General features: G+C 45.3%; 1 protein-coding gene and 1 long non-coding RNA gene across 2 annotated transcripts; one reads left to right on the top strand and one right to left on the bottom strand.

Moving 5' to 3' along the window:
- The first annotated feature begins 9093 nt into the window (after nt 1–9093).
- Nucleotides 9094–20602, top strand: EN1 (engrailed homeobox 1). Its single transcript, XM_083581305.1, has 4 exons — nt 9094–9430; nt 10787–10858; nt 12853–13893; nt 19211–20602. Exons 3-4 carry the CDS (start codon nt 13059–13061, stop codon nt 19525–19527), a joined length of 1152 nt encoding a protein of 383 aa, XP_083437431.1. The 5' UTR covers nt 9094–9430; nt 10787–10858; nt 12853–13058; the 3' UTR covers nt 19528–20602.
- Nucleotides 20603–35768: 15166 nt separating this feature from the next.
- Nucleotides 35769–44928, bottom strand: LOC310764071. Its single transcript, XR_014549004.1, has 3 exons — nt 44705–44928; nt 39669–39806; nt 35769–36029 (listed from the first exon to the last, which is right to left on the bottom strand). It is a non-coding gene; the product is annotated as an uncharacterized lncRNA (long non-coding RNA).
- Nucleotides 44929–69725: the final 24797 nt, after the last annotated feature.

Below are 69725 nucleotides of genomic sequence, written 5' to 3'. Positions count from 1 at the left end.
CACCGCAACCTCAGTCACCTTTGACTGGACTTAACCATCCAGCTCCCTTTCTTTTTCTTTTTTAATCTACTCCCAGTTAAGTAGGTATAAGGGTTGCAGCCTTAATGCTAGCGCCTTTTCACCTAGGTGTAAACTTTGGGGAGAAGCCCTCTTTTGCAGCAGATGGGCTCAGCACCGCGAGGGTCAAGGTAGCCGTCACTTGCTAAGAAGTGGCAAGGTCTTTCTAACCCTAATTACACGCACCTCCCCACTCTGCATCCGAAAAGGGCGCAGAATGTTCTAAAACCTACAAGCAACACAGTTGCAACGCTCCAATACGCTAGAAAATGCTACTTTCGCCATAGGGACACTATTGCGATTCGTCGCAGCAAGAGACACCTACTAGTGCTAGGAAACCTCTAAAGAGAGGGGCATCCACAAGCGCCCGAAAGAAAACACGCTGCTTCTTCCGCCCTCCAAACTTGCTGGCGCACGGCGCGAGTTCAGTACAGTACTGACGACTAGACCTCGCGCCTTTCCGAGTGCAGCCAGCAGATGGCGCTTTCCCCTTGCAAATGGCGTCTGCCAGAACCAGTTCCTAAGTAAAAGGAAGCAGAGCGCGCTGGGGGCTCAAAGATAATGTTCCTTTGTGAGATAAAACTTAAAACTGAGGATCGTGGACGGAAGCGAGCATTTGATAACACAGGGAAAGTGAAGGAGCGAAGGTGTCAAAGTGTGGGGTGCGGGGGAGGATGGGGAAAGACCCAATGCGTGTCCGTTAGCCTAACTTTAAATACTTCAGTCTAAACAGACTCTGGATCTGCGCTCGTTTCCCGTGTTTAGGTTGGCTACCCAGCTCGGATTTTAAATGAATGCAAGAAATGCTTCAAAGTGACGTCAGTGGAGGCTTGCATCTGCAAAATACTGCGCAATCCCTTTCAGTGTAGTGTTGGGGGAAAAACTAGTCCCGCTTCCCCCCTCCCCCCAAAAAGGCTAAACATCCCTCTTCCGTGTTGCCTTTCTTTACTTTTCGTTTCTTTGGGAAATTTGGGGAGAAAGCTATTTCCAATTACTGAAATAATTGCCTGGGAGATGAGTTTCTTAATCGCTCCGTCCCTTATTGACTCTGGCGGTCATATTTAGCTTGTCTCCCTTGTATCGCGCCAAGATCACGTCCCGGCCTCTTTTGCATAACCATCTCAAAAAGAGGGACCCGTCCCCGCCGTCGAAAAGAGGCGAAGGGGAGGACGTGACTCGAATGCGGCCGCTCTTTGGCCCGATGAAAGGGACCAGCTCTGCGCAAGCAGTCCCAGCTCCGGCTCCTCTCGGCTCTCCTCTCCCCCAGCAGAGCTCCGTCGGAAAAGTTCGAGGTTTATTCTCGCTCCTCTGGCGGCTGCAATTTCCAAATGTCCACACCCATTCCTTCTAGTTAGAGTTTCATTTGAAAGAGCAATCGCAGCGCTTTCAACGCAGAGACAAAGCGAGATTAAACTATGTTAAGCCGTGGAACCTGAATTCAGTAAATGGGCGAGATTCCCCTTCCACACTGAATATAATCTGCCTGCCTATCTATCTATCTATCTATCTATCTATCTATCATCTATCTATCTATCTATCTATCTATCTATCCAGCTATCCATTCATCCATCCATTCATCATCATAAACATAATTTATTCTATTTGGCACCAACCCCTGTTGGTTTCAAGAGAAGCAGGATCAAACCTCGGATGTCTCAGAGAGACCCCACTCAGAGGCGCACCCCTAACGCGAACGGAGGGACTGACAGGCAAAACATTATTTGCCTAAGAAACAGGGGGAGGGGGTTGTTAAAAATTAAACTTGCAATCCTAGGCACATTTAACTGCCTGATAGTATGTGAGTTTGTTTATTGGGTCCTGATCCCAAGATTGCAAAGTTTCTGGGAACAAAGTCCCTTTGGAGTTAACAGAGTTTGCTCCCCTCGCATTGTAAGGCGTCCAGTATTTATATCGAGTTGGTTTCTCGGCTCCAGACGAGCAGAGATAGAGAGATCTCCGATCTGTGGGACACAAACATGAAAAAGTGCACTCTGGGGAAGTCGATCGGAGTCAGTGGGGTTTGAGAAGAGGAGAGGGAGAAATAGAAGGGGTCTCCCCGACACCTGAGAAGAAGCCCAGGTACGAAGTTGACCGCGCCTGATAATTTAACCGAGGCTCCGTGGAGACCTTTTCCAGGTTCAGGGAAACTTGCCTTTGCTTGTACCCATGGCACTATCCGTGTTCCTTGCCGCTTCACGGCACTGCCGCCCCCCCCCCCCGGCCCGATAGAAGGCTGGTCCATTTCAGAAGGAGGAAATTCACCTGGAAGATGAGAACTGTTTAACAAGAAGAAGAAGAAGAATTTGGATTTGATCACTACCGGAAGGAGTCTCACAGAGTCTAACATTCTCCTTTCCCTTCCTCCCCCACAACAAACACTCTGTGAGGAGAGTGGGGCTGAGAGACGAAATGTGACTAGCCCAAAGTCACCCAGCAGCTGCGTGTGGAGGAGCGGAGACGCGAACCCGGTTCACCAGATTACAAGACTAGCGCTCTTAACCACTACACCACACTTGCTCTCCACAAAGAGAGGAAACGCCACCATCCCAAGCACATCTCACTCGTAGGCACACCTTTCCCTTAACAGAAGGGAAATTCGGTGGGGCAAGGGCTGCCCCTTTGAAATCTTAAAGGTTCCCCCGGCTGACAGGTTTGCGGCCCCAACTGAGAGCGGCTGCTGTCCTCGGCCACTTTTGCGAAAGTCCCCCAGGAGAGCGGCCGTCGGGTGGGTCTCTTCCACCTGCGGGACCGCCTCGGGGCTTCTCTCTCTCTCGACCCTCACAGATCTTTCCACCTTGGGGGTTAGGGCGAAGCGGTGGGGGAAACGGATTCCTTGGAAGTTGGGGTTGATCAATGTATCATCTAAACGCAGGTTGCAAAACCAACCCCTACGAGCCGGGTCTGCTCCAGGGAGACCTCCCCCATGCTAAGACACCCTTCTTCCCAGCCCCCCCCAATGTTTCCTTCGGGAACCGGCCCCGTCTTGTTCAATGGAGTTTCCTTGCGAATAAGTACGCATATGTACTTGGATGGATGGATCGTACGGATCGTCTTTGACAAGTCTCGTTAGGAGCTAGCGGAAAGGAAACGGGGTTGGTGCAATTGTGGTTGAGTGTCGCGACTCTGCACAGATTTACTCTGGAGTAAGTCCCACGGCGCCCACTCCTCTGTAAAGAGGCAGCGAGGCGCGTTGCTTTCCCGAGGAGAAATTAATTTGTCCATTAATGGCCTTATCCGGCTCCCCACCCCGCTCAAAACATGTCTCCTTACGTAACCTCATCAACAACAAATTAATTACAAATCTCGTGAACCTGAATAAGGGAGAGAGGCGACTCACACCTGAGTCCTCGGCAATCGACTGTATTTCACCCTCTTTTTATTATTGCTGTGGTGTCGAAACTTGCCCCAGCCCTCGTTTGAGGGAAATTAGTAAGCCACCCATTATTTCTCACATCTCTGGGTTGTCAACTGGTGGCGTCTTCCTACCGGGACGGCGATCGAGGGCGGCGGCGAGGCAGACAGAGAAAATCATATTAGAAGGAGCCTAGGAAAAGACTGGGGGGGGGTCGAGTGTTTGGGGAACCGGGGGGCAGCCTCGGCATAGGCGGGGTGGCGAGCTGGGCAAATGCCCCCGCTCGATGTTTGCCAGTCCACTTGATCTGAATTAGGGCATGAAGAAAGGGCAGAGACCCGTTTATCTCTGGGAAGTAATATGGAGAAGTTTTGTTTATTTGGCAGATTTCTACCCAGCCTCTTCTCCTCTCCCGAAAGACTCGAGGCGATTCCCAGAGGGGTTCCCGGGTGGTCTCTCCCCTCCAGGCACTGACAAGAAGACCCGCAGCTCCTGAGCTCCAGCAAAGGTGGTGTTACATCTTCAGCTCCTCTCAGGACAGCTCTGAAATGAATGGTCGTCTTTCCTCCCCTTCTTGTTTTAAAGGGGTAAAAGCTCAGTAGCACGACAGACATGTTGCACACAAAGGGCTCCGGGTTCAATCCTGGTTTCCGAAGCCCTATAGAGCCTCTTCTAGTCGGTCCTGAGACCACTCCAAGAGGTCTGACTTGGTGTGAAGGCAGTTTCCGATGGATAATGGGTGTGACTCCCCATCTCTTCTGTTCATCCTGATGAGTGGGGACACCTGCTCCCCCCCCCCAAAAAAAATCCTGACCTGGCAGCTCCTTTCTCTGCCATCTTGCTACAGCACACCCTCGGGGCATTATTTATTATTTGCTGGTTGCATTTATATACCGCCTTTCCGCCAAGGCACCTAAGGCGGTTTACAATGTAAAATATTAGAACAAACCTAACGCTGCACAAATATTCTCAGGCCAACTTCAGGAGTTGATGACACTAGCTTCCTGGCTCGGGCTTCCTCGAAGGCCGGTGACTACCCTTCTCCATGTCCTAGGTGCTTTTAGAAACCGCCGGGTTGTTTTTTTTAAGCAGTTGTTTCATAACCGAGGACTGAAATCCAGGATACCTCTTACCCCATCGCTTGTTCTTTAGTAGGCTTGAATCCTCTAAATTTCAGTGGAGCTGACTTCCAACCAAGCCCAGGGATTTAGGATCAGAAATCGGAACTTGGAAGAAAACAACAACAACAACAACAACAACAACAACAACAACAACAATGGCCTTTTAGGGTTGTTTGTTTGTTTGTTTTGTCTCTTTGTATCCCCATCGGTGGCTGAAGGTTTAGGGCACAAGTGAATGTCATCGTCCCAGATGTCTCCCCCTTGATGAGTGATAAATGGGTGAAACACCAGCGCCCTCCACACCCCTTACCATGCAGAGGAAGGGGAGAAGCTATTATCAGAAGAGGAGGGGGAAGAATTAATTCGTTTCAACTAACGGGGAAATACAATGATACGATTTGGAGTCTGGGGCTTCTCTGCCCTCCTCTTCGTTCTCCTTCCAAGTCGCGAGCTTCGCCCTCCTGAATGTAGCAGAGCTGTCCAGATTTGCCAGAGGCAGCCGTGGGCCCGCACCCGATCCTGAGCTACGCCTCGCTGGATTCAAAGGGGACTTATTTCCCAGCAGGCATGTTTAGAAAGTGCAGCCTCCCTCAGTCCCTCTCAAATCCGTGGCACGGTCCTTACATAAATCCCGAAAAATTGTAGCTGTGGGTAAGGCTTGGGAACTTGAGACCTGCAGAAAGGAGGGAGGGAGGAAAGGCTGACATACAAATATATATATATATTTATCTCTCACAATACATCCCTCTAATATGCGCACATTATATCTCTCTCCATCGCTCACTAGATACACAAAAATATATTCCTACAGGACAGATCTCTCTCTCTCTCTCTCTCTCTCTCTCTCTCTCTCTCTCTCTCTCTCTCTCTCTCTAACTATCTATCTATCTGGGAAGGTATGGAAGTTTTCCACCTAGTAAATAGATTTATTATACAGTGAGGGGGGTGTCATATCCGTCAGTCTGTAAGGTGGGCAATATTTTCCGCTCATATTCACTGCTGATTCCCTTCTATTCTGTATCAATGTGTCAATTGCATTCGTGGGCAATAATACCTTTATGACTTTCTGCCTCCCCGCTCTCTTTATCAAGACAGACAGACAGCCTGGTGGATATATACATGTTCATATTCGGTCTTAAATTACAAGCCAAGACACATCTCCTGTTGTTGTTGCTGTTGTTGTAGTTTGGGCTAGGGGAACGCGTCCCTAGACGGACGTCTCCATTTTATCCAGCTGTACAGATTTATTGACTGATTCCCCTCAATAAATTAGGTGTACCAACACCCCCCGATTGTTTCAGAGCATCGGCGAGTAAGTAAGGGGGCGCAGGGTTGCTTGTTAGGCTCCTGTGATTTCTGCTTATTATCTTTCTGCCATTGTCCAGATCATAAGTTGAGGACTGATAACGTGCCAGCCGCTTTCGTTTCCTTCCCCCTGTCGCATTTATTTTTGTTGCTGCCGACGAAGTTTCCTAGCGCATCTCTATCCTGTCGGGAGATACGTATCGATGCTCGCAGACGTGGACGGGGAGACGCAAGGAGACGGACTCATTTGGTGCGCCTAGATAGACGCAGCGCATCTGCCGTCATAAAAGTGCGTATGCGTATATATATCCATCAATCCGTCGATCAAAATTCTGCCCACCTGACACATGCCAGCTCTGCCTCACCCCACCTCACCCCACATGCATCGGGGAGGCTCCCCCCTCTCCCCTGCTGGCCTCACCAGGAAAAGTGCGGGGTGTGTGTGTTTGTGTGTTTGTGTGTGTGTGAGTGAAAGCCCTGAATTCCTGATGCCTGATGGTGGAAACGCATGAAACTGCCAACAACCCCACGCCGAGCTGTAAGCTACAAAAGTATTATTATTATTATTATTATTATTATTATTATTATTATTATTATTATCCCCGGACTCCAAGGGAAGGAGGAGGAGGAAGAGGAAGAGGGAAGGGCAGCTTCTGCTCCTGTCACATAGAAACAAGTCGTTGCAAAGGTAATCCTCGCCCATTATTAAACTCTAGACAACCCTTCCATTTCGGAGAGAGAGAGAGAGCGCACTCATCTGTAGCTTCTCTCCCCCCCCCCCCCAATAAGGCACTACAATGATCAAAGCTTCCACATCTAATCAACACCCTCCAGTCCGGAGACAAAAGCCAGTGAGCAAAATAAAAAGAAGGTAGGGTTGGGGGGTGGGGGAATTCTAATTCTGTCGGGTGCTCTGACTGGCCTCCCACAACCCATCACCATTTTGGACCAGGATCCCACTTATCCTGATGCTCAGGCACCGTTAGGATTCTATTTGCGAACTCCTACAAACACACACACACACACACACACACACACACACACACACACCCAACCAGGGTTAAGCCTCGCCGGGATGGATGGGCACTCCTCCCCAGTGATCAGGGGTGGTGGTGAGTTTGAAGAGTGGGGAGAGGGAGGAGGAGAGGAAGTCTTTGGCCGCCACGGTTAGGAGCGGAGCAGCTCCGGGACCTGCCTGTGCAAACCTTTCTTCAGCCGCCCCCCCCCGACATCCCAGCGTTCCTCCCCACTCCCGCCAGTAACTTAAACCAGATTGTCGGGGTGGGTGCGGGGTGGGTGGGGAAGGACGCCGGGCTGCAGAATGCTACTGAGAGAGGGTCGGCTCGGCTCTGGAGAGGAGGATGTCGCTGTGGCCGCTTCGGACGCCCTCCTTGCTGGGGACCTGGGAAAGGAAGAAACATTTCCTGTGCCGGCGGTGAGGTAGCTCACTCAGGTGGCTCTGCCTGCTTCCGGACAGAGGTAGGGAGAGAAAGGGAGGGAGGAGGGAGGGAGGGAGGGGGGCATCTCTCTCCCTCTCTCCCTCTCTCCTCTCTTTCTAACACACACACACACACACGGAATGGGGCTCTGTAATTCACCTCGCTGGGAAAAGACGGTGGAAAGATGTTGTTATTGTTTATTTAAAAAATAAAAATTGCACATATCCACGCACGCCTCCCTTCCCATTGAAACTCCACCTTCCTTGTGTTGTTGGGCGGAAAATCAGTAATCACTCCCTGAATCTTGCCCGCATCGCCTTCGGTCCTGTGAGAGGGTGAGGGCTGCGTGCGTGTGTGTGTGTGTGAGAGAGAGAGAGAGAGAGAGAGGCGCGCGCGCGCGCACACACACACACACACACACAGATGCCTTGTTTAGAGAGTCCTTCTTAAAACGTGTTTTGAATTCACTGTTCGTTTCAAATCATTATTCCTGGTGATACTGCCTGTTTCCACATATAACTTCGGAAGCGGGAGAATTAACAGCTCATAACAAAATAGGTGCCGAGGAAGGCTGGATAGGGACTGGGACGAGAGAGAGAGAGAGAGAGAGAGAGGAATCCATGTATGTTTGTCTTGGAACCAGACATCTTACAATCCGAATTGCAACAGTCTTAATTCCACGCGGATCCGAGTCTTGCAATTAATCCGGCGATGGTCCCCACAGTTGGTCCCCCGAAAAGTTGATCTGGCCACGGCTGCCTCCCGCCCCCCGCTCCCTCCATCGCCCTCTCTTTCTTCTGCCTTTGCAATGAAGACTGAATCCCCCGAGCGCTAATTGAATTAGCCTATTGAGAAGATTGTCAGGTACAATGACGTGGGATCCCCCTGCATTTCTCCGGGTCTATAGGCTTTGGGGACCCGGAATGTATAGCCTGACCTTCCCGCTCATAATAATAATGCCGCACTTGTAGGAGAAATCTATTCGCATTCACTTTTAACAAAACCTCTGGTCAGCCAGTCCCTGTAGGAAGGATGAAATCTATTGTATTGCAACAACTCATTTATGTCCTTCACCAAAGGCCCCAATGAGATCTGATCTGGCCCTAGAAATAGGATTATCAGCGTGTATATTAAAGGCGGCGATATATACTTCCTAAACGGAAACGGCGAAGGCCAGCCTGGCGAGAGGCGCAGGGTACACACACGTGTCCAGGGGAGAAGGGGTATCTTTTTAAAATCTGGCAATCTGGCGTTGTCTTGCCGTAGAAATCTATGCAACCCTGTGCAGGCCGAAGGAATCGCATAAAATATACATCGAAAAAACAAACTCTAGCCATCCCTCTCTGGTTTTTTTTTTTTTAAATCTACACTCTGCTGCTGCTTTTATTATTATTATTAATCCTTAAAAATTTAAAGCGTGCCACGTTTTCGTAATTTTTATTTTTGGCTTATTTTGGTTGCAGCAGACTTATTTTCCATGGTTAATTTAAAAAAAAAAACGGAGGGGGAGAAGGAAGCAGAGAGGGAAAGGGGGGGAAACACTCCACTGAAATTCTTATTTTAATGAATGCACCATAGATAGCTAGATAGATATAGATCGAAAGAACATTGTTCTTTGAGTCTGATTTTTCTATTTTTGGACCAAAAAAAAAAAAAAAGGTCTAATACTGATCAATGTAGGAAGAATCAAAATACCATGCAAGCCTCTGGAACTGGGAGGATAACAGTCACCACCACCTCCAATTTATCTTGTGTTTGGCGATTATAAAAAAAAAAATAATGTACAGACTGGGCCCACGAATAAGGAGCCATCCAAAATTCAAAGCGGGGGAGCAGGCTTTTGTGGTGGTCGTGGTAGTTGTTGTTCCTTTCCTACTTGACGGATGGAGTAGGTGGGCTTCTCTTCGTTAACGCACAACAGCTCTGTGTTCGAGAGTGTCATAGGAGCAGCCATAAAAAGTTGCAATCGTTAGTTTCCCGCACCCCACCCCTCCTCGGAATCTCCTCCTCCCTTCATTTGGCCACCCACCAAACCCCAAACCCAGCAGATGCCCGCACAAGACGGAGAACCCCTGAATTCTCCAGGACGACCCTCCTCCTCCTCCTCCCTCCAGGAAGGACCGGAGGAGTTTCAGCAAACCCCTGGAGCTATGCAGGTAAGCGGAGGCTCCTTCCTTCCTTCCTTGCTTCCTTCCTTCCTTCCTTCCTACCTACCTACCATCCATCCATCCATCTAGCCAGCCAGCCAGCCAGCCTTCCTAGTGGCAGGTCGGGGCTGGTTTGGCAAGTTCTCTCGCTGCCCGGTTTTGGCCCATTTCGGGATGGCGCGCGTTTGAATGCGCGCGCGCGTGTGCGCGCGCGCGCGTGTGTATTCCAGTGCCTAATCAAAGCTATGGGTCCGCCAGCGCATTTATCATCCCATTACTGTAACAAATCCGGGCTCCCACTCCATGAAAGGTAAAATGAATTACCGACGTTAAGCCGTCAATAAAGTCATTTCTGTAAATGGTGTCTCCGAAGGACTGCAGCATTATTCAACCAGCTTTATCAGCAGCTGGGAAATTACGTGGAGAGGCGCGCAGCGTGTAATAGGGGCCCTGCTTACTTTGATTAAGCGCCGTGCCAGGGAATAGTGACAGTGCTTTTTGACCAGGTTTTATTCGCCGTCTTCTGATGAACGCCAAGCTGATCAGGCGGAATGAAGAGTAATTAAAACCTATAAATTATCTTTCGCAGCCCTTCTCAAGGCGTCTCTTTGCAGGCGAGATAAGGCGGCGGGCCCCCATTTACGACTCTGAAAGGGACTGAGGCGCACAAAGGCTACGCAGCTAAATGGGATATTGATAGTGTCCTAATTAGAATTTAATTAAGTACCCACGCTCGCTTTTGGGATAAAGATTTCAATTTTTTGTCCTCCCCCCTCCTTTGGCGAACTAAAATATAAATAAAACCCAAATTTAGGGAAATGGGGGGGCTGGCTAAATCCGAGGAGATTTGGGAATAGCGAGATGTGGCTAATTTAACGTTGGGGTTTTTTGTGGGCTTGCGTCGAGTCTCCTCTGCCAGGTTGCAACGTATATATGTATACGTATGTACATATACATATGCTTGAAGTTGCTTTGAAAATGGGCCTTCTCGTGGGTCTTTCTCGAATAACCGCGATTTAAAGTCGTTGCGCTGTAGAATACTCTAATCCAATTATTAAGAAACAGTTACTCTTTCTTGGAGTTCCTTGGGGGGGGGGGAAATCTCCTCGTTTCTGTGATTTTGCAGTTTTTAATTTTTGTTTAAAATAAACGTACTTGCACATGTACGTGTACCTGCATGCACACATATCCCGTATATATATATATACATGCACACACAGAAAGAGAAAGAGAATTGAAATTATAAGATGCGTCCATTGCAAATCAATCTCAAAATTATAAAGGGAGAATTAAAAGGGGGGATGAGAGAAAAATAACAATCAAGTCACGTGACTCCGATCTTCTTTCTCTCTATTCTGTGAACAGGTTTTCAGGCCTTTCCACCTGCAGCCTCAGAATGTTTATGAACACCTGGAATTGACGCGGAGTCACTGAAAGGTAAAACGTGTGGCCTCATAAATCGCCACCACGGGGACCCAGCGAATCCTTCTCAGCTCCTCTCCATTAAAAACGCAGTTTTAATATTTCATAACAGTGTTATGTTTTGACCAGGAAGGGGAAGCGAGTTTGTGTGCGTGAGAGAGAGAGAGAGAGAGAAAAGAATGCGTTGCAGACAATAAATGATCCATGCAAAAATGATTAAAGCAAGGATAACATTATATTAGAGGGCAACGTGGTGCAAACGAAAAGCAACAACAGACCAATCCTGTTTTGTCTGCAAAAAAATAAAAATCTCAGTGTGCGAATAAACTAAATGAATCCAGTTTGGATTATTGCTATTAGTTTTTATGAGGATGATTTGTTTTTCAGTGTTCTTTCATATCACGTGTGTGTGTGACATTGGCCTTTCACTATCATGTAAACGAACAGCTGATAAATTGGCCGCTTTTGTACCTGCACGTTCAACCGCAGGTTAGGCTAAGACTGAATACTATCCTTTAAACCGACACTCAGCTCTCCAACTATTTTCCTGTTCTTTTAAATGCCACCTGTTAATGAGTGAGGACATTATGGGGGCATATGCACGCTGGTAGAATTATCTGCAAGAAAGAAATATTGATAAATGTTCCCTGGAATTGACAAGCGTGCTTGCCCAAAAGGCAGCGTTTAACCGTCGTGTTTGGTTTGGGTGTTGTTGTTTAAAAAAAAATAGTGAGAGGGGAGCATGTGCTTAAGTCTGCAATCCTATGCACACATAAACCAGGAAAAAATTCCACAGACCTATTCTTGAGTCCACCTGTGCTCAGGATTGCTCAGCCACTTTCCTATTTTAAATCAATGAATCTGGAAAGTGTTGGGTCGAGCCCTTTTAGTCTTTTAGAAACTCCCTGCATTGTCTTTTTGACAAAGCTCATCTATGTCCTTTTTAAAAGTTTAAAACAAAAAACAAAAATACAGCGGACATACACAGAGTACTGATAAATCTGTTTGCATTGGAACAGAGATTTCATAATTGGTTAGGTTACTAGTCATACTCAGAATACGCTTCCACCCCATAAACGTGTTTTGTTTTGTTTCGAATTTAGAAAAGCATTCTATAAAGAATTTAGCATCTACTCTTTAGAAATAATAATAATAAACAACACAGGGAAGATTTCATTCCGAATTTCTTTTCCGAATCTCAGAAGATAAACATACAATCATCTTGTGGAGTTTCAACACGTCATTTGTGGGGTTGATTTGGATATTTGCTTTTTGAGAAGCATAAGTAAATGAAAAGTCCTGGGCAGGAGGGAAAAGGGAAGGAGAAGCAGACTCTAGAAAGGATGCGCCATGGAAAGCGCAAAGCTCCCTAGGTCTCTCTCTCTCTCTCTCGTTCCCTCTGAATCAGCCAACCCCTTGGATAATGTAACTGCAAAGTTCCAATGCAGCTCATTGGCCGACGTCAGGGGCGTCACAGAATTCCCGGGCTGCTCATTGGCTCTTTCCACGTGCGGGCCATCCTCACGTGCTTCCGGTCGGAATGAAAAAAAAGTGTGGCTGAGAGATTTTTTAAGGAGAGTTTGTTGCAAGATCGGAGCTGTCAGAGATTTTTGCTTTCTTTTTTTCCTTTTTTTTTTTAAAAGGAGAAGTGGGGGAAGGAAAGGTGGGAGGAAAAGATGCACGTGCGAGCGGGCGATTAAAGCATCTGCCGAGGCTGATCCGTGGGCAAAGCGGACTCTGACATTTGGGGAAACCCCAAAGCTGCGGCGCTCGGAGAAAGATGGGTAGATTGTGAGAAGACTTGGGGGGAGGGGGAGGGCTTTGGGGGGGCTGGTTTTGTTTTGGTCTCTCTCTCTCTCTCACCCCCCTCTCTCTTTCGGAAGAGGGGTGAGAGAGAGAGGGAGGGGGAGAGAGAAAGAAAGAGCGAGGGCGAGAGAGGAAATATAAAACAACTGCCCCAAAAGCGCGAATCGCTCCAAATGTCTGAGCCTTTGGATATCTCTCTCTAGATTCCTCGGCGAGCCAACAAGTGGATTTTATTTTGCATTTTCCCCATCCTTCCAAGAATAACAGCAGCAGCAGCAGCAGCGAGGACCCAACTACCCTGCCACCGCCCGGAAAAGTGAGGCGTGGTGGTGGTAGGTGGAGGGGGGGACCTCGAGTGAAGAAGTGGAAGAAGAGCCAAGACGCCCATCTGCGGAGCTGGCAGCTGACTATGGAAGAGCAGACGGACAGTAAAAGTCTGCGAGACTCTGCTCCGACTCCCGGCAGCCGCCCCAGCAGCAGCAGCCCCAGCGCCAGCGGCAGCGATGGCGAGAGCGTGCCGCTGTCTCCCGGCAGCCACGCTCCCCTGTCCCCGGCCGCGCCGTGCCTCGTGTCCCTGCCTCTCCACCCGCACCACCACCACCACCCTCCGCACCACCAGCACCATCTCCCGCAGCAGCAGCAGCAGCAACATCAGGCGCCTCCGCCTCCGCAGCAGCAGCAGCAGCGGCCGCCGCCGCCTCCGCAGCAGCAGCAGCAGCACCGCACCACCAACTTTTTCATCGACAACATCCTGAGGCCGGACTTTGGCTGCAAGAAAGAGCAGCTCTTGCTCCTGGCCGGGACTGCGGCCGGAGGAGGAGGAGGTGGCGCCGGCGGCGGCGTGGGCGGCGGCCGGGACAGGGACCTTGACCGCGCGGCCAGCTCAGGTAGAGAAAATGTCAACCCTCTGCTCGGCAGGCCCCCCAACCTTAGCGCGGAGTCGCACGGGAGCCCCGACAGCTCCTCCACGGCCTCCAAAGCCAGCCCCGCCGCGGCGGCCGCAGCGCTAGGGACGGCCAAGCCCCCCATCTCCTCCTCCTCCTCCTCCTCTTCCTCTTCCTCCTCCTCCTCCTGCTCGGAAGGGAGTGGAACTAACCCGGCGAAGTACGGGGAGCACGCCAACCCCGCCATCCTGCTCATGGGCTCCAATAATGGAGGAGCTGTTGCCAAGAGCGATTCTCAACAGCCGCTGGTTTGGCCTGCCTGGGTTTACTGCACTAGGTATTCAGACAGACCATCCTCGGGTAAGAATCCTCTTCCGTGCCTTCAGCGTTGCCCCTTCCCCCCTGTCTTATATATACACCTGCCATTTCTATATATATATATCTATCTCTCTGTGATATGAGTGTAATCCTGCGGGGAGCGTTAACCATCCCACCGAACCCAGGAAGCCAAGCCCCTAAACCGGCCACCCTGACGGTGCGCTAAGACTTGAGGCGCAGAGCGCGCCGAGGGGTCCCAAACTGCGCTGGATTAAGCAGATGGGAGGTGGCGGCTTGAAAGTATTTAGGAGTTTTGTGGAGCTGAGTCGGCGTTTCCCCTCCCTCGCCCGACCCCGAACCCTGCATTTTCTTAGGGTGCCCCACTCCGAGGTTTGCGGGGTTCCTGGTGTTCAACAGAGTCTTTTGCGCCTCCCCGGCCAGCCTTGCCCTTCGGAGACTGCAGTCTTAGGCTGCAAAACAGGGGGGCCGAGGCTGCTTGGTGATTGCCCCCTCGGCCCGAAGCAGCTTGCGGAGGAGCTGCGACCGAAATGCCCCCGGGGGGTGTCCGCAACCTAGGCTGGGAGGTCCGTGGAAGTGTCTCTAGTGGAGGCAGAACCTGGAAAGATTGGAGGGTCCACGCCGCCGTCTTCCTCTCTCTCTCCCCTTTTCAGGCCTTGAAGGGTGGGTGGGTGCCTCTCTCTTTCTGTAGTTAGGAAGGGGGAAGAAACCATAGTGTGCTTTCTAAAACTTTTTCCCCGGATATATCTATGGCTGGGAGAAAATTAGTGATTTCGGTGTGGGACGTAGCTGCAGACAATCAGTGCTTTTGTTGTTGTTCAGAAACATTCGCTGCTGAGCAATTGAGGAGTGAAGGAGACAAGTGTTGCCGTGTGAAGGATGCGTTTTTGAAGGAACTGGCACTGGCGGGGGCCGAAAAAGAAAGAGGAAGTGTGTGAGAGAGACAGAGAAAGAGAAAGAGAGAGAGAGAGAGAACAGAAAAGGAAAGGGCTTTTTTGGGAAACCCGCGGAGGCCTCCCGGCAGCGGAGCACAAGAATCTAGGCCCCTAGGCCTTCATTTTTCCATTCCCGTCTTCCAGACCGGCTGGAGGGAAGCAATTCCCACCCCGTGGCCGGCATTTCGCTCTTCCCAGCAGCCGGTTCTCCCTCCCGCCCCAGATGCTGCCGTGAGAATAAAGGTGTCCTCCCTCTACTAGCCCCCCACATCCCCACCCCAATATAAAAAACCCCCAGAATCCTCGATCCCACTCGGAGGTTGAGGAATCTTCGGTTTCCAGGGGAGGGTTTAAATCCTTCCGGGAAAGGAGGTGTGGGAAGAAGAGTGACGAGAGGAGAGGGAGGAGGGGGGGTCTGTCTCTCTGAATCAGCCCCTCCAACCCGTAAGGGCGAAGGAGTCGAGCGAGGGAGCCGCTGCGGATCAGCGCCCGCGAAAGCGCCCGAAAAGGGCGACCGCTCGCCTTTGCGCTCCGGTCAACTTTCAGGGCCGAGAGAGCAAGGCAGGCTGCGGAGCTGGGCGGTGGGAGGCTGGTGGCGAAGGAGCTCCGGCCGGGTGCGCTCCCAGGTCGCCTTCTTCGCCCCACTTCGTCCATCGCTCTCTCCCGCCGCCCCCCAACCTCACCAGCCCCGGCTCGGGGCTCTTTATGAACTCCTTTCTGCCGGCGACTGATCAATCCTCCGCTATCAGCGCCAGCCATCTCGATCACGCCGCTATTGACACATCCCCGCTCCTTGGAACTCAGAAAAGCCACTTTGATTGACTAAACGGATTGATTGAGTGATTGAGCTGTCAGCTCTACCTTCCGCGGCCAACTGCAATGATTTTATTACTGCTTTCCCAGGGCCGCTGCCTTGCAAAGTGTGTTTTGATAGGAAGGCTCCCCACCGGCAGCGGCACCCTGCAAAGGCAGCGCCCCGGCTCCCTGGAGAGGCCAGGACGGGCCTCTCCTTGAGAGAGGCTGCAGCGGCGGCTCTTGACGGTGGGCCCTCTCCGAAGCCGGCTAGGCCCCCCCACCAAGCCCTCCTCTTAGCCCACCTTTCCCTGGATGTGATCTCTTGAGACTGGCAGTTGCCCCCACCGCCTCTCGCTTTCTCACGCCCCCCACCCGAGACCTGCCCGCTTCTTGGGAACGGCTCCTTTAGAATCTGCTCCCCACTGAACAGAGAGATCCGAGCAGCGATCATCCATCCTCCGGCCAAAAATCTCAGCCCTCAAAAGAGCTTTTCGCCGCTAGGAAATTTCTCTTGGCTGTTGTTATTTTCCGTAAATGAGGGGACTGGGGAAATACCTTGAGATTTATTCAGCCGGTTCTGTTTAATCCCTTTCTCTAGTTTATTCAGCCGTCTCTCTCTCTTTCTCTCATCTATATATTTTTTTAAGCCTGGTTTTGAAAGCAGCCAGGCTTCTCAGAGCTACTTTTGCGGCCTGCTGACCGGAGAAGGTTTTCCTCACGTTCAAGCGACTGGCCCCAAAGTTGGCGATCTTTGGAAAAAGGCTTCATTTTCATTTTGTATCCTATTTTAAAAAATATTCGTGTTTGCATAATTTAAAAAAATGGCGTTTTAAGGTACTCTTTTTGAACCCCCTTCACGATATAAATTGCTTTGAAGAGGGGAATCTTACCCACGTATGAATATATTCCTTCCCTAAAATAATTTGTATTTGATACATTTCCCAACAAAGCAAAAACAAGGCGGCTTTGGAAAGACGATGTCTGAACGACATAAGGATCTGTCTCGATTTATTCCAGTACTTATTCGGGACACACTGTTTCGGAGTCCTTGGCTGATGCCTAAAGTGCTCGAATTCTATTTAAGGGGACGACGATCTACTTCCTCCAGTCTCTTCCCCCCCCACCCCCCCACTTCTGCAATTTTAAAAAAAGTTTCCCACCCATTTCTTTTAACAGAGAAAGAGAGAGCGCGCGCGCTTAGAAATGGGAGGGATGCAGAACAATTTGCCTTAATTTCCGAGGGCTCCTCCAAGGCTATGGGTCTAGTTTTGGAGTCCTGCGAGGCCAAGATGTCTTGATATTAAATTGCTGGGAAGGGCTTCTAAGCAAAAACGCGCGGACTTCGAGGAAGCAGCCTTGCGCGCGTGTTCGTTGGTTTAAAGAGATGTGCATTTTGAACGTGAGGATACCGGCTGGGCCAGATCTCTCAGTGAACGATAGTGTAGGAACGCCCTCCACTTGGAAATATATTTATCCGCGGCTTTTATTGGAGGGGTTTTGGTGGAGTGGAGACTAGCGGTTTCAGTGAAGTGTTCTCCCAGTCATTGTAGGCGATGAGGGTTTGTCTGGCATTGTGTATTTGCGTTTGCAGAATATACTTTTGCGTCAGGCTTCAAAAAATGAGCATCCAGCGCAATTTATTTTCCCTTATCATCATCATCATCATTAGTAGTAGTAGTAGTAGTAGTAGTATCTAGTCGTTCGGCAATAAGGCCTTTGGACCAGCTTGCAATAGGGGTTGCTTAGTTTCCCAAAATAAGAAATTTATTTTCTGTCTGTGAGAGGAAAGAGGTATGAGTCTACAGCTGAGCACACATTGAAATAGGTATTTATAATCCGAGAGTCTTGCCTAAATTTATTGCCTGGTGTTTTTTTGTTTTTTGTTTTAGAAAATTATGAATTTCGAAATTATAATATTAAATATAAATTAAACACACACATATACAACTTCCCAGGCTTGCTTTGTCGAGGGACGCCTTGGTTTGATTTGGAGGAGGAAAGTCTGGGTCCCGCTGCGGATCAAAACAGATTTAAAATCCGGTGTTGTCCCGGCGCATAAGAACCTCCAGCGCCGTCTGAGCAGCTTCTACTCCGAAGCTGATCCTGCCGAATTTAATGGGGCGTAATAAAATTCGGTATGGCTTGCTCCCGAGTAGACAGGGTGAGGCCTGCGCTGTTACTCTTCGTGCCTACTAGTGGTACTGTTAGGCCCAGCCCCAGCAACAACAGAACCCGCTTCGTAAACCGCTTGCAGTGTTTGTTTTGGGTCCAGTCTTTAAGTCTGTTTACCTCGATGCTTATTTATCTTACAATTCAGCGGGAACTTTCTGGTTGCGTTATTTCAAACATGTCCTTGTAGTAAACATGTATGTTGAGGGTGAATGACGTTGGGAAAGGTTTCCTGGGGTGTTACCTCTAACACGTACCATTTAACTCTAGCAGCGCCGGAAATGCTGTATGTTTGATCTGTGGGCTTTTTAAAAACAAAACAAATCCAGGAACCCCACGCTTTCCTAAATGAATATAAACTGCAGCGAAGGCCCATAAGTGAGGAGCCCGCTTCCCTAACGCAGCCATCTGCTGAGGAAGCTGTGTGTGTGTGTATTTGTATTTTTTTTTAAACTTTCTGATACTTTTTACTGAAGCTCATAACTAATTAGTCAGACTTCTCCCCCACTTTCCAAGTGTGTGCTGTAAAGTTAAGACGCTTTGCCTTTAAGAGATGAGAGCTTTTAAGGGGAAGAGGGCCAAAACACCGCCTCTCCCATACGTATATTTTGTGTATTAGAAATGTGTGCGTGATTCCAGCTTAACAAATCCAAATTAACTGATTGATCTACCTCTCAGTCTCTTTCTCAAACTATCTATCCACAGATATAGATAGATGGATAGACAGATAGATGGTGATCAATAGAAAACTGCTTTAGATCTGGTGCGATCAAACAATTGAGCTTGGGCCCGGACGGGGAAAAGTTAGCAGAAGCATCCGCGTGCCTAACCAATACCTACCCTGACAAACCTTTCCCTATGGATTTTCCGCCCCGCTCCCCTTTGTTTCTTTGCTTCCCATCTCGCCCCTCTCGCCTTTCTTCCTTGGCGTCTTCTCCTTCGCGCCAGCTAAAAGTGGGCGATGCGGCTCTTCTAATGTACTCGCACAGAACTTGGGACGAAGAAGGGCCTAGACTGTTTTGAAAAGGCGTCCTGAAGGATGTGGGCTGGGGGAGAAATGAACCCATGTTTTAAACAGTGGAAGAAAAGACGTAGGATATACGTGGGTTGGGAGAAATCCAAGCAGATCGGTTCCGACCCTTCCCATCCATCACGGTTGCCGGATGCCCCTTTTGGAAAGGGGAAAGGAGGCGCCCCCCTATCCTTCAAAACAGAGTCTCCCCATTTTCCGGAACGCCCGGCGTTGCTCCCATGTGGCAGGCTCCCCTTTATGTGTGTTGCATGTGTGTGTGTGTTTTGGGAATGCTTCTGACCTGGCAACTGCTGTCCCCTTTTCTCTCTCGTGCCCCTCACCCCCTCCTCCTTCCCCTTTGTGTGCGTGTGTGTGTTTCTCTCTCTCTCCCTCCCTCCTCCATCCCTCGCAACCCCCCCCCCTTTTGTAGGTCCCCGCACGAGGAAGCTGAAGAAGAAGAAGAACGAGAAGGAGGACAAGCGGCCTCGCACCGCTTTCACGGCGGAGCAGCTGCAGAGACTCAAGGCGGAGTTCCAGGCGAACCGCTACATCACCGAGCAGAGGCGGCAGACTTTGGCGCAGGAGCTCAGCCTCAACGAGTCGCAGATCAAGATCTGGTTCCAGAACAAGCGCGCCAAGATCAAGAAGGCCACGGGCATCAAGAACGGCCTGGCGCTGCACCTCATGGCGCAGGGACTCTACAATCATTCCACCACTACCGTGCAAGACAAAGAGGACAGCGAGTGAGCGCGCCCAGAGAGCACAGACCTTGTCGGGTTTATTTCGTTTTTTCGTTTTTTGATGCTTAATATTATTATTATTATTATTATTATAATTATATTATTATTATTATTATTATGAACCTGATCGCCAGGGAAGACAAAGAATAACCATACAAAGCAAAAGAAAAGAAAAGAGGAACAATTAAAAAGAGAGAGAGCGCGAGAGGACAATTTGGGAAAAGACAAAACACACGACAAACACAAAAGGACTGCTTTCCTGCAGTGACACACATTTGTGGGGGACTTGGAAGGGTGCTATTTAAGAGAGAGAAAAGAATCAAATTTATTGTCTATTCATAGTTATAAGGATTCCGATTTAAAACAAAACAAAAACCCCGAACACTTACAAACAAAAAGTTATCTATATAGCCAAACATCGTATGATCTTGTATATATTTAATTTCAGGTAAGAAATGATGATGATGATAATGATGTGTAGCGTTTTTCTATTCGCTCAGCCGTCGATCTCCCCCCTCCCCGCCCACCAGCTCCACTTTGGTCTCTCCCCCCCCCCCCGTCTTCTTTTTCTTAATTATAGCTCTCAACTCCTCCAGTCCCCCCCTCTTTCAGCCTCCTGATTTTAAAGAATTTGTCTGGCTCTTCCCGACTTCCCTGCTCCCCCTTTCTTCTTTTCCCTGTCGCGTTTTCGTGTGTGCCTTTCTCCCTCTCTTTCATTTCGTGCGTGTGCGTGTGGTGTTTCTTTTTCTTCTTCTTCTTCCTCCTTCTTCTTCTCTCCCCCCGCACCCTACCGAGTAAGAACAATAACACTATGACCCACAGACTGCGAGACTGAACCCCTTGCTGCAAGCCAAAGATTTTTTTCTTATGTTCAGAAATCTGTAGTCTGAAATAAAGTGTAGATTGTGTTCAGGATATATACCGATTCTGTAATTCTTCTCTGTTCTCCAACCCCACTCCCCCTTTAATACATTAATATATTAAAATACCCTGTTCTTCTTATTCTTTATATACATTTATCTCTAAAACTATCTGGCATATATCTCTCCCAGATTATTTTTTTTAAGTGGGGAGAATTTTTTTTTTAAACCAACGTCTTGTTTCCCTTGCTCATATGCTCTCAGCTTCTTCCCTCGCTGTTGGATCCCTGGGTGGGATAGTAGGGCCCCAATCCAATGAACTGTAGTCCTACTAACTGCCCGGCTCTGAGCATGTTTACTTAGAAATGAGTCTTACTGAGTGCAATGGACCTACCCCCTCCCCCAAAAAACCCCACACCCAACAACAACCCAAAATCTCAGCCTAAGTCCCTTGGGAAGAGAAGGGACTTTTATCTTCCGGGCTAACTTGTTTCAACGGGATATGCTGAGCTAGTGTATAATATTTGTGGAGGAAGACTGAACACCACCAAAGATCTAGAAATAAGGTGCTTCGGTCCCAGAGATGATATATTTGTGTGTTTGTGTGTGAATATGAAATGAATGAAAGCTAATAATGTCATGAAATTTCCTGGCTCCTTCGAGTTCCAGGATGGGTTGGAGAGAAATTTGTCTGACAGCTCCCTGCCTCGCATCCAAGATCATATTGAATTTCTACTGAGGCGCTTTTTCGCCAGGAAGAGCAATAGAGGCAGGAGAGGGAGAGGGGAGGAGGGGAGGGGAAATGATCGGTACTTTGCAGACGGTTGCTTAGCAGCGCGGCATAATGAATGGCGGGGCGGGGGGGGGGTTAGCTTTCCCTCCGCGGCCTTCTTCCAGCAGCCATTGCCTTTTAAAAATGTTTAAGTAAATTCGGCCTTTTAATGTTAGGGATTTTTTTTTTTACTCCTCCTCCCCACCCCCAACACTGAGATGGAGCAAATGGCCTCGCTTTCCAAGAGAGTTCCTGCGTGCCCATGAGGACGGCCACTTGAACTAACAGTTACGAGCAGGTGGATAAATCCGCCTTCTCTGGCAGGCCAACATTATTAAGAACAGACACCATTTTTAATTTGCTTGGAGACACCGCGGTCGTAGGAGCTCAGTATTAATTTTGTGTTCTGGTGACTCTTCCATGAAATTGTCAAGCACCTTGTGGGCATCTGGGCGTGACCTCAAAGCCGGGCGCCCTCTTTCTTTCTTTCTTTCTTTCTTTCTTTCTTTTCTTGTCCCGGATCTCAGTCGTTTGCAAAGGGGCATCCTAAGCACAGCCACACACACCCCCCCACTACGTTCAGGAACAGAGCTCATGCTTTGCCCTCAAAGGTCCCGAGTTCCCTCCCTGGTATCTCCAGGGTAAATTTTCAGGCAGTGCGTACAATTACTGAGCTACGTGGACCACTGATCCCTAGGTACCAGCGAGTCCAGCTGACTCGCAATTCAGAGAGTTTGGGCGGCCTTGTTCCAAAGTATGTCCCCCGATTTCAGTGGGCTTTGCTTTCAAGTAAAACGTGGCTAGGACGGCTGCTTGAATTCCGCTGGGTGGGTATGATTATGTTAGTCGTAATGGTAGTGGTGGTGGTAACAGCGGGAATAGTGGACGTAGCATTCGGGCAAGGGCCTTGGCTCAAGGGTAGAACACCTGATTTTGGTGCAGAGGGTCCCAGGTTTACTCTCCAGCATCTCCAGTTTGGGCTGGAAGAGGCCCCCATCTGATACCCTTGGGGAGAGCTGCCAGCCAGTAAGTTCGGTGCCCCAATGGTCTGACTCAGTATACAGCAGCTGCCGATGTTCCTATGTTGCTTCCCTTCCACTCCTTCATTTATTCATGTATATATTAAAAACTGACCAATGTGGAATTCAGTTCATGATGCTTCGCTATTAAAGCCATCCTTTGTTTACAAGCGTCTATTTCTCTCCCCTTGAAATGCCCGGGATTTGTAACATAGAGTCAGTTCTGACAACGCAGAAAACCGAAAGAAGGGAAGGCACTTCCCCACCAAGGCACTTAAATGCCCTTCCTTCCAGTGGGAAAGAGAAGGAACTATTTAAATTTCTCCCCCTGAAATCAAAGGGCCTCGGCGCTTGAAAGTGCAGTGCTACTACACGCGTGTATCCCGGAGAAAGTCCCATCGAGCTCAGAGGAACTTAAGAGGATTGCGCTGCTCTTTTGGTCCCGGGGCACGCACGGAAAAGATAAAAATTTAAATGTTTGTTGTTGCTGCGGCAACTAGGAAAGTTGGCACACTAGGAAAGTCACGGCCCTGGGTTGGAACGAAATCTATTCCCTTAAGATAAGATCCCCCCCCCCGAAAAAAACAACTTTAATGGGAATACTGTAGTTGGCATGTTGACTCACCGTCTTGCTGCGGACAATGGAACTCGCTCTGCACAAAGCGTGTTAAGGCTTATAGCCCAAATTCAAGTGCGCCCAGCCTACGAATATTCCGCTACGACACGTCCAGACTGGGGTTTCTTGGGTGCATTGATAAAGTCCAGTGACTGAAATTCTGGAGACGTGTGTGTGTGCGTGTGCATGTCTGCCGTGGCTGAAAAATATTTTATTTCGTGACACACACTGACACCCCCCCACCTCTGTTGCTCACCATTAATTTTATATGCCGCCCAAAGAAGTGTGATCCTCCAGTCCCCCTTCTGCTCCATTTCCAAGTAAGGTACAATACTTGCAACGCAATCCTAGGCGTGTCTACTCAGGAGTGGACACCACTGAGCTCAATGAGACCTTCTCCCAAGTTAAGGGCACATAGGATCCGGGCGGGACCATTGAATTCAGAGGAGAGGGCCATCGTTCAAAATAAAGCGAAAGGATGCAGCAGCGCTTCCCCTCTCCCTCCAAACATGGGCACCCTCTACCTTGAGAGAATGACGCAGAGAGGCCTTCCCCAATCTTGTGCCACAGCTCCCTTCAGTTGCTTTGAACTACAACTCCCATCAGCCCCAAGTCAGCTTCCTGATCTGGGTTGATAGGAGTGTAGTCCAAAGCAGCAGGGTCCCGGTGGCAACAGGTTCCGGAAGGCTGGGGACAGCGTGGCCCGTGAAACTGACGAGAGTTTGGAGGTCTTCCATAACAAACTTAACCTTTCCCGTAAACGTGGGGAGAAAAAACCCTATCTAAATGAGGCGATTTAGATTCTGGTCAAAGCTTAGCCAACCTTTCCTTCCACGGAGTTCACGTACATGGGCGCCCTGCCATGTTCCCTTCACAACAACCGCGTAAGGTAGGTCAGGCCGAAAGATGGCCATTGGTGAACTCACGCAGCGGATTTCACGGCTCAGCGGGGGGACCACGAGGCCACCATCTAGCTAATTTGTGCTTAACCTTAGAAGAGGCTAGAATTGGTCTCAGATGACATCGGGGTGGCAGTGAGCGCTGTACTTCATAGAAAATACTGCACTAAAATTTGACTCCCCAGCTTCCTCGTCCCGTAGGAAACTCCACTCCTTTGCCTGTAAAGTTTGATCTTCTAGCCCCCTCTTAAAAAACTAACTAACTAACTAACTAACTAACTAACCAACTAACCTACCTAACAACACCCACAAAAGCCACTGGCCTAAACACACACGAAGCTCAAACTTCTTGCCTTTTGTTTGTTTCGAACCAATTCCATTTCTCTGTGGCAGGGATGGAGTACACCTCGCCCTCCAGATGTGGTCAGGATACAGGATCCCCGAGGTCTGGCGAAGCTGGCTGGGGCAGGTGGCACTTGAGCCCAACAACATCTGGGAGGGTCACATGTCCCCTGACCCTGCTCTATGGATTTAGCACCTAAGCTTCCTAATCATGGTCTGGGCCTTGTTTTTTTAAGGAGCATCTCACAGCTGCAGTCCTAAACACATCCACTTCCGGTTAGGCCCTGTTTCCTCTTTCTGGGCCCTGATAGACTGCAATCCTATGCACACTTACTTGGGTGTAAACCTCAAAATTGGGACTAAATTCATGTAAACTGTTTAGATCTTCGTTGCTGTGGTTGCTTCAGGGGTATACATAGGAGCCAACTCCTAGGGGCAGTGGGGGCTTCGGCACCCACAATAAAATATTTGAGGGGGCTGGGCCCATGAAAAGTTGATTGCCACTCCCATTCAGATAGTGTGTGCGCACTGTGTCATGTGATCAATTATGTGAGGCGGGTCTTACTTAGGCCCCCGCAATCTTTTATTCAAGCTGGCACCTCTGGCGGTATCTAAATCTTGTTAAATCATAACTAAATAAATTCCCAGTAAACTCTCCTAGGATGAGGCTACCCTGCTCTTAGCTTCCAGCTTCCAGCCTGTTTCTGCATGGAGAGAGAGAGATGGGGCAAAGTCACCCAGAAGGTAATTTTGAAATACATAATACTTCGGAGCAATCTCAAAGAATGGAGTTTTCTTTTTTACACTTGCAATGGCCTTAGAACTGTGATGAAGGGGGTTTAAAAATAAAAATAAAATTAAAACAAAACAATTGAATCTGAAGCATCAGTTCCTACTCAGTCGCTTCACAGAAGGAGAAAGTTAAATGGAGTCTGGAGTTCAAACAGTATCGATTAAAGGCAAATGATGCGGATAAACAAACAAACAAACTAAGTCACAAATATTAATTTCTCTCGGAGCTGCTGCTTGGCACTACTTGCTGTTTAAATAGCCGCCCTACCCGCTCACACGAAAACTGACGGCCTTTTGCAAATAGGAGGTGGGGCGGTGCTATTATTGCTCGCGGAGAGATATGCAGGCGCTTTAATTATTTCTCTCCTCTCATAGCCTCAGGGATATTTATAAAAAGGTAAGCCCCACCCACCTGCCACACCTCCTCTTTTATTTGCTGAACAGGGAGGAAGAAAGGGGGAAAAAATAACTACTTGCTGTCGTTAAAACGCCGAAGAGAAAACCCCCTCCCCAATTTGGGACTTTGTTATTTAATTTTTAAAATATATATAGATATATAGATATATATAAATCCTTACAAATCCAGCTCTCAGTTTCTTCCTGTCGACGGACACGCCTTTTTACTGAAGCTGTGAAGGAGATAATGCACTTTCTTTTTATTTAGTCAGAAGCCCGGTCCCGTTACCAACACAAGCCTAATGCGTGCAGATACATAAAAATGTAAGGTGTCGTCATAACAAAATGCCCGTTGATTTCAAATAGAGCAAGCTTATGTATCTAAACAGGGAAAATTTTGCTGTTGACTTCAGTGGGGACAAATATATTCATAGCCACAAACATAGACCTTTCTCTCCAAAGTGCCACATGCGCACATGAATGTATGCAGGCGAATGCCCACTTTATAATTTAAACTCAGCATATGAAAGTTTATGCTTATATCTTCTTCTTTTTTAACCCATCCCATGCACGCGCCCTCCTATCTCCTCCAAGGAGCAGAAATGGTTGACTCATTTGTTGTGAATCACGGTTGAAACGTGCTAATCACGCAGGGCTTCCCTCTTCTTCTGCAGCGGCCTGCATACATGCAAACAAAGGTTTCTATTGTCCATTTGTTTCTCGGCATGTTGATCAATACCAGGTTTTTGAGAAGACACCGTGACAAGGTTTGACTCTGTGCCCACTCTGAATTTGCCAGAAAGCTGAATACCAAAGGGGAGAGCTTTGTTTCCATTGAGGGGGAGGAGGAGGAAGGGGAAAAAGAAGGAACCATCAAAGCCCAGTTGAAAAGGGACACGCCCCCGGGTTCGAATGTTCGTAAAGTTCCAACATTCCACCCTCGAATGTTGGCAAAGCGGAAACGATCAGTGGAATTTTCGACTCGGGCCTGTGCAAAACTGCAGGGAGGCGGAGTGTGGCCGCAGGACAATCGAAATGCCACGTCTTTGTGCATGCTAAAAAGAATGTTCGAGCACACCTATGTACAAATAAATAGTGCAACCTGCATCCTAATTTATTTTTAATGTTAAAATCCCAGTGGTTTCAGTGGAGGACATGCGCGTGAGTGATCGGAATCAGAGGAGGGTAGCCCAGTGTTTGTCCTCCCTCAATAAACATTGCTAACACACACACTACATAAATCACGAACATGTCGACCAGTAAAGAGGACTGTTGCATCCAAGGAGCCATTCGGAAAGGGGCGATTGCGCTTCTCGTGCTTGTTTGGTCAAGCTCACGTCCATGAGAGGGCAACAGAACACAGGACACGCAATAGATACCGGAGTAGGAAGCAAGGCCAAGCGTTGCTCATGTGAAGTGATCCTGGCTGGCCTTTTGCTTTGGACAGGGTGCAGCAGTTTCCCTAGCTTTCGAGGGCAAAGGGAGGCCGGAGGTGGCCCGTCGCTGCGCGTGGCAAGTTAGTGAAAGAAGGCAAATGCTGTCTCAAGCGGCGAGGCCTGAAATAAAAGATCAGGGCGCGCCCAGCAAGGCGAGGCGAGAAAACGGAGTAAGCATTTGCCTATTAGCCCCGGGATGTGTGCTGGGCACGGCTCTCCGCCGGTGAATCCTCGCCAGCGGTTCCCGTGCACAACCGCGGGCGATCAATCACACCCATCTGCGTGTGAGGCTGGTGGGGTTGTTTCCTGTAGCTCGCAGAAATCCATTCCCGAGAGTTGTTAACAAGTTTCACAGCAAATAGTTCTCACAGCAGAATAAGCCTACGACTTTAGCAGCGGACGCAAAGCAGTTGCTGATGCCGAAGGCGGCGTCCCGTTTGCTAACATTAGCCAAGCAGGTGGGAGGAGGGAGCGAGAGGCACCTGCCCTTTTTGCCACAGTCTTTCCCCCTCAGGGTCACAGGGAGCCAGGCTCACTCTTGGCAACGTTCGGAATGCTTTCCCTTGAATAATGCACCCCCTCCCCCAATTGCCAGCTCTAACAAGCAAACAGGAAGGCGAGCAGCATCTCAAGAGCCACGTAAAAGCAACTGAACTTCAACCACCTGCTGTTTCCACCTCCGGCGCTGGGCTCGCCTTGTCCCGTCTTTGCTTTCCGGAAAGGGGCTCCCTCCCCTCCCGATACCTGATCATTTCCAAGAGATCTTAATCCCCTTTCACCCCAAAAAAGCAACGGTGTGTGTGTGTGTGAAGTTGCAAGCTGAGAGTGAGAGACCCCAAAATACCACATCGCCAATGCGCGCTGATCCCGTCCTCTATTACCCATTTGCACTGTGTGTTTGTGTGTGAACTGGGAAGCGGACACTATTTCTTCCTTAACTGAAAAGGCCTGAAGGAGAATCACTTCTCAAAGCGGCTAGTGGAATTTTAACTGACTGTCCCATCATCTACCAATCAAAACAAAGACAGTGAGTTTTCAGGATATTCAACTGGGTGGTATAATAATAATAATAATAATAATAATAATAATAATAATAATAGTCTCAGGGCGATTTATAAGCACAAGGTAAAAGTAACTAAAAGGAAGTTTAAAAACATTACAGAAAACGACCACAATTAAGGCTGAGGACAACAAAACGGGGCACCGTAGGCGGAGACCTAAAAGCAAGCACCTTTCTCTCCCAGCTGGAAAAGCTGGCGGCAACAGAAATGTTTTCGGTGGTACCCACAAATTACAAATAGTGGGTGTCTGTCGCAGTTCAGCAGGGATGCTCTTCTACAAAACAGGGACAGCTTTCCTGAAAACCCCGCTGTTGTGATATTTTAGGGACTTTAGAAGCTCTCCTGATGAAAGTAGTGACCCCCTGGGCTTATAGGGGTCTCTCGGGTAACCTGGCTTCCAGCTGCAAGTTAGTAAAAGAATGTTGAATTTGGCCCAGTAGCAGACTGGGAACCAGTACAGACCCCGCAGGGAAGGTGTCAGCTCCTGCAAGTAGTCTGTTCCCACAAGCAGCCTAGCCTCAGTTTTCTGCATTGGCTGCGGCCTTTGGGCCTTCCTCACACTTCAGTAATTCAACCGTACCAAGGTCACCAGAGTCTGGGCAACTGTGCTCAAGCCATCCCGGTCCACGAATCAGTGTAGCTCTCTTTACAAGCTGGGAAAAGGCAATCCTGGCAACGGAGGGCAACTAAGCTCTCAGTGTCACAGCTAGTTCCATGACCACCCCCAGACTACACACCTGCAAGTTATGAAGTTAGGGAAGTGACTTGCTGTTGACTGTTTAGGACAACTTTTCTTTCCATTCTCCAGAAAGCCACCTACGGAAGTGGGCTGCTAGAATCAGGAGGTCGTCTGTTTACAACATTGAAACCACCAACCTTGCGCTTCACGTCAGATGAGAGAGGGAAACGTGTCAGCCCTGTACTGTGGGGAAGCACCCCAAGTTCAACGGGCTTTACTTCTTGCTAAAACGGTACATAGTACAGTGGTACCTCGGGTTACATACGCTTCAGGTTACAGACTCCGCTAACCCAGAAATAGTAGCTCGGGTTAAGAACTTTGCTTCAGGATGAGAACAGAAATGGTGCGGCTGCAGCGGGAGGCCCCATTAGCTAAAGTGGTGCTTCAGGTTAAGAACAGTTTCAGGTTAAGAACGGACCTCCAGAACGAATTAAGTACTTAACCCGAGGTACCACTGTATAGCATTGCCATCTAACTTGATGAGTCAGATTGCTTTTGGGAGCAACATAGATTAAGAACATTTTTTTTTGCACACTAGGCAAAATGAGGTGGCGAATTAATATGGTGGGATTGTGGGCATCCGATTGCAATTGCAGGATCATCTTTCTCAATATTTTCCCGCGTGAGGGCAAGAGCACTGCGGGGAGAAGGCGAAGCCAAACCCGCCCCACCCCCACCCATGCTTGTTTACAACATTCATGGAAGTCTAGGGTTGTGCCTACACGTGTGAACCAGCCATTCCTTAGGAGCCTCTTCAGATTGGGTCCTCTGCACGTATCTTTCAAGACACCTATCACTCGTCTCTCCCTCCATCTCCTCCATCCACCTCGCCCAAGTCTCCACCACTCCAAGCTCCCCCATCCTCCCTCTCAGCTCTCCGGCCTTTCTGTCCTTTCTTGGTAAGAGGTTCCTGCGTGGCTCGGAGCGCACATGGCAAAGGTCGACCAGCCCGCCGCTATTTTACATATTCAGATGGGGGACTGACTGGCCTCGGCCCGGCCCTTTGGTCTTCCCCGGGATGGCCACGCGCTCATTTGTCCCCGCTGCCCCCTTCCTCTGGAGGTGCCTCTACCGACGACTTCTGTCAAGGAACTTGTTCCTTTGTCCCTCCTTCCAGGAATCAAAGCAGACACTATTGTGAGCTCTGTCTTCCCCGGTCAAAGGTCAGATTTCACCGTCCCAATTACAATGATTTGCTAACGATGTTTATCTTGAGCGCGGCGGCTGTTTTGATGGCCAAACAATGTGAGGGAAAGGTGTGTGTGTGTGTAATCTGAAATATAGCTTCCCCTCCTTTTTAGTTTCTTGTTTTTAAGCTACAAAAAAGTTTCTCAACGCAGATAGCAAAAAAAAAAAGAGGGAAGGATTTCCTTTAATCCCCCAAATCACAGAAATAAAAGTTTGCGCGTGTGAGAGAGCTGGGGAGCAGGAGTTTGAGTCCCTTGGTCTACTGCAGCGGGACATGGAAGGAAACGAGAAGGTAGAGCGAGTTGTGAAGGCCGGCGCTTTGCCACCATCCCTAATGACACCCCTGTTTGCTTAAGGTGCCCCACCCTGCCCGTGCCTTTGAAAACAGCTGCCTGGTTGACCTTCACCTCTAGCCTGTATTTATACGCTTCCTTAAGAGGGAGGGATAAGGAAATATTTCCTAGGAAGTTGAAAACTTGATGGCTCCTTAAGAGCCCGAGGACATGTCAAAATAAACCTTTCTTTCTTTCTTTGCAAAGAAACAAGTCGTTCCTGATTATATATTTTCTCGAAGTAAATACGTTATATGCAGGATTTTTAAAAATCCTCCTATATACAGACATATAAGGAAACAGATCTGGACTTTAAGGGTGGCTGTTGGAGTTGTTGTTTTTATTTAAAAAATATAACAACCATGATATGGTTGCTGATTTCTTGTGCACTATAGCTGATTGCAAAAGGTTGCAAAATGCAGCATCTATCTATCTATCTGTCTGTCTTTCTATCTATCTATCTATCTATCTACCTATCTATCATCTATCTATCTATCATCTATCTATCTATATCTATCTATCTATCTATCTATCTATCATCTATCATCTGTTTGTCTGTCCTATCGGTGCCATGGAAAAAGTTGTTCACTGTATAAGGAATTATTTGTATATTATTTTTTTCCCTCTGGTAATGAAGATGGGCAGAGGTGAAAACACACTCACACTGGGTCTCCGAAACTGAGGTTAAATTTGTCTGAGTGTGCATAAGGAGAATCGCTTTTTAAAAAAAATAAATTTGCTCGGGTTAAGCAATTTCACGTAGTGATTAGGTGTTGGCAAAGTTTTTTTTAAAAAAAATTCTCCGCGATTGGGGTGGTGTAAATGCAACTTTGGAGGTGTTAATGCAACTTTGTGCAAACTTTGTGCAAAGTGACCAGGATGTGAAGCAACACAAGAATATATAAGCGTGCCTTGTATATTCAGATCATTTGCCCATTAGCCTTCTCCAACCGGCAACCTTTTTTTGCTGCTTTGTAAATAAATTTTATTTTACCGAATCAATCAACGCGGTCACCGAACAGGAAACACGATTTTGACTGGACATGAGCTTGAGAAGAAGTTTTCAACTGAAGCCTGAAAACGTCGGGAAAAGGCTGCATAGGAGAGAATGGACGTTTTAGCATTCCGCCCCCCCCTCTCTAGTACTCTTAAGGCTTAAAGTTTCTGTGCTAAATTGTTAAACTAAAGCAAAACATTTAAACACAACCCCCCCTTATTCTTGGAATTGTCAGGAGCGGGGCGGGGAGCAGTACATTGGGTCCTAAATCAAAAGGCTTCAAAAGAGTGAACGCAAACCTGCTAATGAAGCCTTTCCCCGGTTGAGTAAGCCGGGGAGCTCAGACGTTGCTGGAACTCAATGCCATTTGCTCCGAGATCCGATGATGACCAGGTGAGCAAATCTTCCATGTAAAAGGAGCGCGCGATTCCCCATCTGCCTTCGAAGGAGCGTGTATTATTTACATAATGAAAGTTTTGATGGCTGGAAGCGACGCAGGGCCAGGAATACAAAAGAGCCACTTGGATCGTTTTGGGAAAGGTGGCTTTCAGCATTAAAAGATGGGGCGATCGCTAGTGGCGAGGATGGTTGTTTTTTGTTTTAATGTCGCTTGAGGTGCTACCAGAAAAGTAAAAAATGCTCCAGTAGTTTCTTAAAATATTATATATAAGTGTGTGTGAGAGTGTGTGTGTGTAATAGACAGAAGTATACTTTTTATCCGGCCCATCCAGTACCAATGCACTACTTTGAAATACTTTAAAAGATGTTTTGGCGATTTGGGGGAGCAGGGAGGGGACGTTCATCGAGTACTTGATTTGAGTCTCGAGAACACAGGCTAACGACCAGCTTGACTTTCCTGCAACTATGGGTGGGTGGGTGCGCGCGCGCGCCTGTGTGTGTAATTTTAGAATGAGCGGGTCCAAGCGACAGCTCTTCGCAATGTGAAGGCTGCAATCCGATGCGAGAGTAACCCCCATCCAGTTCAACGGCCCCCCCCCCAATAAATCTCTGCGCAGCGATGGGCCAGTCTGCCTTCTCCCTTTATTTTTCCGGGATGGATTTGCATGATGCTCCTATCAGAACCGCACTATTGCAGTATACTTTATTAGGAAGGAGGATGGAAATCGCGCTGTAAGGTAGCGGTGTAAAGTTCAGATAATTTGAGCAAATAATTTAACGCGGGGAGCGAGAAGGGATAGACAGAGGGAGAAATTTTTATTTTTATTTTTAGATAGAGAATGATTTTGAGCGAAAAGTGTGGCCGGTAATTTAGGCCCACAAGGCCACGTTTATTAACTAGAGAGAAAACTCTGCTGAAGTATACAGTCTTTACTTCTGAGTAAACACGCACAAGATCACAGAGCAAGTGCTTTCATTTCATGACGTTAAAAGGAAGGGGGGGGGACTCCACTGTACATGTGTGTGTGTGTAGTGAAGAGAGAAACTATCCCCGAAAGTCACAAGGCCTAGTTTGCTTCAAGCTCCAGATGATCGAAAATATCCTCGTTTTGAAGCGAGACACTCGCATTTGCGCCCTTTTGCTGAACGCTGCTAAACAAAACATTGATTACTTGTCTCCCACAATGAACAGAAGGCGAGCCTTAGGAAAATTAAAGGCGTCCTCTGTGTGTGCGTGTTCTCTTATTATTATCAAAACCAAGACAATAAAAACCAGCTGAAGGCACAAATTTCGGAAGATCAAATCTCATATTTTCTTGGACGTTTTGATAGATAGATAGATGTATTCTCGAAATCTTCAAATCGTCTATTAAAACGTTTTGATAGCTGTCGGTATTTTTTTGCTTTTATTTTTTTACGGGGAACGCCTTCCCGAAGGCGGAGGGAGGCTCAGCTGGATCGGGAGAAGTTGAGTGGCTGTATAGACACGGGGCAAGGTTGTGAAATCGCAAGCACGTTAACAGAAACCATTTCAGGAGATAAGGATCTGGAAGTTCAAACCCAGGAGCGCTGCAAAACCCACAAATACCACCACCGGAGTGGTGACACCCCCGGGACGGCAAACTTCCCAAGATTCCCGAGGGTGGTTGGGTGTCTCTCTGGTTTGGAATCGCCCGCTAAGGCTGTGCCATTTGGAGATGTGACAGAGGGGCATTCAAACATCAATGGATGCTCATTTAAAAACAAAACAAAAGGGGGCCATATTATTATTATCATTATTATCATTATTATTATTATTATTATTATTATTATTATTATTATTAAAGATTTTCTTGGTTTACAAAAGTACATGCCTTGTCTCTTTTTTCAAGTTGCACAGTCTTTTCTACAGATCAACTATATTTGTTATGAGACATTAGTGCTGAGTACAGTATAAGGTCAGGAAGAAGGGGGGGAGGTGGTGAAATTTATATTTTTGCAGTGTACACGTGGGGTTTCTTGTCAGCGTCAACTAGATACGTTCTCTTTCTATTCGCTTGTTACGTTTCCTTGGTAGTGAGAGAGGTTGGGGACCAGGGTATGGTTGGTTGTCTGCAATGGGGCTTGTTTGCCTTTGTGGGGGTAGGACTTGCTGGGTCAAGTAAGCCAGATTGATTGCTATGCTGTTGGCAGGTTCCTGCTCTGGTCTTGTTGGGCTGTGATATGTGATAAAGGGAGGCATACTGGGGTGCAGATGTCCTCTTCTATTTGTCCTAGTGTCAGTTTCAGTTTATTGCTTAGCTTTTCTAGTAAGGCTGTTTCCCAACAATTTGGTACCACTGGTCCATGTGCACCCCGGCAGGTCTCTCCAGTGTCTGGCTATGAGGCTTCTGGCTGTTGACAGTTATAAGCTCTGTATAATGTGAGTGGTCATTATGATCTTGGAAGATGTTCAGTAGTAGTTCTGGGGTGAGTTCTAATACCTGTTTAGTTATTTTGCATATTTTTAGGTCCCTAACCACCTTTAAAAACCTTCTCCTGACAGCAGGGGGACATGGCGAAGGGATGGTATCCACAATATACAAAATACTGCTCCATAATCCCACAAACCCCCTTGATGCAATCAAAAAACAATGGGAGCATGACAGGCTATGAATTTAACCCCACCCAATGGACTAGAATGTGGTTTAAACCTCCCTTTAAATTGATCTCAGCTAAAAGAAAAGAACTCACCCTGAAACTCACCTACATGTGGTACTTAACACCACGGAAACTGGTACTGATACACCCAGGAACCTCACCAAAATGTTGGAGAGGCTGCACTCCCACAGGCACATACCTACACATGTTGTGGGAATGCCCAACCCTTCTGGGGCCATAAACATTTTAAAGGCCCGAGTGTTTTGTATTCAAAAGTAAATATCAGCCAGAACAGATGCACCTGCAAAGGGTCCCCTTTGGAGATGGGCATACTTCTCCAAAAATCTTTTGTCTTTTAAGAAACCATGTCAGCCTCCTGTTGGCAGACAGATGTCTGATCCAAAGTCCAATTAAGCCAAAGCACATGGATTTTCAATTCATACAGTTCCATCAAAGGAGGTGATAGGGCTAACTTCCATGTACTTTGAGTGGGGTCAACCAAAGATATTTTGTTGACTGAGGAGAAGGACCAGAGAGCAGTCCCCTTCTCATTCCATGTGCAAAAGCTGACTGGACTGGCAGCTGCATCTTGCTTCAGTACCAGTGTTGGGACAACAGACTTAACCACACCTGAAGCAGCAGGTAGATTCAGGAAGTCCAGGACAGGCTGTGTGGCAACAGAGCAGGATGCTCAGGAAAAACAGCCCATGAGCACCTGAGCTGCCTGAGATAAGGTTGCCTCACTCTGCCACATGGTAGGGCTGGCACTGACTCTGGACATACTTGATTGGACACTGAGTTGAAAGGTTACCATCCATACCTTTGCAGTGCAAGCCTACATGCATTTATTCCAAAGTGAGTGCAATTAAGAAGCAAGATAGGTGTGCACAGGAGTGTATCTTTGGACTGTAAGCTCATGGATACAGTCTATGAAGTGCTGTCCTCTTCCTTCTTGCCCCTGTTAACCTCAGTGGAGGTCTCCATTCTCAAGTCAGCTGACAAAGCGAGTCTGCTTGCTCGTCTTCAAGATCCGAGTGCCTTTAAATCCCATTGCCAATTTGCATCTCGGTCCCCCTTCACCCACTCAAAAAGGTATTAAGAAGATGGTTGTCATTAGCATTAATTTAAACTTTTAATGTAAGCCTGTAATTAGCATTCATCAGAGGGAGGAAGAACACGAACTTCACATGAAGCTGAGGATTCAGACCAGGCAAAGCTAAATAGAACATTTTGGGCAGGAAGAAATTAACAGAGAAGGACCATGACTCCTTCAGCATCATCCAGGGTGTAAGTGCACATGCAATTAAGCTGCTGCTATTTCTCTGGAGATGCCTTGGGATGCAGAATGAGAATGTGTTTGTCAGCCATGTTGGCCTATCTTCACTGCTTCCATCATTAAATGCTTCTTTGGCCCACCCAGGCAGGCCCTGGAAGGAACTTTGGTGTGGGAAAGAAATTAAGTGTTTCATTAAAAAAAAAAAGAAGGAAAAAAAGAAAAACAACAGGCCTGTCCCAAGTGCTTTCTTATTATTTTGAAGTGGTGATTAAAAAAAATGTAATGAAAAATGGAAGAATGGAGGATGTCACTTAAGAGTATGAGAGAGCCACCTCTTCAAAAGAACAAGGCATCTTTTAAGCCCCCTCCAGTAAATCAATCATAAACATTTGGCAGTTCTTCATTACAATAAGGTGAAGGAAAAGCCTGAAACAATTTTTGTTCTATGCTTTCTTGGCTCTGATAAGTACCTTGTTAAACATGATTAATGTTAACATAAACTGTGTAGCTTGCAAGATCTTTATTGGCAATGTTTAACTGCTTAAAGACACCACAATTCCTCACCCTTTTATCACTTCCCAAATAATGCGGCTTTGGTGCAACCAGACACTGGGAAACGAGGTGGGCTTTTTCTTCTTCTTCCTCTCCAACCTCTTCTTGCTGAGGACCAAAGTCATTTCCAAAATCCTGCCCAACATAATCTCCAACATGCCATTCATGCATTACATTTTTGGTAGGTGTAGTCAAATACTTTTTTGGTGTACATCTGAACACATGGATAGAGAGGGTGACAAAGTCTTTTAAAAAAGCTGTGATTGACTAAGGTTCTGTTATGAGAAGACATGTGGTGGACCTCCAGATCTATAGTTACCTAGTATGTGAAATTGCCCTGGGGCTATTATTGTGGGGGGCTGGGGAAAGGAAATAGACAGAGGTCTATAGACACTCTGGTTCAAGCCAAACCAAGCATCTAAACAAGACTAGTATTGGCTGAGGAAAGACATCCAAGACAAGCTCCCAAATGGACTTAGGTCTTTTGTACAGTCCCATTGGTATTAGTCCTCTTTGCTCTACTCATGTTCCCACCAAAGCTGAAATCACAGCTACTCTCTTGCATTGCTACAAAAACAACACATCTACATATTTTTGTAGACTTATAGCATCATGCATATCACTGGATACTTGGGCGTACCCACTCTACCAGTTGGTTGAACAGTCATTCTCTCTTACCAGGGAACCCTGGGTAATATAGCTCTATAACCAAAGGGCAGGGCAGGAGCAGTCACTGTTGTGCTCTCCAGATATTGCTGCACAACAATTCCCACCAGCCCCAGCCAACATGGCCAGTGGCCAGAGGTGATTGTGAGTAGTCCAACAACTGGGGGACATTATGCTGCCTACCTGGGAACTAGGGAATGTCTTTGACCCATTTGTAAAGGTTGCTAATCTGCTGTTGGGTCCCATTTAAGGTTCTTGTATAAATTCACAAGGGCCCTAAACAAACTGAGTCCAAAATATCTTAAGAACTACCTGATTCCCTTTGCTCCACCTCCATCCCCAAGATCTTCCAATGGGACGCTTTTGCTCCTGAGATACAGCCAGCCTTTATTAGGGACTGAGCCTTTAGTGCATCAGGATCTGCCCTGTGGAACTTCTTGCCAATAGGAATTCAGAAAGAGTCATTGTTTTAAAGTGCATTTTTAAAAAATATCCCAGTTTTTAAAAATAGGTTTTTGATATTTTTTTATACTGATGTTATGGTAATGTTGTGTTTTTGTGCTGTATACCACCCTGCTAAATTTTCTAGTGGAGTGTGCGGTGTATAAATATTTAAAATAAGTAAGTAACTTTGAGAACAAAACCACTCATATCTATCATGGCACCTAGGTAGTTGCACAGTCATTTTCTCATGGATGAGTCAGTTATTGTGACTCGAGGATGTGGACAGGGTGCTCTGAGGAGTATGACTTGGCACTGTTTTACCCAATCCTTGCCTGCAACAGCTTAGAACATCTGATAGGAGTGTGATGACTGGTTGGTTCCAAGAGACTGTAAATGCTTCATTAGGAGAGAGACAGAGAGAGGGCCTGTCTGCCTTGTAGGAGGTGATCATGAAGCCACTCCTGAGGAAGCTGAGCCTGGAATTGGAGGATAAGCTACCCAAACAGTTGCTAATATCTCTTTCTCCTGAGTGGGTTGGTGGTCCTGCATCTCCAGGCACTCCTGAATAATACAGGTTACCTTGATCACTTTCAACTGTGGCTTTCGATCCAGGCTTGCCACCAAAACTGCCTTGGTTGTCCTCAGGGTTATATTGACCCTTGCTAGAAGAAGGATGGGGTGGGGGCAGAATGTGGCCATGCTGATTGTTTTAGATGTCTCAGCAGCCCTTGACACCATCAAGCAACCTTCGGGATCAGTTAGTCAGGTAGGGACTAAGTGGTACCATGTCCAGATGTTTCCATTCCTATTTGACAGGCAGTTCCAGAAGCTGTTGCTGTGGAATTTCATTTTATGAGAAGTTTTATGATGTGACACTTAACACTTGCCAGTAAGGCTCCTATAACTCTGCTTGAAGATGCAAACCTGGAATTCACAGGGGTCTCCTCACCTCTGGAACCAAACAGTGATAGATCAGACAATTTCAAATGTTTTTAAATATTTATTGTAACGTAATTTAACTATAACAAAATGAAGAGTAAACAAGAAATAACAGAAAATGAGCAACACATGCATAGGTTCTCATGTGTCTAACACCAGGTCCTTCTTGCTTCATACTTACTCATTTGGTTCCTTCATTCCAGAACGTACCCATATCTCTGCCACTTATTTCTATCTGACCACAGCCTTTTAGCCCCTTTCCCTATCTCTACCCAACTTGCGGTGTCCTTTCTAGTTGACTTCCCAGATCTTTGTCTGCTCCTCAGTGATAACCCAGTTCCTTGTCTTGCTGTTCTATCCTCATGAGCAAAAGGCTCCTAATGCAGTACACCATGTCCCACCCCTAGATTCATCTTCAAGACAGTTGCCATGCTGCCATTACCCAAATCCTTGTGTTCATCAAGGCTTTATTTAAAACTCTTGCCCAAGCATGCACTAGGAGTCTTGCTTTGCTTCTGCAGCAAGTTCCCATCTGCTTTTAGCTATATTATACTGTTAGTCTCAAGATTCCATGTCCCCATAATCTCGAACCCTCTTGATTTCCTCTTAAGCAATAGGAATAAACAATCAAGCAACCAATCAACCAACCAACCAACCAACCAACCGACCGTGTACCTATAAGAATATGCCCATGTCTTTTTAGTCCTGCCCTCTGTACCATGGAATCTGTGCTATGATGTTTTCTAGAGATCTATCCTGTCCTCCATTCTGTCCTCAATCTCCATGAACCCTTTGAATGAGATAATGTCATTACTCCACCCTCTGAGTGGAGTAAAATGTCATCAGCATATGGATGACAGCTGGCTCAACATCAAGACAAGATGAGGCTGCTGTTAGTAGATGGTCTGTTTGACCTGCTTATGTTTCCTTGAAAGCAGTAGTGTCTGTAAGCAGGTGAGTGTAGACTGCATCTTTAAAACACAAACACACGCTGGTTCTCCGTTAAAAAAGGTTTTCCATCAAGATGCCCTTACATGTGGGATTTTCAATATTTTCTGGATAGCATTGCTCTTAAAGATCAGATAGACAGACTGGGAGTGCTTTGGATGCTCAAACAGCATTAGTGACACAAAGCACTTTCACCGGCCTAGGTGGTGCGGCAAGAGCAACCCCACCTGGACAGAAGGTAGCTGAGTCATGGTTATCCATGCTCCAGTAACACCCAGCCTTCACTAGGAATGCTGCCAGTGGGACTGTATTTGAGGATCTCTTGGCAACTGCAATTAGTTCAAAATGCAGACACATCCTGCTAGTTTTGAAACAGCTTTGCTGGCTTCCCAAGTATTTATGGGCACAATTAAAAATGTTGGTATTAACCGAAACACCACCACCACTACTACAGGGGTGTTCACATGTTATGTTTGACAAATGTACAGTCTGTGTATCTGTGCACACGAATTACTGAGCTGCACATATCAACAAATATACACTGTTTCTCACAAACACCTAAGAACATAAGGAGCTGCCCTACTGAGTCAGACCATTGGTTTGTCTAGCCCAGTACTGTCTACACTAACTGGAAGTGGCTCTCCAGGATTGCAGGCAGGGCTATATCCAAGCCCTACCTGGAGATGCCAGGGATTGAAGCTGGAACCTGGAACCATGCAAAGCAGATGCTCTAGCACTAAGCTGTAACCCTTCCACACTAGTACTTGTGTAGAGACAACTTCTACCTGTTTTCAGTGTAACATGTGGATAAGCCTTATATGATTTGAAATCAGGATTGAAATCAAGGACCACTTACTCTTGTATGATGCCCATGCTTTGAAGTCATCTGGGAAGGTCCATCTCTGGGTCAGGCTGGTGGGGACTGGAGAACTGGCTTTTTCTATGGGTGGCACATCACCTGTTGTGTGTCCTCTCCAGATCTGCATGCCTGGTCCTTGTGGTCTTTTGGTTTGACATGTCTTGTGGTTTGACATATGAAGTGAAAATATTCTTATTTGCACAAGCTTTCATATTGCCTTGTTGTTTATACCATTTGCTTGCTACTTTTAGGATCTAGAGATGTGAGAGTCTATTTGTTGCAGTGTTGGCTTCTGCAGTTGCTGTTTTTAGTTTAATTTTTATTATGTTCATGCTGTGCTGTAAGAATTCTCAATACCCTTGCTGAAATAATAAGAAGATTCTTTGCAGGAAGTCATGACATTTAAACTTGTAGGTAGAGAAACATACAGCCACCAGTCCTTAATAGGACAAAACTCTCAGGACCACAGGAGCAACAGAGATGATGAGCCATGCAAGAGCCTCAGAGTTGCTGGCAAAGTGGCTGGTCAACTGCCTATGAGGCTACTTAGGAGGAAGGGGAAATGCATGCAAGCACCTGCCAGAATCAGGATCTGCCTAACAGCCAGCTCCTGTATAAACTCTCACTCTTGAGTTACTTCACCACTGAAGCAACAGGTCCAAGCTCTAATACAAAGCCGTCTTGAATATCTGAAATTCACTTATGTTTAGCCATGATCACAAAGAGGTCCAGTGTCCTTACACATAATCTTTTGAGGGCTACAGTGTCCTACACTGAATCCTGCCCTGGGAGGCTGCTGTTTAATTTTCCCCAATGTTCCCCAATGCAGTGTTCCTTGGAGATATCATGGGGAATGTCCTTGGGGGTCTGGGAGCCACCCTTTTAATTTCATTCAATGCTCTAGAACAATGCAATGTATGGGGATTGTAGGAAACAAAAATGGCAGCTCCCACCCAGTGCTGATTGCTATCCCCAACTAAGCCTCTTGTGGGGGACCATGATTTGCCTCGAATGATACACAGAAAATCTGTAGCAAGCAGGGTCATTAGTAATGCTGGAAGTTCATTTTCTACAGCTTATGGATGGCATGATGCAGCCATAATTAAGCTCCATTGTGAAGTTCCACTGTGATCCTCGGATGAAGGGTGGTATAGAAATTTAACAAATAAAATAACATGAGCATATGTTTACATCCTTCCCATTCAAAACAGCGAAACTCAAAAGTGCCTTGCTTCGGTTGGAGCACACCCAGAATTTTCTGGAAATATTTTACACACAGAAAGCAAGGATTCAAGCTAGAGTATATTACAAAGGATTATGAACCCTCCAATGTATCAAAGAACATCATCTTCAGGCAACACATTTATTGCTATCTGCGTGTTGGTGTCCTGCAATAAACTGTAATTATAAAACCCCCAGCAACCTGGAAACCTAGTGAATGCTTATCCCAAACAGACCTATCTAATATCTAGACATTTGTTTTACGTTACTACTGTTACACGATAGGCATCTTCGAATGATGCCAGGCCATGCTAGAAGAATTTGAATGTTGGGTTTGCAGCAAATATTTCTGCAAAATCAAAGGGGTATATGGCATTGGTTCTGTAACTAGAAACCTTTGTTCTTCACGCTCAAGCAACTGCAATCATGAGAATCTTTGAATGACAACTCTGAAAGGGCCTGTCCAGACCTGGCATCACTTACTCGGGAGAGTTATCTTATTAGCATCAATGAGTTGAATCACTAATTGGGGGTGGCACGCCTCACTCAAATTTTAGCTCCACTTTTGGCTGTTATGAAGATATGACTCTGCAACAGATCATCAGATCCAGCCCACGGTGTTTAGATTGAAGAATTGCTTTGAGCTCTTCACCATGTGTCACAAACCAAACTTCTAAACATGCCTTTCTGGACGTACCTTGGCATTTGCACTGCTTTTGGTCTGGCCGAAGAGTTGTTGTGCTAACAACAGCAGCAACAACAATAACAACGACAACAACCATCTTCTGATCTTGTTTTTACTAAATTCTGTGACATTTCCCCCACCAACTCTGAAAACTTGTGGCCCTCCAAATGCTATGGGAATCCAGATCTCATCAGTCCCAGCCAGCAGGGTCATTCATCAGGGACGATTGAAGCTGTCATCTAAGAACATCTTACCCCTGTTCTAAAGGATCAGAATCATGCTCTTGTGTTTCTTGTGCATGCTGGATCAGGAAGTTTATGATAGCTTTGTAGGTGTGCAACAGATTTGTGATGTTTTGTGGGTGTAGCATTACTAACATTACTAGTATTTTTGTTTTGTTCTGCTTGCTGAGTTTAACATCTATTTTGTACTTTGGAAATCTTTCTGACAATCACGTTTTTCTTCTTCCTGGCATAGTTCACCACTGGTGTGTGTATGTATGCAACCCTCCGCCCCCCCCCCCCCGTGTGTGTAGAAACATTTTTACTAAGAACTTCTGTATTCAGGGAAGCCTACCCAGACATAATATTATTTTATAATGGAACAGAATACTACTAGGCACAGTCCCTTAGTACACCTTGGGCAATCTGAAGACTCTTGTAAATAACTGAGATTCTTTAAGTCATGAAAGATGGTATGAACAGCAGTTGCACATCTCTGTGTTGTTGCAGGAATCCTATCTGGACTAGGGAATGAGCACAGTTAATGCCTGATTTCTCCAGCACCCCCAAGTTGCCAACCTGTTACTTCATGTGGAGCACAACCTCATCTAAAATAGGCTGATGGGACCTGATATCAGAGATGTGTGGTCTGTGGGCTGTGGGGGGGGGGAAACTATGCTAGTTGCCTAACTGTAAATTAGAAGGTGGTGCAATGCTCTGCAGGGTCCAAGAGCCCTCCCGCCATCTTCCCAAAGCCTGCCCAGCTTGGGGAAGGAGGCTGGAGGGCTCCAGTAGCCTGTCAGATACTGGGAAGCTTCAGCCTGGGAAACTTCAGCTCAGTGACGTTGGGATGTCTCTACATCACACACGCGGCATCCCCCAGTTGCTCTTGTAAACTGGCACCTCTGGCCCTAACTGTTGCCCTACGAAAAAATTCACCACATGCCACTGCCTGATACTATAAGCCCATCTAGCTCAACACAGGAAGCTGCTCTCTAAGGTTTCAGACAGATTTCTTTCCAATTCTTAGTCATACCCAGAGAAGGGAGGCCGAGGGGGCGGTGTTTAAATTGGGACCTTTTGCATGCAATCCATGTGCTTTTTCATTGAGCTATGGTCTTAGCTCCTCTGCCTTGTCTGGATTAACATTTCATTTCTGAAACCTGACACAACTCATGGATCTAATTGGCAGGGAATATGGTCAAGGCCAAGAAGCTTTTAAGTCAGAACCTTTTTTGCTTATTTGAGGAGGGCGTCAAACAAAGTTTCTTTAGGGAGCTTAAAATCATATGGCTCTCTCGAAGTCGCAAGGAATTAAAGGTAGGAGATGCGAATGTCACCCTTTCAGCCATAAGAATGGCCGAAGTAGAAGCTTCAGGCCTGCACATCAGTGTAAGAGCACCCGTCCCTTACAGAACTTCTCGTTAGTACAGTTGGTAATGACTATAAAATGTACTTGGGTTAATGCTGCAAAGAGTGCAAAGGGTGGCAGAGCCTGTCTGCACTGCACGTTGCCTCACTTCTCTTTAATGCTTCCATGGCCTGCAACGCATTTTATGCTGCTTCCTTTGCTATTTCCAGTGCTTTCATTTTGGAAGTGAACCCTCCCCGCCCCCCCGTGCATGTGTTTTGGTTTTACTCTGGGACAAAAAGGCGCTGTTCACAGAGACACGTGGAGATAGTTTGATAAGACACAAGAATTGCCTGCTTGACAATCTGGAAAGGCAAAGTCAGCATTGGTTAATTTAGAGCGCTTATCATGGCCGCCGAGAGATAAAATTAACACGGCAGACTCATGTGCACATAGTAACTTACCTGAGCTCAGCTGGACTTCTGAGCAGTGGTGGATTTGGGGGAGTGTGACTGAATTGCCCGCACTGGGCACTGAGCCAAGAGGGCACTGCAACCATGACTTAGAATGGAAGGTGAGAGGCAGGGGCGGGTGCTAAATGTTGGTGTTACACAGGGTGCCACTGAAATTTGAAAGCCCAAAGTCCACCACAGTTCTGAGTAAACATGCAGGGCACAGAGCACATATCTGCCAATATATAGTGGTTCTTGCCCCACTGTGAACCCTAAAGTTGCTGGAAATGGCTTAGGGAGTTGAGGTTAGGAGGTATTTTTGTTATTTTTATTGTACTGTGCCAATGTGCACCTTAATTTTCACAACATAATTTGGCCAAAAAAGGTGAGCATTGGATTCGAGTAAATACGGTAATTGAAAACAGAAAGTAAGCAAGACAAAAACGAAACACCCCAGCAACTTGCAGAACAGTCCTTCAGACCTCAAAGACTATTGGCTGTTAGAGCTTCTGCTGCCGTTCATAAGATAAGTCCATTGGCTCAGGTGCAATAGAATGCTAATTATATGTCAGAGCTCAAGTCCCAGGAATGGATAGGCTTTGTGTTGCTGGTGGGAAGGAGCATGGCAGGAAAGAGACTAGAGCACCCTGTTGAGGTCAGCTGTTCGACTGTGAGTGCCTATAGTGTGTTTATGTGTGAATGTAGTAGCGGGACTCTAAGGAAAGATAAAGGGAGAATTGCTATAGGCCACATTCACATCATATGTTTAAAGTACTAAGATACCCCTTTGAATAGTCATGGCTCCCCTCTCCTCAATAATCCTGGGAGCTGTGATGTTTTTAAGAGTGCTGGTGTTGGTGCAAAAGGAAAATAGGTGTAAAAGGAAAATTGCTGAATACCAAGATCCTAGTTTGAGGAAAGTATTCTTTGGGGAGTGAACCCCAGCAGAGATTTAAAATATCAATATATGCAGCAAGTAAAGCATGGAAATATAGGCTGTTAGACATTTAAAATATGTCCTTTAAAGTGAGTTCCAAAGTTCTCCTCTTCCCCTAGCATAGTAAAAGACAACATGTTAGGTAAGTTTAAAACGATTTACTTACAAACTCTCCAAAGGTCAGATTCATGTGCTTTTCCATATAGCATTCAGAAAAAGTTGCACAGGCAGTAAAACTTGTTTTAGTTACAAAATGATGAAAGTTCCTAAATAATTGGTATAGGAAGTCAAGAGTGGCTGATGAGAGCCATGCGGTCTGAGCTGGAGCAACCAGCAACCAACAACCTGAAGCCTCTTCCCTAATTGAACTTCTCAGGTAGACTGGGAGGTTAACAATAGGTTTGCTTACCTATTTCTTCCCATGGTAACAGGAAGTGACCTCACTAAGCCTGGCAGGACAGCTTACTTTATGGTATTGACCCCTTTGTGCATTAATTAGATTGAAGTACGTTGGTAATAGGAGACTGGTTATCCCAGTTAGGAGACCCCATTCCCCTCCAAGAGCTCTGAGGAATTCTCAGAGTTCCTTTTGAACGATTGTTTGAAAGATTGTTAAGCCATTTTGAGAATACTACTGCAATGTGCTCTACATGGGGCTACCTTTGAAGGTGACCCGGAAACTGAAACCAATCCAGAATGCGGCAGCTAGACTGGTGACTGGGAGTGGCCGCCAACACCATATAACACTGGTCCTGAAAGACCTACATTGGCTCCCAGTACGTTTCCGAGCACAATTCAAAGTGTTGGTGCTGACCTTTAAAGCCTTAAACGGCCTTGGCCCAGTATACCTGAAGGAGCATCTCCACCCCCATCGTTTAGCACTGAGGTCCAGCTCCGAGGGCTTTCTGGTGATTCCCTCCCTGTGAGAAGTGAGGTTACAGGAAACCAGGCAGAGGGCCTTTTCAGTAGTGGTGCCCGCCCTGTGAAACGCCCTCCCATCAAATGTCAAGGAAATAAACAACTATTTGACTTTTAGAAGGTAGCCTTGTTTAGGGAAGTTTTTAATGTTTGATGGTTTATGGTGCTTTTAATTCTGTTGGGAGCTGCCCAGTATGGCTGGGGAAACCCAGCCAGATGGGTGGGGTATAAATAATAATTATTATTATTATTAATAATAATTGCTCTGGGAGCATCCTTAAGAAACTTCCAAAATTCTTCGGAGGAAACTATGGCTGTTTAAAGTGGCATGAATGGGGCCATAGAGTAGTAGTGGTGCACCTTTTTTCAATCTGAGGGCCACCTTCCCTTCTGGGCAACCTTCTGAGAGCCACATTCTAGTGGTGGGCAGGGTCAGATGCAGAACAACTAAGGTAAACTTCATTTTTGTACAGTAATCCAGTTTTCTACACACACCCAAATACGCGTCACTGTCCTCCGTCCAACTAAGCAAGAGGCATTATCCGAAGTCGGGGGTCAGATTTCAAGTAAATAAAACCATTTGGACAGGAGGAGCAGGCAAAGCAGGGCCATTGAGGAAGTGCAGCTTGGGAAGTGTTCTGAAGGTCAAATAAAAGGGCCTGAAGGACTGCATTGGGGCCTGAGGTTTCCCACCCCTGACACCGAGAATGTATATACATCCAAAACATTCATAAATTGACACAGGTCTTCACTTGTATATTCCTATTTCACAAAGCTCCCTCCAGACAAAACAGTGACTTTAAAAGACAAGCTTAAAAGACTCTCTCATGTCGGGACCATCCACCTAAAATGTTAATTAGGACGTATTTCAATACATTCACTTAATACCAGGTTGCTAAGATAATTTTCTTGCGGCCGTTGCCGCAGCCAAACGTGTTAGAAGAAGGCATTTGTTTTTGAACCAGGCTATAAAACCTGTCAACGTTTTTGTAAGCCCATTGGAGGACAGTGGTTTGTGTGGCAATTCTAAGCGGGTCTATTTGATGTCTGGCTCGTACAGTGTGCTACCTTGGGAAATATCCAACTTCTTCATAGCGTTCGGATTCCTCGTCTCCCCCCCCCCGCACCCCCGCTGCTGTGGATTGTATAACTGCAAGTATTTGGCAAAAACCATGTATTGATAGGATGCCGTGTGTAAATCAGCTCCTATCCTTCTGCGAAGGAAAATAATATGGTGTATTATGAATGGAAGGTGTTTTAAGGGATGTCTGTGAAAGCTCAGCGCAGCCCTTCTTCTTGGCATATGGAAACGTAACCAAAAGGCCCACCTGCCAACATGAGTCATGGCTTGGTTTTTAAATAAGGTGACTGGAGCTGGCAGAAAAGCTGTGGATTTAAAGGAAGGAAAGGGACTACGATTACTGCGCTTTCCTGCATGTTGTTATATATTTGTAATGGTAAGAAGCAATAAAGAGCGTTTTAGCTGAGGTACATAGACGATGGGCCTTTTATGCCTTTAAAAAAACAAAAACTTATTTATCTAGGCGATCTAAGTGTGTCTGTTGAGTGTTCAGATGTGTGGCCAAAGTGCACCTTGTGGCAGAACAAAAACGATTTAAGTTTCTCTTCATGTGCCATGTAGAAGGAATATGCGCTTCACTTTTTGGGGATTATGATTTGTATTATGAAATGCTTATCAAGTTTTCCCCCCCTCCTCTTCTGCAAGATTAGTTTAGTTTTAATTAAGTAAACCTTTCTCAGGAGGAAGCTCCCCGACTATTCTTCATGCCCAGAGGCAACCATACTTGTTGTTTTTAATTATTTTTCACTGTTACCCAAACTGCTTTGGGTACTCCTGCCCAATTAAATCAAAGGCACGGGATCCTCATACACACTATGTTTAATATTTAATTTTAATTAAATTAATTAAATTGTTTATTTAATTTTATGTCGCATTATTGTGTGCACCAAGTAATGCAAAATTTATGACAGGGAGAATTTTGAGGAGGGGTAAGAGCTGGGTGGCGACGGCGGTGGCGGGAGGGGGGGGGAGAAGGAGAGGAAGCTTTCAAACAAGCTAATCACAGCAGTCAAAAAGAGCCTTCTGCATCATTTCCAGGGAATAAGCAACCAAACAGAAGGAGATAACAAACAAACAAAAAACCCAGAAGTTGTTTGGATAAAAATAGGCGGGTGCACAGCATCAAGAGTGGTTTGTTTTACTTGAGTTATCTTGCTGCTCTCACTTGCAGCTGTTACAATAGCACAATGGCATTTCCTGAATTAAATAGGTAATCAGGTCACCATTTAGTGAAACTACAATTTAAGCTTTATTTCCACCTTCCAGAGGGCCAAGGACAACAAATATGTGATCATCATTACAGGTTACCCCTGGAGGCTCACGCTCAGCAGCGTTGCCTACAACTACTAGTAGTTAACTGCTACTATTTTTCACTCCATTTCCACCGTTCTTCCGTCTCTACTTAAATTAATAACAGGGAGCTCAAGTGAGCATTTAGAGGTACATTGGGAACATAATGCAAAACCATTACGTTTATCAAGTCCAATATTTTTTTTAAATGTAACAATGAGAGAATAAAATAAACACAAAAAATCCATAGCTCCCAGTCAAAATGATTAGTTCTCTTTTGTGATTGCATGTGAAAGGGAAATATATATTTTTAGTGAGCAGAGATTTCACTTTAATAAGCAAGTTTTCACCCTTCATTTTAGTTATTGCATCATAAATTTTCCTGAAGTTTGGTTTCGTGCCTGGATCATGATCTACGATACGGTATGATGATAGGAACGTAACATATCATAACATAAATTACTGCTCACTCCAATATCTCTAGGGATGTATGGATCTATATCTGTAGTTATATGAAAGGGGATTTCATATAGCATTAATCTATGTTATTGCAGGAAGCAGTTCAAACTTACTGTAAATATGTCAGGGCGCTGCGTGATATTTTTCATAATTTGGACGGAGGAGGTAGTTGACATTCAGTTGCAAGATAAGGAGATAACACAAATGCATACTCACACAGAGAGACATACACAAGCAGATTCCTGTGATGACAGAAACTTAGGGCCTGATTCTGCAGGACTAAGGGAGATGCCTCTCTCTGCACTTAGCAGGCATTTAGTGGGAATCTTTCCCAAGAAGGGCAGAACAGTTACTCCCGCTTTCTCGCAACCTGCAGTGTTATGTTCCTTCAAGCTTCCTCCACATTGCAAGATGTTGGCTGGGATTTCCAAATTTGCTTGTCGCCTCTCCCTACCTATATTTATCCAACCAACCTGTTCCAACTCTTCACCTGGATTCCCTGGATTCCAGCATTCCTACAGGTGTTCATGCGCTGCATTATGGAATCTCCACAGCCAATAGGCGGCTCAGGGTCCCTAGAGACTGTTGGTGTATTCTGCAACACATCATTGATGTAATAATAGGGCATTAGTGATTGATTTATATTGGATCGTTCACACACCATTCTGCTCGATTAGTTGTTCTGCAGTGCTTCCCCAGTGTTACTGCATTATTGCCACTCAAGGGATATTTTTGTGCTATAGGGCAACTAAAGTGAGACCCCTGTCTGGAATATTTGTGGTATAAAAAATTACAGGATTTCAGCAGGAAGCTATGGGACATGCTCAGATTGGAAACGAAGCAACATGCTCACCTAAAACTTTAGCAGGCAATATTTAAAGCAGGGTGGTGCCGAGGGCCTTCTGGCGGTTCCATCACTGTGAGAAATGAGGTTGCAGGGAACCAGGCAGAGGGCCTTCTCAGTAGTGGCACCAGCCCTGTGGAACACCCTCCCATCAGATGTCAAAGAAATAAACAACTACCTGACTTTTAGAAAACATCTGAAGGCAGCCCTGTTTAGGGAAGTTTTTAATGTTTGATGTTTTATTGTGTTTTATGTTGGGACCGCCCAGAGTGGCTGGGGAGGCCCGGCCAGATGGGTGGGGTATAAGTAATAAATTTATTATTATTATTATTATTATTACCCACCAACCATCACGGGCACAAATCATCCTGAATGCCCAATAATAGAAAGGATGTCTGGAGAGCTCCTAACAGAACTTCAAGGCTGCAATCCTGTGCACATTTACATGGAACAAAATCTCATTAAACACCATGGGACTCGCTACTGAGTCAACAGGCAGGGAGGGTTGGGCTGCAAGCTTCCTATTCGTCCTCCCATCAGTGCTGACCTAAGTACTGCTAATTTGCCCATGTACGTAAGTACAGTGGTACCTTGGCTTAAGTACTTACGGTAATTCGTTCCGGAGGTCCATTCTTAACCTGAAACTGTTCTTAACCTGAAGCACCACTTTAGCTAATGGGGCTTCCCGCTGCCACCGCGCCACCGGAGCACGATTTCTGTTCTCATCCTGAAGCAAACTTCTTAACCTGAAGCACTATTTCTGGGTTAGCGGAGTCTGTAACCTGAAGCGCATGTAACCCGAGGTACCACTGTACTTTTAACAGGAAGTAGAGCCCATTGAACTTGGGGTGCTTCCCCACAGTACAGGGCTGACGCGTTTCCCTCTCTCATTTGGGTTAGCGGAGTCTGTAACCTGAAGCGTATGTAACCTGAAGCATATGTAATCTGAGGTACCACTGTACTGATCCCAGACTGTAAGGAGGGATACACTTTTAACTAAGCAACTTTGACCAATTTCGACAGCGGTTTGCATGCAAATCCCTGTGTCAGCCCTACTGAAATGGACAGAGGCTGTTCAGCAGCACTGGTGCAGCAGATTGCTTACAGTACGAGCCGCCCATGTTTTATGAATATAGTCCTCCTTTTTGAACAAAATGGCTGAATGCAGAACAACTGCTGCTACTACTACTGTTGTGGCAAAACAACAGTGTGTGCTTCCCTCTCCTTGAGATGCCCATTTCCCAGACTTAATTGTTAAGAATTGATAGAGATATTCAGCCCATTACTTATTTTTAGCATCACGACAGTAAGGCAAATATAAATATATCCACATATATTATTCATACTGTAATGAGCGGCGCCTCATCCCTCAGGAAGGAATGGCTAAACCCCATTCTCTCTCCAATATTATAGATAGTCATAGGGCACTAGTTTTGTTTCTGCAGATTAAATATTATCATAAAAACAGCTGATGGTGCATTAAATTAAAAATCTGATTGGGGTAGACTTTACAGAATGCTTTTCAAGACTAATGCAATTACCCGTTGTAGCTAAACATTAGAATTAAATGGGTAGCACTTGTCAGAATGATCCCCCCCTCTAAAAAATTAATGTGAGGACAATTTAGGATCAAGCCAGATTTATTGTCATAGAATATCTGGCAAATGCTTACTGGGAGGGGAAAAAAGGATTAAAGTAATGAGAACGTTTCCTTTCTGCTTTCTATATTTACACTGTACGTACTGTATTGGTAAATGCAAATTTGGCACTGGTTGGAGTAAATTTACCAAACTAGAGTATAAGGCATGCTTCATCTAGAGATATATTGTAGATTTTGTTTTTCCAGTTTCAGATTCATGTTCAAAGGTGTATGGGTGTGGGAGAAATATGCTATTTTAAAGTAGGATTAGGTTTTCTTTTGGACTTAAGAGCAAATGGGATACTTGTATAACTTCTAGTATTCATGTAACCAGTGCTTTTTTCCCTGGGGGTATGCAGGGGTACTCATACCTCTAAACATTTTGTGAATCTAAGTTTGGCCTCACTGAGGGACAGTATTTCAATATGGGTAGGAAAATGAGAGTACCCCTAAATATTTTTTTAAGAAAAGAAAGCACTGCATGTTACTGAACACAATACAATACAAAAAACAAAACACAGTATTTGTTTTCCTTGCCTTGCTGCAGGCAAAAATGACTGAAAAGTTCTTATCTCTCTTCTACCCCTCTTTCCCTACATTTGGGGCCGGGATGGTGCAGAGCTGGCCGTCAGCGGGCTGTATATGGCCTGCAGAGGATTCCCATCTGGTCCACAGGGTCTGTCTTCATTAGCCCTCCCCCCTCCCCAAATCTATCTGCAAATTGCAAGCACAGAGTCTCCAGTCCAGGCTGGGACCCTGGTGGGAGCTTTAGCTCTTTGCCCTCTGCTGTGGTCTCATTCTGGAAGGAGGAATAAGAAACTGTGGTTTGCGTTAGATATAAGTTTCCAATGAATTTAGGGGCCTCTTGTTGGGTGTGGTGGTGGGAGGTAAACAGGATACTTTGGTTTGGAGCCAAAGAGGACCACCACCCTGGCATCCCCAATGATCTTGAGCAGTATGGATTGTTGTCCTGATTTTGATATAAGCTCCACCTTATTTATTTGATGTTTACAGGTAAGAGTACTGAGGAGGGCTGTGCACCACATCCTCTAGACCAGGGGCAGAGAACTTAAAGGACATGCAGCAACACCCCCCTCTCAAATCCTCTCTATCTAGCGCTCCCTAGGATACATCCCTAATGGGTCCTGTTCTGTATTTTCTTAAGTATTTTTCTCTGGCTGGAGTGTATCCTTGAGCTTTGCTCACCTTTGCTCACCTGGATGGAGGATGCAGAGGTGTGTGCATGCGGAAACCTTTGACATTTGCATGGAATGCAGCCTACTGTACAAAGGAAAGAGTCAGAACTGTTGCTCCGCCCACTTTCACATCTGGCCACATCCCCCAGAAGGATATCCATTCGGCCTTCAGCAGGTTATCCATGAGGGAATGTGGCTCTCAAACTGGAAAAGTTCCCCATTCCTGCTCTAGAAAGTACTCTACCTAAATCTGTCAAAGGGACCTCTAACTGATCTATACCTAAAAGCATACTTTAAAATTTCATGTTGTAAAAGGTAAGTAAATTACAGGTAGGAGAAGCAAGTAACATGTGGTCATAGGGGCATTAAGCTTCAGTTTCTAGTCCTGTAGTTTTTTTTCCTAATGGTTAGAAAAACTTTTCCTGAATCTAGATTTCTGGACAAAATAAGTTGGACTACAGTCCTTGAGGTCGCATCTATACCACATGCCTTCCTCCAAAAATTCCTGCTAACTGTAGTTTACCCTCTCCCAGAGCTACAGTTCCCAGTAGCCTTAGCAAACTACAGTTTCCACGATTCTTTTGGGGAAGCCATGCGCTTTAAATGTATGCCATGAATGTGACTTGAGTCCCGCGTTTCAAAATGACCGCTAAGCAAATGGTATGAGGAGGGCAGCCTGGGGTGGGTTATTATTACATGGCACATTATTTCTTATCTAGAAGAAACAAAACATTTATCTGAAAGACTAGATTAGATAACTGTGGATTTACTGAAGCTATTTAGACTGGTGAAATAAATCCCATTGATATATTAGTGGGCAGCAGGCCAGGTGAGGTTGTAATTGGTATATGTGTAACTGATCACATAACAAACATTCACCATCAGGTGGCTGTGAAATTTACACTTGGGATTTATAGGCCTGATGACCCAAATACCGCTGATGGTTTCTTAGTGATTTGATCATGTAAGCAATTAGCTACTTCAAGGAATATGTTGAGAACAGAAGTGTTGGATGACATTACAGGGACCTCAAGTGAGTGTGTTGGTTGTGCTAATTCAAGATAATGTTTACCTTCGCAGTCTGCAGTCATATTTGCGTGTGTGTTTTAGTTCTAGCATTATAAACTAGTTAGGATCATGCTAAAAGAGAGGGTGGGATCAGGGCTGGATTTAGGTTTGATGAGGCCCTAAGCTACTGAAGGTAATGGGTCCTTTATATGTCTAGCTGTCTGTTGTCAACAACCAATTGTAGCTGTTTTTTGTGTTGAATATATGCTATATGGTAATTTATGGACCTAATAGGTATCTAAAGCCATGCAATCAGTCCATGAAGAATGTAGGCACCCTATATATAGAAATGAGCAAACCAGTGATATTTGAGGGAGCAGGCTAGCAGGTGGGGCCCATTACTTACATAATAGGAGCCTAGGCAACACAAAACACTGTTGCTGATGTAGGTTTTATTTTATTTGTTTTTCATCTTATATTTTGGAAATGTACATCCATTTTTTCCCCTTTAAATTTTTTTGGGGGCCCTAAGCTATAGCCTGGTGGGGTGGTGGGCGGAGCCAGGGGGTCACTGGAGGCAGAGTCAATTTCAGATTTCTCGGCGTCAGCATCAAATACATCTGTGATTTTTTTCATTTTGTCTCTCCTGGTATGAGTGGAGAACCTCTCAGTGATTGGAAATGTATGAAAATGGCACGGGGGAGACAAGACTGATGGACTATAGCTTTGGATTTGAGGGTGCTGAATAAATGTCAGGGCTTTACCCCACCTAGCGACCAAACTTCCCTGGCAAAAAATATGGGAAACACAAAGACCTTCACCTTTCTGTTCTCAGCCTTTTCTTATGCAGCTTCCTATGCAGCTGGAGTGGCCACTTAGACATGGCCAAAAAGGAGGACAAAGTTTTGCATAATTTTTCAAATGCTAATTTATATGTATAGAAAGAATTACCATAGCTGTCAACTTACAGATTTGAAAATAAGGGACCAGCAGGCTTGAAAATAAGGGACCAGCAGCCAAAATAAGGGACCTGCAGCCTCACCTGTTCCAGGCACTCCAGTCTTCCTGTCCTCAGGCAGTCTGGTCAAACTCATGCTGGTAGCTTTGAGAACACTGTCCAACCAACCTTGTAACCAGAGGTTCAACTGAATAGAATCTGAATCACATGCACCATAAGGCCTATGCAGCCTCAACTTAAGATGGCTCCCTGGCCTGGCTTTGCACTGCAAAGTTTGCAGCAGCACGTGGAACAAAATGGCGTCCAGCATTCAAGAACCTCCTCAGCTTGTATTAACTAGCCACACACAAGGCATGCAAGCTCCACCCCCCAGTCATTCTTAGACTTCTTATTGGGTGAGCAACACAGTTGGAGCCTCACTCCTCCCTGGCCGTCAGGGAGGGAGGGTGAGGAGCTGCTTCCTTTGAAATTTAAGAGACATCATTTAAGAGACATTTAAGGGACATCCATCAATAAGGGACAGCAGCGGGACATGGCGCTGGAATAAGGGACTGTCCCTTCAAATAAGGGACACTTGACAGCTATGAGAATTACTACAACTTAAATGGGAATGCAATACGAATCTCATCATAGCAGGGAAGACGACCTGTGCATGTTTTCAGCCTGCTGGCCATATGCTGCTGATGGCCCCCCCCACTCTATCATTATGGCTATTTTTCTTTAACCTAGCCTTGGAAGAAGGCAGTGTGTCAAATAGGGGGCTCCTTCAAATAGAAGACTGTGAGCCCTGTAAAGAGAGGACCAGGGCCAGATTTAGGTTTGATGAAGCCCTAAGCTACTGAAGGTAATGTCCAGCTGTCCTTTGTCAACAACAAATTGTCACTGTTTTTTTGTGTTGGATATATGCTATATGGTAATTTATGGACCTAATAGGTATCTAAAGCCATTGCACATGCAGAATGTAGGTATCCTATACAGTACTGTATATAGAAATGAGCTATCCAGTGATATTTGAGGGAGCTGGCTAGCAGGTGGGGCCCATTACTTACACCATAGGAGCCTACACAACACAAAACAGTGTTGCTGTAGGTAGGTTTTTTTTAATCTTATATTTTGGAAATGTACATCCAGTTTTTTCCCCTTTTAATTTTTTTTGGGGCCCCCAAGAGAGTGGAGCCCTAAGCTATAGCTTGTTTAGCTTATAAGTAAATCCGGCACTGGAGAGGACCACCCTCAGATAAAGGAGGACACATGGCCTCCCTCTCTACAAAGTTAGCTCACTAAAAAAATAGTGCTGGGGGAGAGAAGCAAGACTTCATTTGTGTGTGTGTGTGTTAGTGCCTGTACATGCTGTATGAGGTTCATACATTTAGCTGGGGATGGCACTGAAAGAGGATGGTGGAGAAGTGGTACCAGTCCCTCCCTTTCCACCATTATGGGGGAAACCTGAATTGACATGCTGCTGTTCTGGGCAGTGTATCACTGAACTACAGCTGGCAGCCCTTCTGGATGGACTCCATCCAACCAGGTTGGATGCTGGATCCTTCAAGGCAGGAAGGAGTAGAAAGGGCTTCCTGTTCTAGCTAGAGCAACAAAGTCTTCCTGAGCTCTGGTGGGTTCTTGGATTCTTGAGGATCAACAGAGCTCATCAACTTTTTGTAGACAAGTGTGTATAGTTGTAAAGATTTGTATCAAGTGCTTAGAAGCAAACTTTGCAGACGGGTCACTTCTGAACAGACCCCGTTACTTCCCTTGCCCATTTTGTGTTGCGTTGCAATGTAGTCTCCTTAGCTGGTAAATAACAAACATGAAAGAAAGATACAAGTACAATGTGGCCCCTACCATAAACGCACAATTATGCAATGCATGCCAATCATACAAGCATGATTTATATATATTTCCTTCTCTATCTAGAATCTAGACACCAAACCTGCAATCCTATGAATGCTACCCCAGAATAGCCCCATGTATATGGACACCTGATACGCTTCTAACACAGGTGTGCTGGAAGGAGCAGGTGGCCAGATGCTAAGAAGCCACCAGCAATGCAAACTAACACAGAGATTGAGTTAGCATTTAGTGCAGCCTTTGCCATAAATAAATGCACGTATCATTCTCTCTCAGCTTGTGCTCAACCCGATCCATGTGGCTGAGCTCCAAGCTGCTGCATGCAGAGAATTCCCACATACTTCCCAGAGCTGTTAAAGCTGTCCTCCTCAGCTTAGCTCTCCATTTAGCTTTACAGGTGTCCCTGAAAAGAGGGGACTCCCCAAAGTGGTTGATCTGAAACAGGGTGTGAAGCTGCAATTTGAAGAGAGAATTGCAGAAGCCCCCAGGAATGCAGGAAGAAGCAGAGGCAGAAGGCCCACACAGCAAAGGGAAGTGACCATTTTCAGGCAGTACAATGAGGGGGATAGGAACTGGAATCCAGCAGTGGCTGATGTGGGAGCAGTGCTACTTATTTGACCTCCCACCACCAGGACTGCTGTGACTTACTGAGAGGGGGAAGAGCCAAGGTGGTGGCGAGGTTGGTGTGGTGCAGATGCCCTGCTTTGGCTCTGCACTGACCATGCCACCACCTCATCCCTTCCCCTCTCCTCCCTGGTAAGCTGCAGCAGCAGTGGAGATGGCAGGTCAGGTTCTAACTAACAAGGCAAGGGGTGGGGCAGCTGATAGCAGATTGAGGTTGGTGGGGAAGTGTTCATTTGCTGCAATGTTACAGTGGTGCCCCGCAAGACGAATGCCTCGCAAAACAAAAAACGCGTAAGACGAAAGGGTTTTTCGGTTTTTGCGATGCTTCGCAAGACGATTTTCCCTATGGGCTTGCTTCGCAAGACGAAAACGTCTTGCGAGTTTGTTCGCTTTTTTCTTAAAGCCGCTTGAAGAGGCGCAGTTGCGACGGACCGTGCTTCGCAAGACAAAAAACATCGCAAGACGAAAAGACTCGCGGAACGAATTAATTTCGTCTTGCGAGGCACCACTGTATATCACATCCCTGCCCAAGGGTGGTGGTGGTGGTATTTATTTGTCCTGATGAATTTCAAAAGCTTGCTGCAAAGTGGGTCAGTTTCTTCAAGAAAGGGCTTCAAAATAGCCAAGGCAATCTGTTTCACTCATAGCAATTTTTTTAATAGGTTTGGTTCTTTTTAAATGGCGCAATATCTGAAAATAAAAATTCTTGTATTTATGTAATCAAGTGTGTAATTAGATGTCAGAGCTTAGGGCATCTAAGGTAAGTACATGGGATTGCATAACAATGTAATCACTTTTTATTTTAAAATGCATGTAAAGTTTCACAATGGTTAAATTTGGAGTGGGAAAACTGAGCCTCCGTAAGCATTTAAAATTATGTGCTGTCTTTTATGATTAATATTTATATCCGGGAAAATAAGCTATCGGAGATGACAGTTCTGATCCTACTGTCTGCTCAGGATGAGAGGGAGATTCTTGAATTCAACAGAGGGCCATGGGGACTTCTGTTGTGCTTGCATTCACCTAGGTCAGCACCCATGATCACAAGCTTCAAGTAGTCTATAGAGTTGGTTAAAGAGATTGATCATTCCCTTTCCCTCCCGTATATCTTGGAGTTTTTCCCAGGAAAATCCTTTTCATTGGTTCCAGCAATTATTTTGTAACAAATCTGGAGCCATGCACATTTAATCCTAGCAGCTACTGACAGATGTTCCTCATGCTACTTTTTGTACTTGGGCGCCCAAAACTGAATGCAAAATACATGCAGATCACACAAAATATGAATAAGAAGAGCATTTATTATTTACAGCTTCCCTCTTCCAAATACCTCTAATCAGGTCACCAATCCTTTCTCTGAAAACACCCCATAACGTGCATAGGATGTTCATATTTCATGTGACACTTGTGGATATGTGTACCCAAATACAAAACAATTTTTGAAAAGTGAAGGGTGTTTCTCAGTGTCTAGGGAATTACGATGGGGTTGGGTGCGTGTAGAATAGCTGAATTGTTTTGATGCATCATTATAAGCATATTTTCAAACAGTCCTTGGCGTAAACCTGCAAATTCCTCTTTGATTTATTGAAGTTTTTCTGCAGGTAAACAGATCAGTTCAACTCATTTGACAAGGTTCATTTGTTTCTTTTTGAAGGTAATTATTTGTAGAAGCACACAGAGCATTATACGCATTTGAGATAATGTTATATTGGATTTCAAAGAGTGTTCCAACTGTTGGTCCCAACCCAGAGTTTATCCCATAAAACTGTGAGTTTATTTTACAGCATCTATAATGAAGTGCCTTGCACTAAGGCCAAACTTCATGCTGTGCTTAATGTATAATGGGCAGTGATGTCTCTGCACCCCCCCCAATTAATTGGGTGGGTGGGGTAAGGGAATTGTTACCACGATTGCAGCATTGATCTCTTCCCTCCACTCTTGTGACCCTCCCAAAATTGCTCCCTGCACAGTAATGAGGGTTCCAATGAGACACTTTTCAAAATCTCATCTCTGTGTAGGTCCCCCAATTTTCAGGGGTCATTGGTGGGAAAGTGAGAGATAAACTTCCCTTCCCCAGATGCTGCAATTCTGATAAAAAAAATACCCCCAAGCCTACAATTAATTTAAGAAAATCTAGAGAGATAGTTGCATGCTGCAAATTACATGTCATGCATAGTTTGACCCCGATTCAGTCTCTGATTGGTCTAGTTCAGTGGTGGGAAAGCTTAGGCCCATCTGCCGAGGCAAGGCCTCCAAACTTCTGTCAGAGACTCTCCTTCCTCACCCTCAAGTGTTTTTGCCTGTCCGAAATATGTCATTGAACTCTAATAATAGTTTTGGTTGCCTGAGAGGGGTGAGTGAGTATCTATAGAAACAGGTCTACTGTTCAACACTAAAATTAGTATGTATTGCTCCACTCACTTGTGCCTCTGGAAGGTTCCCTGGAAACAGCTCTTTCAAATCTTTTCAGCCAGTAATACCAGAAACTAAAGTTAATACCTGCTGCTTATAAAGTCTGTGCACTGCTACTAAAATTAGGGCCCTCCCTCTGCAGGTGGTCAATACTGAAGAATACTTCCAGGACCAGTATTAGTTAATACTGAAGAATCTTTCTTTGATGTTCAGCACTGCCATTTTTAATTATGATTAAAGCAAAAGCCTAGCTCAACACTATAAAGCCATTCTATGTAATGCCGACCCATTTTGAAAACTAGAAAACCCCTTGAATGAGATTGTTTGCTAACAGGAGTAAGGAGATACGGAACACCTTAAATGGAGAGCAGGATATGTAAGGCCCTCAGATGTACTTGCCCAGGGACACCTAAGAACACCAGTCCAACCAGGGCATCAAGGATGCTGCTGCAGATTGTGAAAAATTGTGGCAGCTCAACTGCTCGCCTGGGCAGAATATTGCCAGCACATGACATTGCTGTTGAAAGAATTGCAGTAGCTGCCAGTCAGCTAGCAGGCTACACGCAATGTGCTGGTGTAGGTGTACGAAGCTCTAAACAGTTTCTGCTCAGGGTACTGAAAGATACCCTCACCCCTCATTCCCTCAAACCATCATTGTGCTTTATAGGTGAGCGTCTCCTGCAGATACCATCTTATCAAGTGGTCTGTTTCATACAATGTAAGAACTGGGCCTTTGTTGTGTTAGCACTTCCGCTTTGAAACTCTCTTCCATTACATATCAGACAGGTGCTCTCTCTATTGCTATTCTAGGACTTATTGATGACCTTCCTCTACAACAAGCCTTTTAAGTGGAGATTTGTGTGAAAGTCTGTGTCTGTATTAGACTTGCAATGGTTCTGAAGCATGGTTTCTTTTTTTATTGTCAATGTTTCTATTGTTAAATTGCTTCAGGATATTTTGTGGAAAGCGATAAATAAATGAAATAAATAAAACAACAGACAAGTTGTCGTGAATGCTAAGGTATAGCACCATCCCAAGGAGAGGCTAATATACTATATTAACTTAGGGAGCTGTGAGGACTTTAACTGAGAGGTAAACACACTTGGACCCCAAAAGTCTTGCCAGTTCGCTATAGCTATGGAGAATGGCAAATATATATTAGTAACTATAGGAGCAGTTGCAATGACAGCAGAGGTTTATGTGTTTAGAAGTACTGATGGTGTTGTGGAATAGGTAAGACGCTGTTAGCCATTATACTTCAGTTTCTTCCATGACACATAATTGTTTCTTTTCTTATTGTGGAATTTACATTTATGCTTTATCTTGCAAAGAATGGGTTGCCCCATTTCCCCACTGTTGCAAGTGCTTGGTGAGAAATGAAGCTCATTTGTTTGTTATGTTGATGAAATGTATCTCCAATTTAAGCTGATTTATTTAAAAGTGCAAATCCTCATTAACACTGCATTCATACAGAAAGTTCTGGTGTGTGTTTGATGACGAATGTTATTGAACCCATGGGTAGATGGCTGAAGAGTACCATTGCATGCAGTGACCAGCCAATGAATGCACACAGAAATACAAATTTGGATTGGCTATGCAATATCACACTATCGCTCAATGGGAGATGAATCGGGATAAAAAAGTCAAAATAATAGGTGCCCGATTGCATCCAAACATGTTTTCTAAGATTCATTCAAGACCTGAAAAAGCGAACAGTACCCATGAAATTGTGTTATCGTATACATGTCTTAGAAGTTAGTATCATGGAGCTCAATGGAACTTACTGACAGGAAATAGCATAAATATACTCCTTGCCAAGCTTGGGTTGAAACGAGGACTGTTGACCAATTGTGGATTTTTTAGTTGATTTCCATTTGTCCTTTAACAGATAGATTTAATCAATTAAATTTAAATAAATTTGCTTATGATAATCTCAGCAATGGAGCCTTTTTTCAGATAGTCAAGAAAGCATAATATAATTTACAATTTAATGATCTAAGGCCCCCACAACCTCTTAGAAGGAAAGGACATGTTCTCATTTTCTTTTTAATTCCCTATCACAATTACACATGAAAACCAAAATAGCCTAAAGAATAGACAAGTATACCCTTAACTTACAGAACCATTTAAAATTTGCCGTCCAGATATGTGGCCCTCCAGATATTGTTGAACTGCAACTCCCATTATCTCTGACCATTAGGCATGCTTGCTGGGGCTGATGGGAGTTGGCAGTTCAACACTACTGGGAGGCCCACAAATTTTCCATCCCTGTTCTAAAGCCACAGCAGATAGATTTACCAATTAAGCCAATTACTGTTTGCAACCTTGCGTAAACTTGATGCGATAGTCTTGTGCAAAATATTTTAGGTGCAATCCAGCCAGAAGCGAAGGACTGATTAAGTCTCACTGATCTCAGTGGGAGAGTTAAGTGCAAATTTAAATATCTCCCACTGAAATAATTGGGACTTAAAACTTTTACTTTTAAATAATGATTTGCGGATGAAAATCCTCAGCACGAAGGACACAAAGCTAAATATATTTGGCTCATATTTCTCTGGCTGCAATCCAGGAAAATTGGAGAATGCTTCAAAAGAAATGTGTGTGGGGATCATCTGGAGTATATGGCTAATAGAGATGTGATGAAGAATGTAATGTGTGATAGAGATGCTCCTTGTATATGTTCACACATGCAAAGGCCTGATGATTTGGCCAGTCCCTACTGCTTAGTTCACCCTGTGAGCACAGCCTAACCAAGCCAATTGTTAAGAGTTCTCAGAACCTGGTACAAAATTCAGCATCTGGTTCTCCCTCTTTTCCCTCTTTTCATGCATGCCTCGATTTATGGTGCTCAACCACCAACATGATTGACCTACATCCATTCTGACTGCCCCAGTTGTTTTCCATGAGCTGTTTCCACTTTTCCCTCTTCAATTACCTGAGAATGGATGGTGTTTCCTCTTTCCTTCTCCCTACCTTGACAAAGATGACCTGTATTGTCTGAGCTGATTTATTTTAGTTTCACTAGGATTGCCTTCTGATTGGAGGGGATCCTGGGGAAAGTGACCTCTCAGGCTTCCTTCTCCTCTTCTTCTGTCAGTGGCCCCTGGTGGGCTTACCGAGTTGCGATGGCAATGCTCCAAGCAGCACAGGGCAACAAGCAACAGTGTCTTAAGGTGACATGAAGTTGGAGGTATTGTGTGACACTAAAAGGGTAGCTTGACCCATCCGCCTGGTGCTGTTTCGAATGCCAACCCAGGAAAAAGGAAATTAAAGGGAACCTATGGCAGATATCAAGGGACTCAGGTGGCGCTGTGGGTTAAGCCTAGGATTTGCCAATCAGAAGGTTGGCGGTTCGAATCCCTGTGACGGGGTGAGCTCCCGTTGTTCGGTCCTGCCAACCTAGCAGTTCGAAAGCATGTCAAAGTGCAAGTAGATAAATAGGTACCGCTCCAGCGGGAAGGTAAACGGAATTTCCGTGCGCTGCTCTGGTTCACCAGAAGCGGCTTAGTCATGCTGGCCACATGACCCGGAAGCTGTACGCCGGCTCCCTCGGCCAATAAAGCGAGATGAGCGCCGCAACCCCAGAGTTGGTCACGACTGGACCTAATGGTCAGGGGTCCCTTTACCTTTACCTTTTATGGCAGATATCACCAACAGCCCTGCCACGGCACTGGGACCCTGGAAGCTGCCCAAGGATGGCAGGCAGTGATCCTGGCTCTGAGCTTCAGCTTGGGAAATTCAAACTCTTTTTGGAGAACTAGGAAGTTTGCACAATTGTGCTGTTATCTATACAAATGACTAGTAGTTGTAACACTGAGCCACTTTAGAAGGGCATTGCAAAATGGAGGGCCCCTCAGACATCCTTTTTACTGCATATTCAGGATGATTTGTGTTCATGTTGGTATTGGTAAGATTATGCATGGCCCTGCTTTCGATACTGTCTGCTCCTGAAAAAGTCCTGGGGAGGACATATTGCTTCGTTTCAAATTCATGCATATCTTGCTGAAGTCAGGTGACTTCTTTTTTTTGCCACACATTTCGGGGTGTGTATGTGTGTCCTGCTTTTTTTACACTACAGTGCAAGAGTGCTGCTCCAGAGGGCAATCATGTGGCAATACTGGAGAAGCATTGCAGAACAACTAATAAAATGGAATGATTTGTGGGTGGTCCGGTATACATTTAACCCTAATGCATTATTATTGCATCAATGACATGCTGCAGACTGCACCTGCATAAAACCCCCAGCAGTCTGGAGAGGCTTTGACTTATTCATGCTCATGTATAATGCTTTTAAAATTGGACAGTACTCACAATTCAGAGAATCACAAGTTTGGCTCATGATTTGTCTTATCTGGAGTGCCAAGACTGACATGTCTGAAATGTCTCTGCTAAAAGCAAACAATTTCATATAAAATCAGGACCAGAGCAATCTCATAAGGTGTATGGAAAGAGTACCAAGGATGACTCATAGACTAGATCTCGGAAAAGGAACAGGAAACGAGACGAGCTGTATCAAGGGATAGTGGGGACGGGATGGGAGGGATAGTATTTGCAACCAGAGTGAGCCTGAGGAAATTCCAAATGGAATCAACACTAAGCATCTTTGAACTAGCTGTCCTAGCACAATTTGTACTGTCCTGAGAGGCAGCACCCTGGTTGCTTTGTTGCCCCCGTGTAACACCACAGGTCAGAAGGGTGCATCATAGAAGCACAACGGCCCCCTGGGTCACCTTCTGCTATTTTGCTTTGCACATTGGGCAGCAGGATTGAGGTAGGAGATTTAAAAGTAAATAAATGTGTGCATGTGTTAAACATCTCACTTTCTAAATATTTAACTGCTTATAAGGAAAAAATGCAGTAGACATCAGCAAGTGGATACAGCTGGAATACACATTAGGCTACAAATTCCCATGAAACATGGGCTTTGAGGGTAATATCTGGGATGAGTTATTCTGGAGGTTTTTTGTGTGTTTTTTTGCTTAGTTTTAACCTGTGTTTGGATAAACCCAAGCATTATGCAGTTCAAATGAAGCAGGGTTGGGTTTTTGTTTTGTAGTCAGAAGGTAAGGCATGACGTAACTAACTCTTAATGGCAATGTGTATAACCATCATCACTTATAGAGGCGGAAACTATGTAAGGATGAATATACTTAGTAAAAATAGACGCATGAATAAAGAGCCACTCTTAGTTCACAGGAAAGAGCGAGCCCAGCTGTATTTTCTGGACTTCCTTAATCCTTTGATTTTGTTATCTCTCTGATTCCCCCCCCCCCCAGTTTTGATTTAGTTGTTTCCTAAAATGCAGCCCAGTGGTTGGTACGTATTAGGGCAACAGCCCAAGAAAATAACTATGGCGGGTGGTGGCGGCAGCGGGGAAAGCACCCTCACCCCACATACTGTGCCTTATAAAATAATTTTTGAAACAAATACTTTAAGGCATCATTTGCTTCTTGTTACTCATCTCCGCAAACATTGCTTGTCTTCCCAGGCTGTGCCCTGATGGGTTAGCATTAGCAACCTGTGGATTTCTGAAACTTGCTGGAACAAAAATCCATGCAGAGCCAAGGTAGTTTGCTCACAGCCAAAAGCACAAAATCTTAAACAAGAAATCAAGAGAGAGAAATGACATCCATTTATCTCCCTCCCCCATTTCTTGGGGGAGATTTCTTGGACCAGTGCAGGTTTTTTTCTTCTTCAGCTGGTTGGTGGGAATAATGATTACAACTCCTTTATTTTAAAATGCATTTAACAAATAAGATGCAGTTTGCAACAATTAAAAAGAAAATATTTTTTTCTTTAATTATTTTTGAAGTTCTGTCTACAAAGATTCCAATATCGCTATTGCCCTAGGCTCATAGACATGGTATACCAGGAAGTATATTTTGTCAACAATTTCTCGCAGCGATGAAAAATGCTAAAATATTAATTTGGTCATAATTGGCAGAGAAGCAATTAAAAACACTACTAAGCTGACTTCCTCCTATTTTCTCCCCTATTTTTTTTCTTCATTTATCCACAATGTAGGAAGTGAATGTAAAACAATAGATCCCTGAGCTGCCCAGAATTCTAAGCTGAACTTGCCTTAAAGCTACAATATGGATTTAATTTATATGCAAATGTAAGCAATAAAAAGGCAGGCACTGTCAAAATTATAGTATTTTTTAGGAGCTGCTGCTAAACTGGCACGTAAACTGGAATTGTGATTTCAGTGTAGGAACTAATTATTATCGGTCACAGTGTTACCTTTTTCGTTTAATCTTTTCTCTCTCCCTCACACTCTCTTTTAACAAAGTGGAAATTACTTTCTTCAGAAGAAGGGGAGGAATTGGGGGGGGGGGGAGGAAAAAGAAAAAGGAAATGGGGATGAGTGACTGAAAACAGTCAAGGAATATCTCGGGTGAGATTCAGCATCAGGATAATTTCACAGTGTCGCTTCTCGACTGTTGTGTCCTGAGCTGACCAGCACCACGCAAGGCTGATCAAAGGCCCATCGGAAACATCAAGTAGAGCTAAATAGAGGCTAAAGTATGCTAATAGAGAAGCTAAATGTACTTTAATCCTGTTATAATACAAGGTAACTCGGAGGCAGCGAAGGGCCTTGCTGCTCCCCCGCCCCACCCCCAGTGCTTCAAGGACCCCTGCAAGCCGTGAATAGAGGTTGCTTCCTATTCTTTCTTCTCCTGCCCCTGGTGCTGCTGGGCTATGGCTTTCTCAGATGCACACATAGGCCCCTCCTTCACCGTTTACTAAGTGTCAACAGTCGGGTGAGCAAGCCTTCTCAGCTCCTTAGATCAGTACCCTGTGACCTTCCACATTTAAGCACAGACCATTAGGCTAAGCTTTCCAGCTGTTGCCTGAATTATGAGGGATTTTTTTTTCAGAGGAGGACAGAGCTTAGTGGAACACTAGGCAACAGTTTTATATTATGTGCCCATTACCACCCAGCTTGCCGGGCTGAGCATTACACGACGGAGGGCCGGCGGGGGCCTGCTCTCTTTCCACGCTCCCCTCGCAGCCAAACAGGAGCAACTCTTTGAAGTGATGGATTAACAACAACAACATTTTTTAAAATTAAAAAAAAATGCAGTTGTCCAATTTCAATTTATCGTTGCATACCCCTTGGTGGACTCTTGGATCTATTTTTTTGATAGTTGTTTTTTTTGGGGGGGGTGGGGGGTGGAAGAAGCACATAGTCAGCAGGATGTAATTGTGCTATGCTGTACCCTGATAAGAAAATGGTTTTCTTTCCCAATCCCCAATGCAGTTTCTTTCTTTCCGTCCTCCAGTTTACAACTTTTGCCTGAAGCTTCCCTAACAAGAGAGGGGGAGAGAGAGAGGGAGCTGGGGTAGAAACCCTGCATTGTTAATTATAGTTCTGTCTATGAAATGATATGTTTTGGTGGGGTGGCCCCAAATACTGCATGTGAGCCCCAGATAATAAAAGACTGATGTAATTTTCAAGCCAGCCAACTGCCTCAGCAACTGTATCAGAAGATTAAAAAAAAACAAAGGTTTCATTGAAGCATTACCTCCCACCATGCAGCTGAAAATCTTAGGGCTGGAGCAAATGATCCTAAATATCATTCTCTTAAGTACAAATTACATACTGGATATATAGAGTTGTAATGGTGTATTTCCAAAAGCCGCTCTGCTTGTGTGAGAACTCCAACGTAAAGGACTATATATATATATATATATATATATATATATGCATGCTATTGCTCAGATATCTCTCCTTGCCCAGATTGTCCAGAGAGAGAAAGAGAGAAGGAATTTGGCCTTTCACAAAACTATGTTTTGTTCATATTAAATGCTTCTTTTTCCATATTAAATGCCTTTTACCACCCCCACCCCAACTACCCCTGGGGAAATCTTGAGGTCTCAAATGCCATAAATACTCCATGCAGTAGATCCTTCTGAAATGTAGGGCAAAGATATCATATCCCAGCCTAGTGAACTATTAAGCTTATGTTCCCAAGCCTCACCTCTCTCTGTTAGAAGTCTTTGGATTTCTTTTAGGGCTTCTGCAAATATTAATGGGGGGGGGAATTATGCATCACAATAGGACTTTGTAAATGTAGCACTATCTCCCGTTTACATCAGGCTGCAGATCCTTAATGGAGCACTGTGTGGTTTTAAGGCTGCATACGTAATAAAAATAGTCACATAACTCTGAATGATTAGCATTCCTTCTGATCCTTGGAATGATCAATAAAATAAGTTAGCACTGAAAGTGCAGGAAAGTCCATGAATGTACTTATGCTTGCCTTACTTTGAAGGGTGTAGATTAACTACTCTATTGTCTCTGTGAAAGAGTGAGGAAGAGAAAGCGATCACAATGCCACAGAGTTCTCAAAAGTGGTGATAATAATGCTATGTTTATTCCATGAGCTGCCTGGCTTTCTCAGCGAGTTCTACTTCAGGAGTCAACATCAACCCAAACCTACGCTGTGCAGACAAGATGAGGGAAATAAAACAAAAGAAGCTTGCCAATGCCAGCTCAAACTTTCCCCCCTGTTCTTGCCATATGTGACGGATCGCTCGGGGGAAATCTTTAGCTGAGAAGGACTTCCAAAAGAAATTCATGGCAACAAATGAATAATGGAAAACCAACAGAAATGGGATTTATGGAATACATTGCATGTAGCAGTAACAGAATCATATGTGTGTCTTTGTGTATGTATGTGTCTGCACTTCTATCTTCTATCTATATTTGAATGTATATACAGATGCATGTATGATATAATGTATATACAGATGCCCACAGATACACAAGTAATACAGCTGCACTATAGTTGGCAGAGATTCTGAGCTGAAATGTTGAGTTGCAAGCTTTCTGGAAAACCATCTAGCTCATTGCTGTATGTCTTCCCATATGGGTGTTTGTTCACCCTCACTGTCTCATTAAAATCAACTCCACAATAGCCCTTTATGGTTTCTCTTTTACATTGTATACAAAATATGTGCTAAGACTTCATTTTCCTTTTTGCTGTTTTAGTAGTCGATGCTGTTGTATGTGCTGTATACTTTGTAAAAAAAATATATGTCATGGCTATCTTTTTTCTTTAACAAGCTTAGAAAAATGTCATGCAGTATAAATGAAAACTGTACACAATAGTGGACTTGTTTTCAACTTTCAGAAATGGTTTCAGTTTACAGGAGAGAGTTTTCATGCACTGGCAAATACATCCAATAGTTTGTTAAAGAGGAGCGAAATATTTATTAGCCTAATTTGAGTGAAATCATTTCCCCCACTTCCAATAGGGATTTATCACAATAAATTTATAAAGCACTTCAGGCAAATCAATCTAATCTAATCTACTGTCATATTTTCTTTGTTCTTTTACTCTTTTTCAGATTTGTAGTAACAAAAGAACTACTGAGCAAACGCACAAATATCTACGAAACATAAGTTGTCAAATGATTCCTAATGGTTATGGGTAATTGATGCAACACTACTATATGAGAAGAATTCTTGATTAATGTTTTCCCTTTAATTTTGATATAACTTCATGAAATATATATTATCATTTTAAGAAATATTGCTTTCACTTTTAAGTCGGTTATATGCTTTTATATCTGCTGTTGCGTGCGACACTTGTGAAATTATCTGCCGTAGCAATGGCAAAAATGCAGGGCACATCAACGTTGCAGTGTTTGTGATTGCAGTGCTAAAAGTTTAATAGCACTAACTGCTGAGGATGAGAACATTTAGGCAACATTTCCTAATTAAGATAGCATCCCTGTAACACTGTATATACACCCTAATGCAAGGTGAGTTCTTGTGATAAGCAAGGGGTTTCTTACATGTGTTTTGAACGTGTTTATCTGGCAGGTAACCAGAGCTGAACCAGATGTGACACTGGAGATCTGTGATTGGATTGAATCAGTTTTTCCTTAAAGCAGCCATGGGGGGGGGGAGGTCCTAATTTTGGTGGGATCCATGGTGCTGGGGACGGAGATTTTAGGCCTCTCCATGCCACAGTTTTCCATTCTAAATCCCATCCCCTATCCAAGCGCTGTTATGCAGGAGGGAATGTAGGCACAAATGATGGGGGTACCTATATTATTTGTCCCAACTGAGAAAATAGAAGCATTGCTCATGGGAGGCGTGGCCTAGGTCAGGAAAACAGTGTAGGAGGAAAAGATGATGGGTTCCCTTCCCTTGCACTGCCACTCCAAACAAAATTAGAATGGCTCCAAAATGATTTTTAAAATATCCAGTGCCATAGTTGTTTTAGCAAAGCAAGATGTAAACTGCTTTTCTAAAGGCTTGCAAAATTGGTGAATACAATCGCCAGGGATGAAGTTGCTGCTTTAAGTTTGTCCTAGGCCTGAACTGTGTTCAGTAATTTTTTTGAACCCCGCCCCTTGAACAGCAAAGGCAGCTGCACCCCAATACATGCCATATTGCAAGCTTATTTGGAAGAACTTGCTGTTTTTGGACTGCTTTCACACGTGACATGGTGAGCTGTTTTGTTTTGTTTTTTTAAAAAACAGCAGTTTAAAAGACAACATAGTCATGTTGTGCCATTCTTTGGATTCCAACTCTTACAATAAAATGTGGTGGGGGACACGTTGTCGAAAAAACAATAGCCCCCAAATCTAAAGAAACACCGTGTCACTCCTCAGTGATTTTCACAACGTTAGAATTTCTACAGGTGTTCAGATTGCAACTCATCAGCTAGGATTTAACTGGCATCAGTTCCTATACTGCGGTGTCCATTTTCTTCTGAATGATGACAATGCTTTATTATCCTGGGGTCGAGGTTACTAATCCTGAGGAAACCAATAGGGAGATGAATAGAAGGCCAATCAGGCTTTGTCTGTTTTTGTAGATATATATATTCTGTTGTAACAATATTCAAAAAAAGAATGGTTTTGCAATAATAATTTTGCTTAATACATTAGCA

The sequence above is a fragment of the Podarcis filfolensis genome (genome assembly GCF_964270895.1).
Source record: "Podarcis filfolensis genome assembly, chromosome: 1".
Taxonomy (NCBI): domain Eukaryota; kingdom Metazoa; phylum Chordata; class Lepidosauria; order Squamata; family Lacertidae; genus Podarcis; species Podarcis filfolensis.
The sequence above is the reverse complement of the archived record's forward strand: the minus strand, read 5'-3'. Positions and strand labels throughout refer to the sequence as shown.

Bases quoted from the DNA above. Each gene is read 5' to 3' on its own strand.
- EN1 (XM_083581305.1), top strand. From the start codon at position 13,059: ATGGAAGAGCAGACGGACAGTAAAAGTCTGCGAGACTCTGCTCCGACT. The intron at 13,894-19,210 runs GTAAGAATCCTC...CCCCTTTTGTAG, and splicing joins TTCAGACAGACCATCCTCGG to GTCCCCGCACGAGGAAGCTG.